A 64,040-nucleotide genomic window follows, 5' to 3' on the forward strand; every position below is an offset into this window, starting at 1 on the left:
CGTCTAATATATGGCCCTTTGCCTCGCTGACACAGGGCAAAGTGGATTGACTTCCGTGACCCTTCACGTCGAAAGAAAGCAGTTGCCCTTCATACCGAGTAATATCTCCGTTCTCCTTTACACGCTCCCCGTGTCTCTGTCTCTGGTTTTATGAAGCCGACGAAATCGAGACTCCAATCGGTTGTTCTCAGAAACCATACGCCGCCATTCTACGTGCGTTGCGCTGGGGCATCATTCGACGAGCGATGTTGTCATCAGAATCTCTGCGTAGGGCAGCGCACCAGCGCACTTCTTCTTGAGACACATATCTATTCGAGGCCCGTGAATAAGTAGAAAAAGTGCGTCTTCGCTTCGGTCAGATGGTTCTCGTCATGGCAGGCTTTCACACACGGAGGTCGAAAGTGTTTCTATATTGCTCGACTCCGTTCGCTTCGCTATCGGTTTCAAGACCGGAGGATGCTGGTGCCGCGCATCTGCTCTGATGCCGGAATATCAATCAACGTTATTCAAGAAAGGCTCGCATTGCATCGCTCCGATGCGTCTCAAAACACATCCGACATCTAATAATTTGACATGCACGAAATGCAGAAGAGATTTATGCTCATGATAATGCTTTAATGGTGCACACTAAGGGGTCATCTTCAAAAATACACTCAGCACTGACGTTTTCTTGAATTGTTTTGAAGCCATGCTGTGCAACTTAGTTGTGTTTTCAGGATTTTCTTTTCAACAAGAAGAAAACATAAGCTTGAATGTGAAACCTTCAATGCGCCAATGAACGGTCTCAGACCACCACCAGATTTGAATTATATCTTCCAAGTTATGTGCAATTTGTCAAACCGAGAGAAAAATGGTTCCGATGTCAGTTACAATTGTACGATAATCAAATCTCCAAAACGCCCATCACTGCAGTACAGCCGCATTGTAAGACTCTATATTAATGTCTTGACTGTTCTACCGAAACAGAATCAGAATGTTTTTTAAAACATCCACAACGTATCGGTTGAATTTCGTTTTCCATAACTTTTTCGATGCCGCTCATAGACGTGCCCTTTAGAAAGTGGCATTGGACATAGGTGCACCTTCCCCGGAAATTGATGTCGGTGATTAGAGGTGGAACAACACCATTAGATGCCGCCTCCGCGGGCTCAGAACTCGTTGATGCGTCGGTCGTGTCTGCCACACGCCATTGAGAAGAAGAATATGCCACCCATACTGAACCCATATGGAGATTAAATAAACAACAGCGACACCAGTTCTAAGGGCGGAATAGAAACGTTAGAAAAATAACCGCATCCGCTGCTAGTTTACTAAATCATCGGACACACGCGGCATTTCTTTCTGATTGCAACGTGCCTCGTTTTGGATATGTTTTTTTAGCTGTACAACCCATGTACAACCCATGTACTGTTTCTTACTTACGTAGCGCTAACTGGTGGATGTTTTCTAAACTACGATATTTACATTAAAAACCACGATTGAGACATTCCAAATGGTTCCTCAGTTCTCAGTCATTTCTTTCAACCATTGACCCATTCTTAGCGAATTGAATGGTGAGCCCGATCTCTGAAGTCCGTCACACCACGCAGAATAGATGCAACGAGAACGAAAATCAAGAAAACCTTCTATAAGAAAGCAATAACTTCAGCACACCCTGTTTGAGTGGGACGACAAGACGGGAACGACGATTGTATGAATCCTCTTTTCTCGATGTTCCTTTTTATTGAAAGCATGCAAGCATCACCAAGCGTTCGCTGCATCACATGAAATGGAGGCTGCTATTCGTTGTTCTTCACGCCGTCCACGGATCTCTGTCATTTATCGTCTGTTCTTTCAGTTTCTTTAATTCAAGTTCCAAGGCGATTCAAATCGAGCCGCAGTTTAAAAGGCATGGCTGCCATGGCATAGCACTTCCATAAGCTGCAGAATGCACGCAGCAATGGCCAGAGTGTTATCCGGAATGAAAATAAGTAAATAAATAATATCCGAGACAGCCATAGTTATAACAAGTACTGCGTTATGTTTAACGTGATCAGACCTACCTCCGGAGCGTGCGATCATGAGGGCAAATAAGAGAAATGAGCATTGTCAATGGGGTTGGTATTCGCAACTATACTTGATGGAGACTTCTGTTCCTTAGGGTGGGCTTGTTGAAAAGACAGACTAAACTTTTGCAACATTGTGATGCGTTAGACGAGTGAATAACATGAACCATCAATTTAATCGATTCGATTAATTCTTGTAAATTATCTTGCTTTGGTAATAAAACTCGAATGTTAATGTTTGAAAAATGTTGCCAATATGTTTTTCACTTTTATAAACTACACAATTAAGCCATTGCTGACCGACTTATCATCTATCGTTGAAAATGGAACCATAGCATGAGTTATTTTAAAAATATGCATCAACACCATGCCTTCTAAATTGTTGTGACAATCTTAAGATGTTCGAAGACTATAAGTAAAAACAAGTGCTAGTAGGTAGCAATAAATTCGAGCGCCTTTTGCTACCATTAAGCTGATGAACCATAGCAAACTGTCCGAGATCTTCCAGCCCACCATCGCAAACATCCTTGGAGCTATAAGCAACATTCCATCATGGCTTCTGGAGATAATACTCTAAAGAATTCAGTAGATCTGTATCGACGTCGAAAATGTTTTCAAATGAATCACACTTACAAATAGCCGAGGGAAAATCGCTCATTTTATGCATCGGCATAAAAATTACCCATCATTACTAGCACCAAACTAACTTCTTCATTGAACATGTATTTCATCGTTTGACTTTCATTCAGTTGATTATATCTACCACCAACGGCACAACATAAAAGGAAGCAGTGCAATGCGCTAGCATCTACACAACAAAAGTGGTTATGAAGTGTGGATTAACATGTTTAAGAAGGGGATAAAATCATGTTTTTTTATAAACAGACCATCGACCTCAAAAGAGATTTTGGCTTCATTTCTATGTTTGCTTCTTATGCGTATTTCATTCGTTTTGCCTTGAAGTTGGTCTTTCTGGATGCACGGGATCTTGCTGCATTGTTTATTTCAGCTCACACAGATTCAATGCGCTGCTATAGCTTTTAATTCTTATGTTTTATTACAGTATGTCTCCGTTCAGAGATTCATCGAGTGCCAAGTGCTCACATAATAATGAATTAAATCGCTTGCAATGGCTCTTTTGCGATTTCGGAGTGTCGTGTTGCTTTCAAGAACCAGGAACATTATCCTGCTGCTATCTTTCGTCGCCCTTTTTTCATGCTGTTTATTTGATTGGTTTTGTAAACTTTGGAATGCAATTAGTGTCATCCAGTTTACCATGTTAATCTATATGTATACTATGCATATCTATCTATCAGTGACAAACATGAACACGGATACGGTTATATTACAGTTTCTACTTTCTCGTCGTCGTTTCATTTACGCGGACCGATTGAATTCGTAACAGGCGATGAAGATATTCAATTTCAGCTCGCACCAGCGGTGTGTGAATCCGGTGAGGAAGCTATCAATGTAGTACAAAACCTAATACTCGCGAGCCATGCGACAAGTCTCTAGCCGTGTTCGAACGCAGTTGGTGGCACATCCAACTCGGGTGGATTTAACTACCATGGACTCCAGCAACGTATGGGGTTGATCGCTGCAGAGCGGAAAAAGACAAATGGGTTCGTGAAGGGCATAAACAACACAACACAACGACAGACAAAAGTCATCCAACGGGGTGTATAACACACTCGCAGAGAGCGATAAATTTTCCTCCAAGCTGCACAGTGGAAAATGATGACATCAGAATGGAATGCATCACCACGCAACGAAGGAACGGATTCAGTCAACATTGTTCTCTTGCGTGAAGCAACAGTGGTTCGTTTTATGGTGAATTTGTTGCAAGATGTAACGAAAGGAAAAGGCAAATGTTTTTGATGCAAAGCCCAAAACTTTCTCTGTTTCTTCAATAGATAAGCCCCATATTTCGTCTGTGTAGAATGAATTTCGCTAACGCACGATCTGACACCGGATTATATTGGTGTTGACTTCAATAAAACATTGCTCGTAAAAAGAGCCGACATCCGGTATAATTAAGGTCCAAATTTATATTTTTAGATTTCAGAACGATGTAGCGTGTGAGATGCAGGTTTTGACCTATATTGAGAATGACCAATCAACATTGGGAAACATTTGCCATAACTACAGTGATTTCAATGATTATTTGATTAGACCTGACCTGATTTAATGCAGTTAGTTCCTTAATAGCTGCTCCACTCGCCGAATGGGATTCTACATATGTTGCGCAATTTTAGTTAATATTTCAGTTTTATCATTCTCAGCACCGTCTGGCGCGAAACGAATATGATGCGGTTCGCTGTAAATACCGAAACGGTAAAAAAACATTCGAACCCCCGATATCCTGCGGGTGTTAACATCATCACTTCATTAGCTCAGCAATCGGTATGGTGGCCGGTGGAATGGCGTCAATTAAATTTAGAACCGTCGCCAGCCGCCTCCCCACAAACCACTTGTGACGCCGCGTCTCATAAAATAGCCTGGCGCGCCGGCCAACAAAGCGATTGCATGCAGAATGCGAAATAGCGTACCAAATGGCACTACCAAACACGAATGGCGCACCATGATGCATTGATTTATTTTCGAGTAAAAAGATTAATGTGCTTTTACTGCCCCTCAGTACACATGGTTCACGTTTTGTTGTCGTCGGCAGCATCTCCACGGCCATCGGTGCCCGAAAACTGCATTCCACTGGCACGAACTCGAAAGATCTCCTGATCCGCAACTAATGCCGCATCCTGAAGCCGTGGAGTATAGGGCGCTGGGCGCCACCAGCCGGCCCAGAATACGTTGCTAAACTGTCTAACGAACGATGCACGGCGCTCTATTTTTAGAATACCGCGGCGATCGGTGCACTCTCTTACGCATCACTGTTTGAAGCACTCCCTGAACCAGTGTGCGTTCGGAGAGTGCAACGAACGCAAACTAGCTTCAAGAAGCCGTCGCTTTGCTCTTAGTTCAGAAACATTTATTCAGCTGGACTCGGGCTAAATGAGCCATGTATGCTACATTTACCATCGACCCGGCATGCAATCGCGCGCACCATAAGGAAGCTGATGTTGGTAATGTCTCCACGCTTGATTAATCTTTTTCCGCCTTCAAAGTAATTAAATGAGAAATGTGCACCGAAATTGATCAGAATTTTTAAGTTATATGAGGTCAACCGATTTTAAATTATCTACGACTGTTTTAGGAAGGTTATGCTTTATGGAAGATCGTTTTAGGGGAAACTGATGAATTCGTTAAAGTATCCTTTTCTATACTTCTTTTAATTCTGCATAGACAACCTTTTCATTGGAGGCAAAATCGAGTTCAGAAAGGCAATAAAACTGTGCACATGTTGCTTTTCCGTAGATGATCCAAATACGCAAATACGACACTGCTAATAATAGACTTTAAGAGAACTAACTAACTATTGTCCTAATTGTAACTAACTTGGACAACACGAGGCCTTGATGGCAAGCATCATACCTAGACAATGAGTCAACAGTCGCATTTACAGACACTACTTTTTAATGTTTGTCCAACAGGCATTATCCTGATGTGCAGACGCTAAACTGAACGTGTCATGTATGAAAGATGTTAGCCATGCTAGCTTACCGAATGGAAAATGTTCTAAACTTAGTTTCTTCAGCTGTCTGACCATTGGACTTTTTAAATGGAGCCTCTATCGTGCACTTATGAGGTCATTGAGTTTGTCGCTGTCAACCAGCAAACTTTGTTGGCACCGTTAGCACCCATTTCGAAACCTAATTCCAAAAAGAACATACATAGTTGCATGTCTCTGTATCTTTCACGAAATGCACACCCGTATGGAGAATGGATGCCTCACATGACGTTTTAATTGAGACAACAAAATTTATGGGAGTCCATTTGCCACCAACTGATCTTCCATCGACTCTGCTCAACCAAAACTGCTTTTATGAACCAGCATCAGCACCGCCATCACTTCAGGCAAGCGTTCACTAATCACAATCACAATTGCTGATAAGGTTGTTAAAATTGCTGAAAGTCAGTCTTCTGTGACCATGGTGCCGACCTACTGCTTGCAATCGTGCCAACCATCGAAATTGATTAACCATTCCCTGCATACTATGCGGTGTGGGACAAGACAGCACTGCGGCGATGCTAGTGAAAAATACCTCATCTGGTGGGATCTTTCCCTCAAAAAACTAAAATAAATCATCCACAGTTTGAAAACCTTCTATGCGTTTAACATCGCCAAATTCTTTAGTCATTAGTCGCCTGGTTTATTTTTACTTAAATTACGCTAGGCCGTTATTGCACATTATCGTTGACCTTCAGAACTATGGCACGAGAATTCGAGAGTTTAATCTACTTTGCTCGTCCGAAATCACGTTCTCTGGCGTACACCCTGATAGCAACTGACGATGCTCAGGACGCGTTCATCAACGAGGATTATTTTAAATCCGTTCTTCCGAAATAACAAAAAAGGATCTTTTTCCGACCTTAATTTCGTAGCTAGCTGATTTTCGACCACGAAAGTTACTGTACAATAGTTTTGGTGTTAGTTTTTCATAACAATAATTTTAGGTTATTTTGGACAATACTTACAAAAACAATCGCGATAAAGCTCTGTGGTTTATGTAACTGTAACGTAATGTAACGACTACGAGGAGTCTATTTCAAACTCGTTAAATTTTTTTATTGTCTCTTTGTGTCGTAAATGTTATAAAATGTAAAAAAATGCAATTCCTTTGAATAGTTCAGCATAACACAAATATGCACAATGCTTTTGAGCCTTTTCCGTTTGAAAACATTACCACCAGAAACATTATTACCAGTTAACAAACTGTTACCGTTTCACCAAATATTTGCAATCTTCCTCTTCCTGAAATACCAGCACACGAAGAGTATTTCACTAATACTTTCTTGCTCGCTACGTAACCAGCCAAATACATCATCAATGAGACCCACATCCTTTTCCAAACGCTTTATGGAAGACCGGAAACTGGAAACAGATGTCTTAGACAAAAGAAACCTGTTCATCACTCCTTCACCTTCCTTTTCGGGTGGCATAACCCCCAAGTCGTATGGTCAACAGAATAATCTCAGGTATGGCCGTACGCCATTTCACGTTAAATTAAACCGTTTGCAAAGGGCCACACCTTTTTTCTGCCATCTTTTACGGACAATTGAATTGCTCTAACTTTAGGCGTATCGCTGGAATGCATGTCTTTTCCACTCCACGGCACACCAAATGCATTCTTTAACATCCCCGGACAAGGCGCGTTCATTTGCAACAGGTGCAATGGAAGCAAATCACCCTTTTATTTCTGAACGTTGTTTCAACAATCCATTGACGACACCGTGTCTTAGATTTGCATTTTGTTTTATCGGATGATTTTATGTGTTGAACTTGACGGGATGCTTGAGATTGTGGTATCTCTTTGGACGATAACACACCTTTCTAAAATACATTGAGCCTTGCAGCAAGAAGACATCGCCGTTCTCTATGCGCAGTGTGCAATCATCGTATACTTGTTTGGACTTGCGTGTCAACAGCAATCACGATAAGTGCGCGGACACGCTTCTCGCGTTTTTTCAATTGGTTTGCGACGATCCAGTATTGTCATCAACAGCATAATGTGCGTCCCGCGAGTAGCCAGGCAATAGAAATGAACGCCAAACGGAATTGCGTGCAACATTAGCATATGCATGATGAGCTGTGGAACGTGCCGCGTCATACGAATAATTGGAAATAATTGTATTCCACTGGCGCATATTCCAGTCCCCCGGGTAGCGTAACCGCCATCAGACGTAGCTGACTGATTACTTTTAATAGACGAAAAGATTGTATTTTTTTTACATTATGATCCTTCTGGCTACGGTGACTGTGTGAATGTTGGGCCATAATATCCTATACTTCCAGAGACAGTGATTGAAACACCAGAAGCCGTTGCTTCTTTCATACACCTTCCGAGGTCGCGAGGTCCGATAAGTTGGGATTTCTTGACATGAGGGCATGAAAAAATAGCTGCTATAATGCATAGTTAGCAAAATGTAGTATGTTATTTCCATTCAACTCTATCAAAATTATCTGAAAATAATTAAATTTTCCAAAACCATTCGTTTTCTTCTAGTCAGTTTAACGGCTTTTCGGACGAAGCGATTACAGTCATTAGTACTATTATTTCCCACTAAAAAAAAGAGCAAGAAAACAGCCGTCAGCCACTTCACATGCAAGCACAACATTTGCGTGCGGCTAAGTGGGATAATAACAATTTACAAATTAAACGTTTGACTCCGATCCCCAAGGGAGAGGTGCCCGTCACCTCCAAGTCCTGGTGTCTGAGCGTTGAAAAGCTGTGTGGTTAAGTGGTCACACATTACTCAATTATGAGCATAGTCGATCGATTACAGGGACTCGCTCAAAGCGATTACACCACAATGTTTGATGGCTATGGAATAGGATGGTACATGATCGAAAACAATTAGCTGCTTGTGTGACACGCTAAAGGAATTCCACATTTAAACGATATCATAATAGTCGAAGTACAAGTTTGTGAAACGAAATTTGAATATACCTTCCGTGTTGAACGGGCTCCTTTTGTGATAAGCCTGTGATAAAGGAATCCTTGCTTGGTAAGACAAAAGTCCACATTTCAATGTGCACAGACACCTTATAATACAAGCAGCCTTGATTTGGGATGCATATATTCCGTGCAACCAGGAGCCGGGATGTCTGGCTGCCTGGCTGCTAGAAGGCGAGCATCACTTGAATTAATTGCAATCTATACATATTCAAGTACGTGACAGAAATCGTCTCCAAAATACTCTCCGTAAACATCGTAGCTTCTATATCGAGACTCTGCTTTGGGTCTAGAAATTACCGAAGTAACTTAACTTCCCTTGCTTTGCCTTAGTATAATTTTGATGTGGCCACAAGGCTTTTTGACGGATTTGGCTTCGATTGCTCCGATGACACGCTCTGGCACTTCTAGTTCTACGCCTCTCTGATTCGCCAATTTCACATTTACCCTCACCGAGTATCAATATTGAACAGTTGCTTCGTTGCGTAAACTACTCGAATGGCCAGAGTAGTAGCTTCTGAATATCTAACGTCGTGTAATGTTGTTTTGGTCGGCTGTGCGAGATTAGTTGCGATGCGTCGTGTAGATGCCGTCATGAAACGTGCACGCACGAAACGCTTACATGGCGTCGGAGACATGTGTCTTTTTCAGCGGTGATGAGTCATCCGTCTGGGAGAAAACTTATCTCCACAAACCATTACTCCCAGGCGCCGTTCTTCCGTTCAAGCGACGTTTACAAAGGAAAAAGAAATTACAGCTGACAGTCAACCAGCTCCCAAACCCACCAACAATCGAAGATCCATCTGCTGTCGTCTGCCCGGCGACGTGTACAGGAACCGTCTTCTTTGTCCGCAAACACAAATAATACTCATATTTCAGGCACAACACGCGCACATGCCGATCGTAAAATCACGCCACGAGCTCCTTGAAGACGGGTGGCATGTTTACGAATTAACGAAGCCAACCAAATGAATTGTTGGCAGCAGTCGCGTTTTTTATGCTGTCCTCCAGTGTTCATTTGCACCAGTGTTGCACCGGTTCAAGATGCAACATCGAGCCGTGTAAATATGATCGCCTCATCATGCCTTTCTCTAACGAAAGAACCCGCACCAAAGCATAATATTCATCATGAAAAATCATCAAACCAACGTTGGGTATGCAGCAAGAAAGTAAACAAATATTCTAACACACCCTGAAGCAAAGATCGCGTGGCAAAGCGCGTTTTCATCAGATACGACAAAGGAATACATCGAACGGCTAATTCTTACCTATCTACTACTGTGTTTAAAAGAATACCGAGAATTTATTATTTAAACTGCTCTCTTAAATTTTCATTACAATATTTAAATTTCCCAAATAGTTATGCTTGTATTTGTGAACAAACAAAAATGTCCGATTTAATGCGTAGAGTGGAAGTGGAATTTGTGCGTCGACTCATCACTATGGATGAGACTTGGGTCTATTACCATGATCCTGAACCAAAACAAGAGGCTTAAGAGTGGTGTGAACCTAGTTCTTCGGCTCCGAAACGAGTTGCTGTCCAGAAATCGGTCAAGAAGGTGTTAGCATCAGTTTTTTGTGATGCGAAAGGAACTATGTTTGTGGTGCCAAATGATGGCAAATATCACTTGTTTTTGTAAAGAACAGAAACGGTTATCTAAAGGCACAATTAATTGTTCAAACGAGTAATAGTACATAAAAAGGATTTTGACAGCTGTCAAAGTATCGTCTGTCAGTTATTTGTGCTCTAAAAATCGGTCGTATTCAGTAGCAACAAATATGGTCTTGCTGTTATCAAAGAAAACGAAACAGGGAGTTCCCTCTTCAACATTCTTCACCATATTTGAAGCGAAAAGTCTTTTATTAGCACTTATACCGAAAAATGCGACCTCCCGTGAAGATTCACACAGCTTCGCGTTGGTTGCGTTGCACTTTCCCACGGTTATGACATATGGTGCGTTTAAATTTTCTCTCATACCAGCCGGGCCAATAGCGGTGCGTGTTCTTTTTCTAGTGTAATGCTTTATATTAATCTGCGTAGTTTTATGCTTAATTTTAACAAAATGGCTAACTTCCTGTAAAGAAGCCTAATGATACTGAGTTTAACTTTTTATTTTCGACTTTTGTCAGAAAGGTTTTTCATGTAGACGTTACGCATTGCAGAAAATGTGGAATGGATGCTGCATTAAAGTTTATTTCGGTATAACAGTATGTAAAGTAAGTGTTCTGGCTAAAGTTTTCATATTACTTTTACGCGTGACGTATTCGCCAGTTAGTTCCAATGGACTGCTGGCGGTTTATTTGGAATTTAAAATTAGAATAACTTAATTTAAGATTTCAAACAATACAAAACTATTTCTCCCCATTGTATGATGTAGCATGCAGTGCAATACTTTGATGAGATCGCCAATTAAAAGGAATGTTGCAACCCAACGCCAGTCTCACAAAAACTCACACACCATGCGAAGCCGAATGGCGCGATATATGAAATGGGGCGTGAATTGTTAGCGCTGACGAGAAACAGAATCACAACGTTGGATCGGTTTGTCGCACTTTATTCGAAGCGATTTCTTTGCTGGTGGTGGAGACTGACGATCGTGAAGATACTGTTACTAATCGAGACAATGACGCTGCAGTGCTCCTTCTGCGTCCGTCCATCCATCCAATTAAGAGCAGTTCTTGGTGACATCCATGAATTCCTTTGTGAGGCGTGAGAGCACTAGATATATGCACTTGTTTACAGCTTTGCTCACACTATCGCCGAAGCGAACATATGGCTTGTCCTGAAGTCGCTGGTTTGAGTTTGGGAGAGCTAAGTGGAAAGAGAGAAGTTTGTGGGTGGATCATTCCTGATTATCGTTACAATATGGGACACTCTTCCTTTGGGGTACGCCAAACTCTGCCAATGTTCTGCACAGCCTATCAGTTCAGTACAGTGTTCGCTGCCTATTTACTTATCTTATTTTCTAATGCATCTTGTCGTTGGTGTCAGGCCCAAAACGCAGTACGAGTAAATAAATGAAAAAAGTCCTCATCATAGTGGTCTCGTCGCATGCACAGCTTTTCAACAATAGGTTTAATCTTCGAACCACTTAACATATTAGTATGATCCTTCCTACCCTATTGTTACTGGCAAGGCAGACAAGACAAATCAGTATATGTAACAAAATATACTATCGTCAGCACTGTCGGCTGATCACATCCGGGGCGAAGCCAAGTACTTGTGCAGCCTTACATTCAGTTTGTAACTCTTTTAGAATGCAAGAAACAACTAAACCAACATTCTTTTGTACATTGTTGTCTACCAATTTAAAGGTTTCATAAAATATGCAGTTTATCAGATAGTGTATACGACCAGGTCTCCACAAGACAACATTCAGCATTGCACTCGATATACAGAAATCGTTGATCGTAGCAATCAAGTAACTATCCCGGTATACGAAGTATCCCGTGGTCTTCTGGATTTTCTTGGACAGAAGTGCAAGAGCAAATCAATTTAATGTGCCCTCGCCATTGATCAACAAGTCGTCGTGTGAACTCAATTCGCAACATCATTGATAGCAGCAGAGAGCGGCACGATTGGACGGCAAACCATTGTCATCTTCGTACTCTTGGCCACACTGTTCTCTTCTGCACAATTAATACATTTTTATGTTTTGTTGTTTTACACATTTGCTGCGCAGTACCGTGTTGATATTAATTTGGGTCAATTATGTATAGGAAACACTTCTTCTTTCTTTCGATTGCATCGATTTCGCCTGCGTATTAGGCTGTTAATCAAATTTTGCGGTTCGATAAGAAAAACAATATTTTATGGTTTCAAATACCATTCATTATTCAGCATAGTGTCCTGGAACATCAATCCATGTTTTAATTGGTATGGTTAGGTTGATAAATAGATAAGGCGCGCTTCAAACAAGCCAAAACCCAATCTGCACCCAACTTCTAGACACGAAAAGTTTAAAGTGAGTAAATTAAAATTATCAATTAACACGAATACATATAATATGTTGTTACGTCATGATAAATTTAATTAAGGGATAATACTTCCTTTGAGTTATCCCCAAGGTTAATCGTGACAGTGATTTGCCGTAATAGTAGATCAATCTGTACACCAACCTTTAATAGCCCATCAATCAGGATGCGGTTCAGAATTTTTATAGTTCTATCAGTCTTCACAGTCTTCTGTTTTAAATGCTCGAGTTGATTGCACTGATAGTTGCTGATAACATAGAGTTGTGCGATAAGTCGAATGAAACTGATTTTAGCGTGAAGCAAACGCATGAAGAATGTGTTTGGTAAACATATTCGAGGCTTATAGCAGGAAAGCACGACGTGTCTGTTTGTCTATGGATCAAAGACAGTGATAAGCAGAACATCATTGAAGTTTTGTTACACAGTCGTTAAACAAAAATTTCTTTGAGTTCCTTGATGGCACGGTAGAGATTAATGTTCTAATCATTCATCAACGCTTTTCTGACTAAAGTGATGACTGACTGACTAAAAATGATTTGGATGTAAAAATGGTTCGGAACACAATATTTGTCCATTTTATTTTTTTTTTTATTTAAAAAGTTCACAATCGTTACTATGTTACGTTACTGTTCTTACAGGTGAAATAAACCTGTTGAACTGTTCAAATTTCAAACTTTTGGATTGGTAGCCAGGAATTCTAATAAGAACCTTAAAGTTGGTAACTCCTACTGTTAAATGAATCTTTCGAGAGACCAATAGACAAGATAGGATGGATGGGAATAGATAACCCTGCTGATGAATGATGTTTTAATCTATCCTCTATTTCCTAGATGCGGTCGGTTTTGTAAATCATTAATGTTATTTTTCCGTCTTTATTTACAGATAACGTCCTCCGGTAGCTGAACAATCCAAAGTGCATCCACTATAACAGAAGAAAGCGCATCAAAATTGTACTCATGTTGTTAGATATTGATGTTGAAGCACAACTTTCTCGGGCGTAAAGCTGATCAGAATATTTTTTTAACATTTCACTGTACTAAAATCGTAAAAGAGAGTGTAAAATTTGAGTGTGCAAAAATTTCATGTGAGAGTCCCTGTACGAACCAAATAGAAATCAACATATCACTACAGTCAGCACAATTCAAAAACCGTCATACAGAACCAGGCAAATTTTGCAATAACAAACTTTCACCACTGTATTCACCTCATTGTAGGACAATTATCAGAGCTGCTGATGTGTAGATGTAGCATCACGGCCGAACAGAACTCTTAGACATTATACGTAGCAGTGTACTTCACATCTAAAGTAAACAAGTGATCGATCATTAGTGCTAGATCGGCAACAAATACTAAACTATTGTTAAGAAAATCGCTAGTCTACTTACGAAATCATTGAATGTCTGTCATTCTAAAGATTGAAATTGTCAATCACGTTTGGACTTTGTTTGGTTTTTGAAAACAAAGAGCCAAAATTTGAAAAATAATCGGAAGCACTCATCAACAGAACCATAAACTGATGATTATACGAACCATTCAGTTATAACAAATCGAATAGCTTGAAGAGAAGCAAACACAATGAATTTACGGTACCAAGCAACGTTTTGTATCATATTTTTACTATGTGCCAGTATTACTCTTGGAGAAGATTTCGACTTCATACCAGAGGCGAACGACGATGTAGAGGTAAATCCTTAAATTGTACTTTAAATATGCATCATTCTTACTTCTTTTCTTGGTTTCTGTATATTTTTTTACTTCGCAATGAACCACCATCAACGACGATGCAGCCCCTAGCAGCAGAACCGCTGAAAATAGTTAGCAACACTAAAATAGTTTACCATAAGGTAAGTACTGGCAACAAAACCTTCATATGGTGATTTCCAAGACATTTCCAAGGCGCCTGGATAGTTAGCACAGAACTTGCTGTTCTGTGACAAAGCTTTGAACACTTATCCAACCCTTAGCTTATCAATTAACAAGAAATCCTTTTTTTTTTGTCTCATCTACAATAGTATGGCCTTATATGTCCGCCAACAGCGAAAAAGGTTAGGCTGTCCCTCATTCTACTATCTGAAAACTGGAAACAAATCACCGCACATCTGAAGAAACGCACAATTACTACACTGTCCGAGTATTTCCTTGTGCCAGAGGTAAGTGAGTTTATGTGTTTACATTATCCATAACAGTTTACATTATCAATCAAACATTCGACGTAAAATCAGTTCAACGATCTCAATTCAATTGTTCTATCTATTAAATGAACATCTTGCTATGAAACGATTTCGCATAACGCTCTACGATTATCATTAAAACTCTTTGTCGGTGACAACTACACTCAGTAGCTTGTGCTTTTAATTTTATTAGGAATCCTTATCGTCACGAGACTGAAAAAACTGAAAGTCGCAAATACAAACGTGTATATCTCGCAATATTGTCTTCTTTGTCATGTTCATACTACAATCATCGACATGTCTTCCTGTTCCCAATCTCAGTCACAAAAGACATCGATGAATCGAAATGCGCTTCGTTCGGATGCTTTTTCCGGTCGAATGATCAAACATTAAGGCCATTTGTTCCACCCGGATAGACATTATTCTTTTCTTCATTGCTCAACATGCAAACATAATTCTGCTTCCACGAAATCGACGATATACTTAGGACGTTGCAGTAATCTTGAAGCCCACTGTTCAAACAAAATTCGCAATTACGGCCGTTTCTCAAGTAATAGCGTTTTGTAGCGTTCGATATTATAAACATGTCTGAAGATTATGAGCAGCAAATGAAAATGCTAGAAAACAGAAAACATCAACACTTTTGTTCTTATGAATTCATCGATAACCATAACATAATTTAAAAACCAAAAAAATCAAAAATAAACAAAACAAAATAAACTTATTATTTATTCTAATAAATTTTGTTTTCTAAATCATCTTATTTAGGAATTGTTCACTGTCCAAAGCATAAAAGACAGCGACCTGTGCCATATAATGGAAACAGCCAGCCAACATGGCAAAAGTATTTCACCTACTGGAAAAACGTTTGAATTGATTGGATTTACGGTATGATTTCAGTTGTTTATTGTAGCAGACATGTTACGAGAAATGACTTAATTGATGATTTTGTCATTAATACAGATCGGTTGCGATGATGCTATGTCGAAGTTTTCGAAAAAAGTGTTCGGAAATATAGAAAATCAGATGGAAGACATCAAAGGCTTCACGGAGCTAGATTTTGTCTCGTGGATCATCTGGAAGGAATCGAAATCCTCGCAGTTGATGAAACGCAGGCCTAAACGGGAAGTGGATGACGATGATTATAACTACGATTACGACGACGAGAATGACGATGATGACGAAGGGTAAGACCAGCATTTTGTTCACCAATGTATTTAAATTACATATTAAATATAATATAACTTCGTACACAATACAAAACTAAATATACCATATTGTGTCATATTATCATGATACAATGACTGCGCAAATCATATTGATGTATGAAGGTGTAAGGTTAATTGATTTGACATAAAATTTTCTTCAATACCTAAATGCTGACTAGAGACTTACTTGCAAAAAGAAATGGTTTTCAACGATTTTCAAAGATTTTTTTTTAGAACCAACATTACTGTTCATGATGAAAAGATTGTTCAAGCTAGCATCTAATGTTAGCAACGTTATAATTTCAATCAATGTTTCGTACTAAGCTTAGGCTAGCGTGAGTTAATTAAAGAGACGGAATATTTTTTAGCATCAGCATTGAGTTTCGATCAAATTGATGCTTTAAATGTTATGATTATCATAGAGCATATTAGATGGATAGATATTTTTGACTCCACTATTAAGGCTTAAATATTTGGAAATATGACACCCTCTTGAAAACAAATATCAAATACTAAACTTATAATGCATATTTCAGTGAAACAACGGAAGTTCCTCATGCTCATCGGCATCATCATGGTTCAAACGAGGTAAGTTTGTTAAAATCTGTTTTATTTGTTTGTATGTAGCTATTGCACTAATAATGAAACCCTTTCCATCCAACTGTTCGAATACTCATGGCCATTATTCCAAAACAATACTAAATCCCTCAGCCCTAACAATATTCTCTGTGGAACAACTCTAACGGCGTTTACTACATAGTATTTAAGCACCTCTGGGTGTATGTATTATAAAATCATCTATTTAATGGTAAAGGTTGCATCGGACGTATTCTTTTCGACGCTGTACAATATTGGAGTACCTTTTTTCAGACCATATGCTATAATACATGTCTACATCATGTCTGGATGGTACATGTGTCGATCACTTACAAATCTAATGCTTTTCTTGCAAACAGCACATTGCTATTAATATTTAATCAAGAAATCAATTGGTTTTTCTGCATAGATTTCAACACACGCTGCTTAACACCGTGTTTTCTGGATTGTTTTTATACACTTCGAATACGAATACATACACAAACTACGCATCTAATCGAAGCCACTTTTTCTTCACTTAATTCGAATCACGAACACAAATCGAGTCGAGCCAATTGCCAAAGTCTTGCCTTAAAAACTAATTTTATGCACTTTGAAAACTAGTTTGTTGCTGTGCAGGTTTACTCTTAAGATTAATAACGTTCACTGGTTGGAGCAGTACATTTTGCTGCTTAGACTCAGAATTCATTTTGTCAAAGTTGTGTTGATGTAACCCATGATCACTTTAATGCAAAATAATAGCCCGAAAATTATACTTTCATAGAACATACCCAGTTATGATAGTGTCGAAATCTGTTGTCTTCTGATATCTTCAATAGTGTTCAAAATTAATACACAGCGAAAGACAAAGACATAATCAGAGCATGGTCATTCTTACACAATTGTGATACTAATAAACCCTACAAACAATGTAGTCGCCTGACTCATTTATGTTGTTAAGTTGATGAAAACTTTAGAAAGCATCATGTTAGTTCATTAATTTTTTTCAAGAACTGAATTTGTTTATTGAACTAAGTTGTCGTTTGTTTGAGTGAAACTAAGTTTTTTGCGTGTGTTCTTTGTTAATACGATTATATAACAGTTCTTACACAGACAATTACAATGGTTCCGATTTACCCGTTTTATCCGTCGTTTTGTAACATTATCTCCCGCAGTAGGCAGTTTGTAATTTCTTTCGTTTCCTGTAACGGTTGCTGACTTTATATTATATTTCTTAGCGATTTTCCATCGGCTGGTCCCACACTAATAATAGAAGCACTAACCTACAACCTCATTCCTTCTAAGTTCCTTATCATTTCCAGACCCACATCGATTTGCTGATAATATTTTTCACGCATATCATGACCCAATTCAGAACCTGTGTGCGAAAACGTTTCTAGGGTAATCATAATGCCATTAAAGAGAACTATACGCACATTTTGAAATGGTTTTTTAAGGAACCGTTATTCTTCGGCACGTATCAGCTATGTTCTGTTAACATTTAATAGTTGCGTTGCACGACTTCAATTAAAGCAACGAAACTCTGGTTTTTAATGCACACTTACCATATTCACAATTTATTGTTCAGATAAGAGTAACGGATTGTGCTTATGATTACTGCTACAAATTAATAAGCTGTAATTATACAAACTGTTGCAAACCAAGTATGGCACAGTATTTGATTGCTTAATAACCGATTCAATCATTTTAAATAAGCATTGACCTTCTCGTGTATAAAAATAAAATCTAAAATGTTAAAGGTAAAATAATCTTATCAACATCAGTACCTAATAGTGTTGATTCAACAAGGGCGATACTAGTGCGATGTCGCTCAAGGTCTTCATTTAATCTTTTATAATTTCTATTCTTGCTAACACCTTAATTTAGAAGTTAGTTTATCCAATCATCTGAAACGGATGACGCCTATCAAATGAAAAAAGGAGGAGTTCCTATAAAATCTTTTTTCTATTGTTTGTTTTCGTATCGCAGCCTTTTTAGTGCCCTGTCATAGAATCAATCAGTACATAGTTTGTAGCAAGTTTAGAACAATAGCAAATGAATTTGCATCGAACCAACCAATTTTTTACCTTAAAAATATGCTTAGAATGTTACCTAAGATATTGATAGCAGAATTGTTGTTTCCATGTTTTATTTTTATAAATTACTAGCCAACACCGCAAACTTCGTTAAACCATATTTCCGAAAAATAACGTCCCTTAAAATGCACATATTTCTGATAGATAGAAGTATCACTCATTCTATTGTTCCACTTGACAATTCTGGCTTGTCCCTGTCCAATTTGTTCAACTGCAATTCCTTCACAGTAAACCGCACAGCACAGCCGCCAGCAGTGTGTCGTACAGGCAAAGGAACACACACTCAGTGTCTTATATTTTTCACAGAATCGTCTTAATACTATTGTTTTTGCTTCTGTTTGAAGTTGTCGATCATGTGTTAAGCGGTCTACTGCAAATTTTTGGCTTTCTTGGGCTTGATTCTAGGTTGAGATAGATGTACGGATGGAAGGGTGTGTGTGTGCATAATATATGTGTGTATGGGTGCGTGTATTGATTGCGACTAAAGTCTAGTGGAGATTTTCGTGTATAAGCGCTTTGTAGATACTAAGGACGGTACAGAAGGATAGACCAACTGGTTGAAGGAAGGATGTGAAGGTAACATAATGAAGTCAGCCAATTTAAATCAATCAAAAAGTAACATTTTTGTTAAATTTTGACGGTAGCGTTTCTTCAGAAAGAAACATTCCACCAATCGGGGCGTAAAGACGTTTCAGCGATCAACTTGCAGCGTTTTCAAGCGCTGTTAGCACGAACTTCTTTTGTATGAACACTTACATGTCTAGCGCCAGTATGAAACACCCAATGAGGTTGTGCTGGTGCTCAAGGTAAAACAAAAATTGATTCAGTCAATGTCATGAGGTCAAGTCAAGATGTCCAAATCTTTGTCTACCGTCTTTAGTAGATACTAATAATGCTTAAAAAGTTGTTCGCCCTCTGTTTGTCTCTATCATTCTTTCTCTCTTTCTCTTTCTCTTCCCTTCCCATAACCATCATCTGGATTTGTTCCATCTGTCTGCTTTCCTAACTTCTGTGTTTTCCTTTCATGTGGTGCTTCTGCATTATTGTAATGTCTTCCGAACTAATTTCCATGCCGCTACAAATTCGGAATCACCGTATTTGAACAATGTCACTCCCAAATCGCGTTTGAAATCCGATTGAACTACTTCACACAACTATCGCACGTCCCGTGAATGCTTTAAAGCAGCAACAACCACAACATTCCAGCAATAGTGGTCAGATTGTTACTACCCACGCTACTAACAAGTATACTGACAGCATCGAACAAAAGCATTCACCAACAAGTATTGAATCGATCGCTAGCGGGCTTGAAAAACGGAATCCTTTGATGGTTCCGGTACGGGCGCAAACTGTTAGCCCAAAGCACAAATCGAACCATGGGCTGTACGATCAGATAAAAGCGCGTTCGGCCAAAAAGATTCTTGTGTCTGACACTGCAGTACAAACGGGAAACTCAAACCTATCAAAACATTACACTACGCTCCCCGACCTCGCCGAGAGCGTGTCGCAATTGGAATCGACTATTACTAAGACGATTCGTAACAATGAGCAACTGAAAAGAGAGGAAGAAAGACTGCTGACGAGAAAATCAAAACATAAGCTGATCAATATTGAGCGCATTATCGAGACGGAGTTGTTGTTACCCGAAATAGAGCGGCTTCAGGAGGACACGTTATTCCGGGACGACTACGTGACACCATCCGAGCTGGCAGTCGAATTGGCTACTGAGAAAAGTACGCCACCGGTAATAACGGATAAAATAATCGAGTTCGCTCAACTTCCTGCAACTACACAAGAAACCTCAACCAATACACTGCCTAGAAACCCGAAGCAAGTCACCAAAGATGCGACGACATTGCTCTCGAGCACTGCGACGCCATCGCATTTCAACAATGTGGATTCTATGAATCCTTTGACCAAAAGACCAGCGACTGTGCCGAACGCAGTTAAAGCTTTGCCAGAATTTAGCGAAATCGGTGTTGCAAACACCACAATGCATCCTACAATCATTTCAACGTTGATCGCTACTAATAGTCCAATTGCTATAGCAAATATGGTGCGGAATACTTCCGACGAAACCACTAGCCCTACTAAACCTCGTGCACGGCAAATTCACATTGCAACGATTGGCACGACAGCTGCGACTCCTCAGATCAGCACTGACTCCACAGCATCCCAAACTGACAGTTTCACTAAACCTTCGATATCGACCATCGAAACAACCACAAATCAGCCGACTGCCGTGACAGCAACCACACTCAGCACTACTTCAAGTATTTCAACAGCAGTCATTTCTACCGGTGGCACTGCGGCTTCCGAGATTTCAAGCCCGCCTTCCACTTCCGCTACTAACATTCATTCCACTCAAACTGTCGCTTTCGTTCCATTGGTGAAGGTAAGCAAACACTGTTCTTCCGAAAAAATAAGATTTTTCTTTTCCCCTCGCTCGACTGGAAATTGAAAAAAATACAACATTTTGTGGTCGAAAAAACTTTACATATTTAACGAAGAAGCCTGTTGCTAACGAACGTTATGTTTTAAGATTCCAAGTTCTCATTTTAAAACGGAATCTACATTATGAACTCTATATTTCTCCCAGCTACTCGTATTGGGAACAAAAGTAGAACGAAACCGATATTTACTCGTCAAATCCTCCTTTGTACCCTTTTCAACTCTGATTTTTATTTTTTAATACGTCGTTTATCTTTTCTTGTCATGTACTATTTGTTCTAATGAACAGAATAAAAAAAACCCTAACAGAGACGTTTAGTTTTTTTAAATTTTTATAGATAGAAGTAATGTTTAGTAAAGCCATTATTTTTGTCTTCAGCGATGGTTAGAGTTATATCTAAGCGTTATCTCGAATAAAGTGCAATAACAAATATTTATAACACACGGTTTGACGGGTAATTTCCTAGTCAGAATCAACATCAAACACTGAAAGCTGTTCAATAAATTTTGGGCTTCAATAACAGTTTTTTTTTGTTATATTGATACACTCTTCATATGCACGTATGTGAAGTTTCATTTCAATCTGTCAATTGATTCTTTCTTTACAAGCCATTTAGTATCGACGTGTCACAGTATTTTTTACAATAGAAAAGTATCGTGCAATGATTGAATTTTTAGTTTTGGAAGGTTTATAAACAAAGGAAATTTATGAACGAATGTTGAAGGACTTGAATTATATGTATAAGGACTTGAAGGTCTTGAATTAATACAGTAGAAAGATGGGTTGCGGAATTTAAACGTGGTCTTACAAGCCTTGTAGACCATCGACGTTAAGAACATCCAAAAACAGTAGCAACAACTGAAATCGTAGAAAAAATACAGGAAATCGTATCGGAAAATCGTCGAGTGCCTGAAACAGATTTAGGAGAATCATCTCGTTGGACAATGCAAGCAAATTTTTGACTGAAGTATTGGGTCTTAGAAATTGGATATTGGGTTTTTTCTGTGTGCCCCATTGATGTCACTTTCGCTAACAATGAAACAAAAACGCATTCGAATGCAACTTTCTCGGCCACATTTGGAGCATTTTCGTAAAGATAAAGTGGATTTTGTGCGTCGACTCATCACTATGGATGAGATTTGGGTCTATCACCATGATCCTGAATCAAAACAAGAGGCTTAAGAGCAATGTAAACATTGTTCTTCGGCACAATGCACCCTGGCACAAGAGAATTTGACAGTTTCATATAATTTTGAATAATTAGTAGTGCGTTTGGCCTTATCTGCGGGGTCTTAAGCCGCCAATTCTAAGAAACATATTTTTCTTCAAGGTGTTTGATAGCGAAAAAACTTTATGTAAGTCAACTACATGTTTCTATGCTGCTTTTATTGTTTACAATCTAATCATCCCTGTAATACAAACAAGCAATAAACTTTCTGCACAATCACTTCAGAAAGTTCATGCAAAAACTTAAGTTTTGCTAAGATATTATACGAAGATATATGAAAATATTTCCCATTTCTCAAATTATCGACATTTCTGCAATATTATTTGTAAATACTAAATATGTCTTTTATGCCATTCAAATTAAGAGAACAAATACAACAAAACTTTAATTACATCTGTGTTCTTAACCACTCGCCAAACTGTTTTTTCTCATTTACATTTAAATTGAATGTTAATTCATTTTCACATCGTCAAAGAAAAAAATTAAACTCAAATGATTGCTGTGGTGCATATCTGATTAGTATGCATCAACAGTTGGACAACATGACATCGATCCTCATACGGTGCTACTAAACTGTGAAATATGTTTGGATTCTATTTATTGAATGGGGGAAGAGAAAAGAAAATACAAATGGTTGGGTGTAGTGAATATGATGGACACAATTTTTTGAGCAAGCAATGGAAAGGATGATCAATTACCAATGCACATGTAATTTGCATTACACGAAGAATGGTAAATAGATAACGGGCATTCAATATTCGATAAAACATTAAACAAATAGATGTTACTTCATAGTTGATATTCATTCGAACAAACCAAATGGCGCGGTTTAAAAAAAACCAAATAGAACATGGCCTATTTTTTACATTTCCATTTTCAGTAACATTCGCACATTTCAGTATGACATTTAATCGGAAATTGACATACAATTGTATAGAACTTTCGTTCGGGTTTTTAGTAGTGAATCAAAAAACTTCTGGTTTGAATGCAACATGAAACTTTAGTAAGATTTGAATCTCATTATGTCTAAGTACCTATGTAACTTGAAATATCTCAATCGATAAATGGTTAAATGAGTTTTTCAATAGGGATATAAAATTCATTCAAACCAACTAATCAGCACGATCACATTCGAACAGTCATGCTCTGCACAACTACGGAATCTTACTGCAGCCTGCATTTAAGGATTTACTGAAGGCACAATAGCTAGGGCAATGGTTACCTGTAGAGCCGAGTGCTTAGTAATACGCTGCCTCATGCACTTGTATTTAACCTCTGATCAGTGCGACTAGATAGTAATACAAACTTTGTCTGATCTTGTGTTGCTAATATCTGCGGCGTTCGGCATTGTTTTGCTTCGTTGTTCATCTTTATGGTTTTGTTGTGTTTCCAATTTAACTGATATGTGTGTGTGTATTTCGTATGCTTGCGTGTGCGTGAATTTATGTTATACTTACGGGTTGATACTTAATTCGCTATATTTCGTAAATGATGCAGTTACAGCCGACGCTGAAATCAAAGCCAATTATACTCTGCCGGCAGCCCACAGCGTTTTATGTATGTTCATTCTTTAAAAACATTCAACACCTGTCCATCTAAAAATGTACAGTTTATGGCACTCTTTAAAACCGTTAGATTCAGGACCTACCATGCAATTAGTCTCATTGGCTCTTCCGGCGCTACAAGAAGCATACGCCAGCTTTAAGAAGAAAAAACAAATGACGCTACATAAATATAACGATACAGGACTTTGTCTATGCTCATACTGCCCATTAGTGGTTCACACTTATGTGAAGCATAATAAAACGGATGGCATACCTTTTGTCGCTGGAAGGACACTCCGCATTGTACCTGGGGTGTAAATACTTCATCAAGATTTAATGACATTTTCGCGACTCGTTGTGCAGTGCTGTCTTTACACATGTTAATGTGTTAGGGTGCTCATCATTTGTTGAATTTGCGTTGTTCTTTCGGTTTTGTGCTACTTCACAACGCCCACTTAACCGGATGCACAGCTGGCATTTGTTGCAATGACCGTACACTGTCTCAAACATGTTACAAAAGCCAACTAAGCAATGGACACAATGTTTGTGCCGGATTGAGTGGCACTAGATAGTGCCAGCTAGATGCTATGAAACATTCTGGTTTTTGCTACCGAAACGCGGTATCTCATTACGGTTGGCGTTGTGTTTGCTTTTCTTTACACATTTTCTTTTGCTTCTACTTTTCGCTCTGGTATAGTCAAAACTGTTCACTATCGCACTGCTGCTGCTGCTGTTGCTGCTGCTGATACTGAAACTCCTTCTCCAAGTACACTTTTCGTTTATGGACTACAGCAACTTTTCCAATTAGAATGTCACCTAAATGATTTACTCCCCACTTGCAACAGCTATGCCACATTTCTTCTGCTTGTTTTGCTTTTATATTTTCATTATAGATTTTTTTAATTTGCGATTTGTTATATGGATACTCTTAGGCTTTGCTTACTGCTTCATTAAGTATATGTTGAATCATTTGTCTGTTGCATTTACTATGATAAGCATTTATTTAGACTGAACAGTAGAGAATCCTCACGCACAAATAACAAAGGGTAGATAATTCTTTGGATATAAACAGCTACAACAGCTTACTTATATATTGCAGCATGTAGCTCAGAAACCTTATATTACTGCACGCACGGTCTCATGTATTTCGCTGCATGGCCAACTACAGCTATCAATTTATTCGACATGCATGGCTTTGAATTGAACGATTAGCAAACATTTTTGTTTTCCATCGAATGATTTGCAAGCACTTGGATTGATAAGCAGGTTACACCCTAATCGTGTTAGCAAGATCTGAAGGAAAAAAATGGCCAAATAATTACTGCATGTTGCAAGCTAAAATTAATTACGTGATGAATAATGACAACAAGCGATGTAAAAATGGCGTTCCGTTGATGTTCAGAAACGAATACAAACCGGAAAAAACAATCCACCAAACGATTACTTCGACGCTTCGAATCATCGTTTCGTCGCTTTTTTATGAATGGCGCATCAAAACCACTTTACCAATAACTCTGCATCACTTTTATTCACCTTCAAACTTTACTCTTTCGCTCTTGTGACTGTGAACACTTCACACCTGGATACTACCCATCATTTGTCCCGATTGGCTGTATTGAACAAATATCGCGCGCGTATACACGTAATACCCCGACGTGTGTCACCGTGTGCAGAAGGATGAAAGCACCACAGCTAGCTCTAGCAAAGATAAAGACTTAATTCGCAACACTGCCACAACATTCCCGTCATCTATCGGAACCTCACCACCAATTCCATCGTCATCAACTACATCATCGTTTCCGTTAAGCTCACCAATGGAGGATGAAAAGGACTCGGACGATGTAGCGCAAGCGATTGCCACGTTGTCGACCATTTCATCCAGCTCATCTAGTACGGATATCCTAGATAGAGACAGCACTATCCTTGATTCGTTTGAATCTGATATCAAACGGATCGCAGGGAGTGGTGAGCGGACGCAGCCAACTTCGCCAGCTACAAAGACCTACAGTAACACACCTCTAACGACGGCCAGCAATTGGGAGCCTCGTGCATTTGCGCCGCAGGAAAATCATCCCTTCAGTCGCTTGCTAAACGGAGATGCTGCCAGCGAAGAGGAAGACGAACAACGAGAAGATGAAACAAGCGAGGACGTTGAGGAATACTTTTCACCAGGGGTCCGTATCACGGTGCTCCCGAACTTGCCTCCACATTTTCCCGGGCATGGTGACACAGTAACCATGACAACTACATTAACTCCTCCGCGGAGCTCAGATTCAGAGTTCGTCGATACTCTGAATGAAGCTTTTCGCACTACGACAACCGATACTCCCGGCATGGCTTTTCCAACATTGCCAACTGCCGACACCACGGTGACAGCAACGATCGCATCATCCCCAGACACAACCACGCTCACGATTGCCAATCCTACAACAGTAACATCTACACCAGCTACCACAGCCAACACTTCTATTACGACAACAATCGATAGTGCTACTAGCTATGCTACAACCGCCAGCAATCCCAGTGCATCCCTGGCACCAGAACCCGATACCGTTGCTCCTAGTACTACCCTAGAGCTCCAGGTAGCGAACACTATAATGCCAACCAATCGTAGTTACTACAATGCCTGCTTTTCAATGCGTGTTAACGCGCGCTACCTTTATTGTTATTTTACAACTTCACTTACTCGATTTCGAATTGATCACAAAACTGCAAAAGCTGGACACGAATAAGTTGCTGCGCACGCACGAATATTTTATTTTAGCGTCCTTTCAATTCAGTTTAAAAATCGCAAACAAAATATATACCCATATGCAGGTGTAGGCGGAAAATGAGTACAAATCAAGTACCGTAAAAGGCATTCTAAACGACCTCTCTCGTCCGCTTGAAAGGTGGAACAGAGCGTTGGAACAGAGAAGGTTCACTGTTTTCAGACATTATCTTTTGCGTGTTGTATTTCTACAGGCGAATCCTTATGTTCGGATTCGGAGTAATCTTAAAATATTGTTCAATTCTCGCTATTGTTATATTCGCTATGAAGGCAGTATTTGCCATTGAAATTAACGCATTGAAGCCATTAACAAACGAAACAGCAATGCGATACCAAAAACAAACCAAGCATAAAATATGGTTCGATTTCTGCTGTGGTCGAACTTGTTTTATTATCTTAAACCAGAAGCCTGCCACTGGAGGCAGTTGCCTATCTAATTTTTTTTTTAGCTTAACCGTGACATTTGTAAAAAAAATGTACAATTTTTCTCTTCTTTTCACGGTAATCATTTCTTCTACTTTACTCTTAGTTCATGTCAAATCTTGTATTATATTTTGTGTACATTTTCCTTCCATATTTACTGTATATAGCGGGTATTCTTGTCTTACTTTCACGTAATATCATGTGTTTACTAATGGAAAATCATTTTACATTCGAAACATTAACGACTGTTCCACGTCCATTGAATTGAGCACTACGCATTACCTATACGCTTCTTTCTCACTAAATCTCACTTTTACTTTATTGTTTCCAAGCGCTCAAACAATAGATTATGAAAATAATTTATATTTTTTGTGCTCTTTTGAATACTTTTATTTTTGATTCTTACTACGAATCTATTACAATGTTCCCGGCCACGTGTATAAAACTAATCTTTTCATTCTGCCTTCACTTCATCGACGCTGATCGCTTAGAATACGACAACACAGCGCTCTACAGTGTCCTTTACGACACCCAAACAAGACGGTACGGCTACAGTGAAGGAAGTAGAATACGAGAACTACGACGATGAGTACGATGACGAGGAAGAAGGTGCAGAGCCGACAACAGTCAGCACCATACCGGATCCTCGAAGTGTAGCTTCAACCACGGAGAAAACATTGCCACAGTCTACGGAGGTAAGGGACGGAAATTGAGATTTTATATTTTTTGTCTGCAAAATTATTTCATTTTCGCCTAAGGCTTCTACTACTTCGAGTTCAACACCAGAAACAACCTTTACGACACCCACAACAACAACAACAACGAAAGCAGCAACGACTTCCACCATGGCACCAACCACAACGACTGAGGCTCCGGCGACAACGACGACCGTTTTGACCACGGAGTTGGATGAGCCGACCAATCTGTCGCCGATCATTAAGAACCGAATTCCCAAGCAGGCCATCATTGCCGGAAAAGTTTTCAACTATCAGATACCGTTGGAAACATTCTACGACAACGAGGATGGCAACAATCTGCGGCTGGAGCTGTTGGATGGTCGGGAGCAACCTCTTAAACACTACTCCTGGATTCAGTTCAATGCGGACACGAAAGAGATCTATGGGCTGTAAGTAACATAGGCCACAACGGAAGGAACTAAAATAAAGACATACTACGAAATTCGCTTTTCTTGCTAGACCACTCGAGAAGGACGTGTCGAAATGGCCGTACAAGTTACGCGCCACCGATTCGGGCAACCAAACGGTCACGGAAACCGTTGACATCATGGTGCAGCAGCACAAATCGCACCGCAGCGTAAACCACGAAATCAGCCTCGCGTTAAAGCTGAACCGTAAGTTCACGAGTAACGTGGATTGGCAGATCGAAACCATTCGTGGCATCGCCACCGTGCTGGGCGACGCATCCCTGGGGAACATTGTAGTGCGCGACATACGCAACAGCTTGCAGGACCCGAACGTGGCCACTTTCGTGTACACCAACGAAACACTGCCGAAGGACCGGTGTCCGGAGGAAAAGTTGGACGAACTGCTGGTTCGCTTGACCGAGCAGGCACTCAACGACGCACTGCGACCGGACATCACGGTAAAGTCCGTTCAGGGCCAGCAAATCGGACAGTGCACGAAGCCGACGCTTCCGAAAGTGAAACCGACACTGAGCATTTCGCGCAACTTTGCACCGCAAGCGCGCAACCAGGTCGATCAGGTCAATGCCACCGTAGGACATCTGCTCGTATTCAAAGTACCGGCGGTAAGTTGGTTAGAGAGTGTTTCGTTGAGAGGCTGAAAATCTTGAAAACCATTTGCTTACTGCTTACCGACAGGACACATTCTACGATCCGGAGGATGGTAATGAGCTGAAACTGAAGCTACTTACGACCGAGCGCAACACTCTCGATCCTTATCACTGGTTGCAGTTCGATAACAAGAACCAGGAATTCTACGGCGTACCACGGCCAAATGACATCGGCCGAAAGGAATACCTTCTGGTTCGCATTTAGTTTCCACTAGTCAATGCCTTTTAGTGCACAAATCACTGATCTGTTTTGTACGTCCCACTAGATGGCCGAAGACCGCGAGGGACTGACGGCGACGGATGCGCTGGTAGTAGTGGTCAATCCACACCACAAACGCGACTACAGCGTTCTTTTCGAACTTACGCTCGATACTACGCACGAGCAATTCAGCACGGCGCAGGCTCAGCGGCGGTTCATCGAGCGGCTGGCGCTGGTGTTTGGTGACCCGTCGACAAACTACATCAAGATACACCACATTCGCCCCATCCACCACACCGGCCAGGTGCAGGTGTCCTTCTTCAACACAACGCTCAACCGGCAGCACCAAAGGTGCCCGCAGGAGGAGATCGAGGCGCTTCGTAACATTCTGCTGCACCAGGACAGCACCATCCGGGCGAAAGTACGCGAAACACTCACTCAGGAGTTTAGTCTGCAGAACGTGAGCCTAGTTCCACTGGACAACTGTCACGGTTTCGACACACCACACCATCCCACGAGCGAACCTGAGAAGGCCGCTCCGCCACCAATTTCTAAAGATGATTACCTACTTACGTTCGTCCTGCCGACGGTCATCATACTGATCATGCTGTTGATCGCGTTCATCATCGCGTGTGTGCTTTACAAACGGCGTCTGACGGGAAAAATGGAGCTGGGTAAGTGAGAAGCGGTTCCACGGCCGCCCCTTCGCCGGCACTAACCCAACCGCGCTATCCCGCGGAAGGCAACTAATATTGATCAATAATGAAAGAATATATCAATTTCAAACCTATCGCTCCGTCATCCTGTTCGCCTCAACCCCAAGGTACCGATGAAGAGCGGAAGTCGTTCCGCTCCAAGGGCATACCGGTGATCTTCCAGGACGAGCTAGATGAAAAACCGGAGATTGGTAACAAATCGCCCGTAATTCTGAAGGACGAAAAGCCACCACTGCTGCCCCCGTCCTATAGCAGCACTAACAACGACGGTGGTAAGTGCTACCCTCCCCGAGTGTACCTCAATTCCCCGGCGAACAGGTCCATCGAAGATAACGGGTTTGTCTCGTCGTTTTAGGAGAGAACGAAGATGTCGATGAGTATGTGCCTCCGCCGGCTGTCATCGTTGCGGGTCGGGAATCGCGAGGCAAATCCCCCGTCACGCCTTCGTACCGACGGCCGCCGCCTTACGTGTCCCCGTAAACCCCAAACCATCGAGGAAGGAACGTCTCTTAAAATCATACGTCTTCGTTTCACTTTAATTTTTAGTTTCGTTCAATGGGATATTTCCCATTTGGTTTACCAATAACACACCAAAAAGGCGCAAACTGATAAAACAATCAGCGGTGGGAAAAGTTATTGTAAGAAAGTAGGGCATGCTCGATGGAGTAGTATATGCATTCAAATTTTTTATACAGCGTGTGTTCTTTTCCAATTTTCACATAAATATTACACTACCCACTGCTGCAAGCAAGTGTGCAACGCACGATTGCTAGTGAAAGGCGTGTGACAACGGTAAACAGAAAACCGAGTGAACGGGATCAACCGAAGAGAGGTTGACGAGAGGGCGCAAAGAGTTTGAAGAGCGTTCAATTTATAGTCATTGACAAAGAGTTCGAGTAGTGCTTGGAGTAGTATGTGTAGTAGTCTTAAATTTTAAGTTCCGCCGAAGAATGCTTCTAACCTCGACCTACGAAGCACGAAGCAAACAAAAAGAACGACCCGTAATAGGCCATCATGGCCACCATTAACCAGCCAGTTTTCAGCACATTACTTTTGTCTACTTTTACAATTCGTCGTCTAGTATCGTAGGCGTGCTGTATTACATCGTGTGGGCCATTGGCAAATATTGCCATCTATGTTTATTTATCCTTCCGAGTCCTGTTCGGCTTTCTTGTCGAGCGTGGAATTAGCATTAGCGTTTGTTCCTTCATGAAGTACTCATAACTAACCGTTCCCGTTCGTGACGGGACGGGACAGCGCACAATCAAATGTGGGAGAGACAAAGACATGTTGTGTAACCACGGACATAAAGACGAAAAACAGGGAACTTTTCCCAGCTCAATATTTTTGTATAGCCACTGTGCGCCGAACAAAAGAAGTGATGAAGAAGTAACAGCGTTCGCTCTAGAGACATTCTTTTCTTCCAGCATAGCGACATGACAGCCGAAAACCATCTGCACCTCCCTCGAATCATAATTCTAATGAGCTTAAATAACATCTGATCTGAACCGGTCACATACGATAGAATGATATTGCGCACGATAGACGAGACAAACGCTAGAGACCTAGAGGCGAAGAAGGAACGTTTCTAGTGTTCTTTATAGCAGCAGCAAAGTCTTTGAAATCCATTAAAGAAGAAGTACAGCATTTTACAGGAATCATTTCACGATATGAATGCGAAAAGAAAATGAGGTAAATGAGGCCTCGCCCCTGCCATAAGCACACAGTTGCTGACAGATTTCTGCTAAATCTAATGCCATAGCTAATGAAAAAAAAGACCCGCAAACGTCATTTCTTGATCGGAAATGAATAAACAAGCATGGATTGTTGATCTCAGCATTTCGAAGAAAGTTTTGGATTTACGACAATCGCTGGGTTTGCATTAGAAACTGATTGTGGCAAATGTGTCACAATTTAGTCGAATTGAAATGTAACCCAAACGCGGTGTTTGTAACATTTCGAAGACATTTTTTTATTTGTATTTTCATAAACGCTACACTACACGGTTGACATGTAAAAAACGAAACGATTCGTTCGTGTCCCAAAGAAGATACATTTTAATCCAATTCCCTATGGTTTGAAAATCATGACTGCAAAGACACGTGTTTTTTTACTTTCACTCTCGTGACAAAAAACCCCTTTTGCAAATAGAATCGAGAGGCAGTTACTGAATCAAACAATCTCACCTCTGGCTGAACTCTGGGGAACTCAAGGGCAGATTAAATCGGTTGATTGACTTATCGGAGATCCGAATGAAGTGTACGCGTTTTTGCACAATATATTGGTCAACATTACTTACGTACTTTGTTTTCATCAACAACACTAAGAATGTAATTAATGCGAAACCGCACTTTCTGTGAGGTATAAATAGGTAAGCAGCAAAATTAAACAGTTAAAAAAGCGTGTATCGTTTGATTGGAAAACTCATTTGCGTGAAACAACCAGGATTCTGATTCAAACGTAATTGATTTATAGTAAATTCTTCAAGCGAGCGAATCTAATAGTTCACGATAGCAATATGTGAATTAATAGATTCAGAAAATAGGCTTACTGTTGAAATATAAAAAAACACGGCACACATGCAAGCGTAACAGTCCTCGTTGCACGTTAAACGTGGATACCAACGCAAACGTAGTAGAGTGCAGGAAGTGAATTTAGTTAGTGCTCTGTGCGATGAAGTGCACGAAAACTCAGTAGTAAATATACATACAGAAAGGAGTATGAATATGTACTAGTATATATTTAAGAGAATCGAATCCATACGCAGGAAAAACAGACGAAGTCTAAAAATACACAACCATACCTTCTACATCATTTGAAATTAGAAACTGCAGCAAAGGATGTGAAATGTTTGGAGCAACAGTTCGAAACACATTGAGCTAAGTTAAGAGAAAATATAACGAAAATTCGTGCATGAAGCAAGAAATTCGATAACCAAATTGTAAATTTTTTTAATAAAACCAATGTAAAATTTATCTTAACTCTTGTGTATTCAGGTTTTCGACATATGTTAGAACGTTCAACCTAACAGTTCACCGGAGGGTGGTTAGGTGTAAAGGCTGTACAACATAAGCACGTCGTACAGTACACGCAATTCGCTATTGTAGCGGCTCCTCCGTTGTCCCTCCATAAATACGGAGATTTAAGTCCGTTTGTGATTGTTGCTCGCGGACGCTGATAACCAAAGTTTCCCAGTTTTGCACAAGGGTAAGTATGAACTGGAATTTTTCAATGAACGGAGCACCATCTGTCTCGACGTTGGGCCCAGCGAAATACTCTACCGACGATCGAATCTCGCTACGAAAAAGGTCTGTGAACTGTGGTGGTTTCAAACGGTTTTTTAATTTTTTTCATAACAGTTTCATGTTCACCACAAATGTTGATATCATTTCCACCCTCGTGCGGAATTCTCCTTAATCCATACATTATTTGCTGCGTTACGTGAAAAAACTCAAAATGAAACTCAATAATGAGGTATTTTTATGTTCCATATAACATCTAAAGGTACTACGAGGTAGTAAAGTTTCAGCTTAGACGGTAACTTCTCTAGGCTGGTTGAGTTTTTATTCCATATTACTTAAATGCGTAATTTTCCTTACGATGCTGTAAAGTCGAGAATACATTTCATTTGCCGTAAATGCGTTATTACAACCTTGCTTGGTACACCGAATCTTCGTCATCGTCGCTGCGATGCTCCTGCACCTCGATTCGTTCAACTAGTTCATTGAATTTTACATTTTTAGGCTCGCTACCAACTTCCCGAAAACTCGTAGATTCCGTCCCTAGTGTAACGTCATGTTCATCTTCTTCATTTAATCGCTCGTCCAAAGCACGCGATAGCCGATTGCCAGCTATGAAGTTGTCCTCTGAATCTGTTGACAAGTATAGTTAAGAACCGATCATTAGTGGTTCTCTGCGATCGTACGGCTTTGTTTGCTACGCACCTTGCATGGTGATACCAGAGATGTTGATGGATATTTTCCGATCCTCAAGAGTCGCTGGCTCCAAATTGTTCCCTTTGGGAATTCCCAATGACGGTGGAGTCGGTGGAGGGCTGGGATCGAAATCACTCTCCAGCTGCTCAAGATCAGAGGCATTCTTGCCCGCTTTAGACAGTGGTCGCACGTACCGGAAGTACAGTACGCTACCGACTGCCAAGCAGATAAGTAACAACGAGCCCAAAACGGAAGTAGACGCGATCAGTCCGCTGTGACTTGACTGGTGCCGTAGGCTTTCAGCACATGCATTCTCGTGATCGGAGCACAAAACTTCATTGACGGACACAATCGCCGATGCCTCCAGATTAGGAACTGCTTCCAGAATCGCTCTTGAAACGAAAGGATGAGTGAGTTTAATAAAAATCATTACATTATTACTTGAATCTGTATCTACAGTGTAAGGATGTTAGAATACGATGAATAGGATAGACGATTGAGAATGCCGAATGACGGAATGCGTTATTTGCTCTGTCTGAACTGAGCCCACCATTGATAGAGGGCGATTTTAAGGTTTTTTATCGAAATCTTGTTGTTTAAATCATACCAAGTTTTTTTTTGGTTTTTCTCTGTCTCGAGTTTCAAACATCACAAGTTTAAACTATCACTTCATGGAATTCTTGGCTGGGCTAGTGACGTTCTTTCCTAGGACACCAATTACGAGTTATCTCGTAGTTTTCAGGGCATACACATAATATCGTACGAATTTGGGCACGCTTCTGAAAACTTCCAATACAGTCGATGTGCTAAGACCACACGCTAATACGGTGAAGAGAATAAAAAATGCATGATATCCAAAAAGATAGTTCGATGCGGTGTCCATATTATACTTCCTGCACATACCTTCGAATAACGTCTTCATGCAAAAGTTCATTACTGTTGTCCATCGCATAAACCACCAACCGCACAGTGCCGTGTTGATCGAGCATTTGTATCCCATTTTGCTCCTCTCGTCTCACGGCGCGATCAGTCGACGGTATGTACGCCTGATGAAGTACTGCAAGGCGGAAATTTTCTTGTCCATTGATTTGTTCGATCAAAGCACTCACTGCGATCTTCTCGGCAGTCTCCAACGTGACGATGGCGATTTGATTCACTTCCAACCGTTGTACGCTCAGCGCAAGTTTTGTACTCCGTCCATCGGCTTCACCATCGCGATCCGTAGCAATGGCAGTGAGTTCAACGCGAGCTTCCTCTTTTAGAGCATTTCGACTTGGAAATATCCCACCACTGTCCGGCTCGACCATGAACTGATCGTTTTCCGCTAAACTGTATCGAATTTTCGCGTTCAGCCCTTGATCCGCATCGGTGGCTTCCAAAATGGTTAGATAAGGTAACATCAGTCTGGCGGCCAATGCTGGCTGAGGATACGCAAGATGGACAACGGTCACTGCTTCTGGTGTAATCGCTGGCTGAACGAAGAGTGGATCGTTATCGTTTATATCGTCGACCACGATACTAATTATCGTTGCGTCCGGTGCGTAGTTGATGCTGTTTGTCTCGATGAGCGATCGTTTGGCACGGAATAACTTCTCTTCGCTGCTACACACCAATTTCAAGCGCAATTGAAACTGTGGCACCTCCATACCGGCGAACAAATTGTGATCCTCTCGATCGAAACTATGTGACGCCAGCCAGCCAGTCTCCGAGTCGATGTAAAAATATGGCCAGGAATCATTTAGCGGACTTTGGCTCAAAATTTCGTACTCACACACGTTTAAGCCCACTGGGAAGATGGTCGGGTGTGGACTTTCTTCATCTAGATGCAACACGACCAAGGTTTTGTCCACGGTTGGCATTTTAATGCCCTGCTCAGTACACTCGTACTCACTGAGAACATCCAGCATGACTCCGACGGAAGATTGCTTTCCTGCTTCTCTGTTAGAAGCACGCACAGAGAACCGATACTCACTGGGGGCAATTGGACGTATCAAGCTCAGTGCTCCCTCAGCGCTTATGGTGACATACAACTTTAGATACGCTGGAGATACGAAAGCGAGAAGCAATTTAGAAGGAGGTACAAAATATCTACTTGAAAAATCAACTTACCATCGTCGGTAATAAGTTGGTGATCTACCACGACCAACGGATCCTTCACCGTAGCTCTAACGGACCCGATCGCACCGCTTGTATCACTCCTCAGTTGGAACTGGAAACTGCCGTACTCGAACACCGGTACATCACTAAGCACTCCGCTGGTGTTGCAGTTGTAACATTTTGAGCAGTCCACAATGGGTGGCAATGAAATGCAGGGTGCTACAATAGAACATACAGTCGCTTGTGTTTAAGTGTTTAAGTTTAAGTAAGTTATACATATACAGCATGAGGGGTGCTTACTTCCTTCCGGAACTGATAGCACGACAGCACAAGATCCTGTACTGCCTTCAGCTGCTCTAGCTTCAATCAAAAGATGAACGGTCTCTAGGCCTTGGAAATCCGCAATGGTGATCGGGCTCGACAGTCGCAGCTGCACGTAGCGACCACTTTGTTCGATTGCAAGAAAGTCTACGTTCGATTCTTTGATGACTACGGTAACTACTCCATTGAAGAAAGTATTTTCTGATATCGCGATCACATCGGAGAGCACCGGGCTGAAGTCGTCAGTGAACGATCCCCCGTACACTGATTGTGTAAATGCCGGTGCCGGTAGTTTGCGACTGATCACTACCCTGGACAAGACTGTGCCACTTGCAGGATTTTTAAGCGTTACACCAAACGTCAGCAACGGCTTGGCCCCAAGCTGCTCGTCCGTGATGGACGCCTTTAGGGTGAACTGGAAGAGATCGTCTACTAGAACGGCATCGAACAGCTGATAATCGTCGTCAGCCAAGTTCCACTGGAATCCTGGTTCAGTGCTGGAGAGCACGATCTTCACTTCCAACCCTCCGAGGAACGTGACGGTCCGTGAACCTTCCTCAAGAATTCCATAAGATGCGCTCTGCACGAACTGTGGTGACTCTACGCTCAGAACATCAATCGCGATAAATGCTGTCGCCGTATCGCTTCCTGGATTCGTCGCCTGAACGTACGCATTAAGATGGCCGATTCCGGTGAGTTCGCTGTTGCCAGGAACCCTTAGTTTCAACTCAACGTTAGCTCCTTGGCGTGAGGCGGTGAAATATTGTGCATCTGGCCCGCCGAGCCCGACGTCAGTGTTTTCACTAAAAGTACCCGCGTTTAGGACGATGGCTTGGTGCAACTGGATCTCATTCGCACCGGCAGTAATGCTTCCGTTGTATACCAATTGCGAAAACATAGGGCTGATTATATCGTCCAGTTTAATAGTGACCAAAACAGTCGCGGAGTCACCGGCACTGTAGGCGTTGTTGATGGTAAGGACGAAGTTCAACAGATCGCGCCCTTCGATGGCCGTCGGTGAGATGTCGTCACGCAAGGACACCCGGAATATGTTCTCTTCTGTGAACTCCAGGTTAAACAGCTCCGCATCGTTCTCGGTCGCGGAGAACTGAAACGTGTCCATTATCGTGGTGGGATCTACAGCAATTACATCGGGTGCGGAAAACAGAACGACTTTTGTGCCTTCTTGCAGAGATCCCCGATAGATGGGCTTCGTAAAAACCGGCGTTACTGCCGGGGCGTTTACCACTTTTACCAACAAGTGCGCCTCTGCGCGGTCAGATTCGGCATTGGAAGCTTGCAGCAACAGGCTAAAGTAGACTTGGGAACGAATTTGGTCCCACTTTACGCCGGCCTTTAATTGGACTCGCACAGTGCTACGATCATCGTTGATCGTTGCTTCGAAGAAGGTTGAGGGAGACTTTGGATCTTTGATCGCAACTTCCGTGGTCTCCAGCACACTTTCCCTTCCGAGCGTGATTGGTTCTTCTGTAAATTCCACTGCTTGTTGTCCTTCGACCAGGGTTCCTTCGTATGAAGGACGCGAGAAGATCGGGTTGATAGGGTGCGCAATTCGGACCAAACAGGAAGCAACGGATGGCGGCTGCTGGCGGGTGTTTAAAGGATTCACTGCAACTACGAGGAAGTATATTTCGGATCGTGCTTTCACTTGCTCGACGGAAACGTCATCGCGAAGATACCAAACTAGAGACCCATCTGCCGATTCCACGAACCGAACTAACGAAGCATCGGCTCCTTGAACGGTGTATCGTATGTTGCTGTCAATAGTTTCCGGCGTGAGGGACATCGGCAGACTCAGTCTGATATCGTTGGCGCCTTCCTTCAGCTCTCCATTGTACTGCAATTGTGTGAATTCGGGGCTCGGGACACGGTCAATATCCAGGATAATGGTAGTAAATCCTGATGCCATTTCCGCATTTTTGCATTCCAGCACGAATTCAATATGTTCTACGGCGTTCAGATCTGTGGGTGAGATTTCCCTAAGTAACTGTATGGTCACCGTTCCTTCAACCAGCTGCACTCCAAACAGTTCTGTGTTACTGTCCCGTATCGACACTATTGCTGTCTCCACGTAACTTCCTTGCACGAGACTTATGCTTTCGAAGGGAATCAGCTGCATATCCTTCGATATCCGCGACTTGTAGACAGGTTTTACAAACCGTGGATATTTAACAAACAACCGTTTGACGTACACCACTACGGGGACAGCCGCAACAACCGTCGAGCGTGGCTTCGTTGCCCTGATGCTGAACTGAAAGTGATCCCGAGTCTCCAAATCTGTATCATTCAAAGGCTCCTTCAGGCTGAGTTCTGTACCGTCCAACGGCGAATTAAAAGGTTTCAAGGTGAAGTACAAAGAATCAGGTCCATCTAACGAAAACTGCACACTTTCGTCGGCCGTCTCGATACTGAGCTTCACCACTAGTGGTTCCTGTAGTTGCCTTGTGGACTCATCGATTAGTGCGTCGTAGATTAGCCGCTCAAACTTCGGAGCCACGATTTGGACGATATCCACAGACAGCATACAATACGCCTTTTCCGAGTTAGGATTTTGTGCCTCTACGGTCACCAGCACGTGCGTGGTGCCACGGAGCGATTCACTGGTCACCGAACCTTTCAAGTACAGCTTGAACACATTTTCCGGGATATAGGGCCAAATTTCGAACAACCCTCGTTCATCGATCAAGTTAACAACGGTGTCACCGGAAAAGGACTCTGACAGAATCTCCACATTCGCAATGCTCAGTTGCAGCGTGTTCTCATCCAACGTTCCTTGGAGAAAGTTTCTTGCAAACTTTGGCAACACAGCCACGGGCCGAGCGACGCTCATGACCGCAACCGCCTGAGACACTCCTGCGCCGTCCAACGTACAAACGATGGTTAAAAGAAGGTACGCTTTGCCTGCCAACTTTTCTGGGGTGATATTGTTCGGCACAATACTAACTGTCCCTCCGGAAGTTCGCACGCTGAAGAGATCCACATCGCCCTGGTAGGCAAACGTCAGCCCTTCCACATAGCTGTCGGACGAAATTTTGACGACAGGAAGCTCAAGGACCCCGGTAGATGCGGTGAAAGTTCCTTCGTATACGGACTTTTCGAACTGAGGTACCTTCGTATCCGGTTTCACGATCGCCAACACAAGTAGCGTTTCACTTACGCCTGCGTTAGCTTTCTCGGCCTGAATGGTTAGCAGAAAAAAACTGTTCTTCGCGATAACTTCGTCCGACAGCGACGCAGAAGAGCTAATCGTCACTCGGTTGTTACTGAAGGTAGCGGTAAAATATTCGGCATCTTCTCCGGCGAGAGCCACTTTTACGCTGTCGTCACCAGTCTCTGGTTTGATGCTAATCGGTTTGACGAGTGTTATTTCCTTATTTGCCGCAATGGAGCCGGTGTAGAGAGACTCCTCAAAGTCGACAGGCGCCACGCTCTTCACTTCGACGACAAAAGCCGTTCGACCGACATTTTCGGCCCCTGTCCTGCTAGCCTCGATGACTGTTGTGAGAATTCGCTTTCCTTCCGCAATCTGCGCACCTGGGCGCAAAGACACGGCCGCTGTTTGCCGATCAACACTGGCATTGAGGACGAAGTAGACTTGGTCGTCACCGCTCACTTGATACTGTACCGTCGAATCGTAGGTACCGGCCAATAAGCTGACGTAACGAGCATCAAATGCATCTCCTATCTTGTGTTCCGTTTTATACAGACTTTGCCCAAACTCGGGAGGTACAACGAATTCATTGACCGGATCACTGGACACTGTTAGCCGTGCATGTCCTGTCAGTGGTGGAATCCACTCGTCCTTGGGAAAGTACATAAGCAGTGGAAATGGTAATCTTTTACCACAACCGGGGGGGTGAAAGGGTAACTTACCTGTGCCGAAATTTGCAGCGTTATTGGCTGCGTAATTTTCGTTAAGGCATGCTTCGTTTTCACCTGCACAACGAACTCTGCTCGAGAAGACCCAGCACTGGAGGACACGGTGAAGTAATCATTCTCATCGATCGTGAACGTTATCTTATTCTTTGTTATATCCTTATCATAGGCCACTATCCGGTTGCCCTGCAAAACCAAGACGAATCAGTCCATCATCATTTGCCAGATGTAGGTCGATTGCCAGGTGCATCTTACATAGTCTGCAAACAATTGTATGTCAAAGTCCCGCGGGAGCGGTAGCGGAACCTTGATTTCGTACACTTCTTGGCTGAATTGTGGCTGATGATTGTTCTCTTCCTTGATGTTCTGCCTGAAGCTCATCTGCCGTACCGTCCCAGACTCGCACAGGAAGACGACGATATTGAAAAAGTACGCGTAACTATCGAGCTCTTCGAAGCGAGTAAACTGTTGGTTCGTCGTGATGATAAGCTTTCCATCGCCAATCGTAGCGTCAATATATACCGGCTTATCATCTTCCGCGGGATTCACGCTAACAGATTTAACGTTTGTGACCTCATAGGTGGCCAGCGTATATCCCACCCCAACGGTAGTAGACACTTCCGGTACGGCGGGAAACAGACCACTAAAAGAAAGTGACGGAGACGCGCAATCTGGATATCTCGGTTAGTATAAAATACATGCTCATTGTTTGGCAGAAGAATATTTCATAGAAACAGAGGGAAAGTGAAGTGTTACACAAACAGTCGCAATTCATAAGAGCTTGCCACGAAAATTACCCTTCGGGTCGTGTGCCGGATGTTTTCCCACAAACGAAAGACGGCAAACGAAGCAGGTAACAGAATCTTACCAGTTTCTGATTGAGCCCTAGCCATTTTTTGGGTCAGGTGTAGTTTTCAGCTTTCAACTGTCCGCTAAGTACATGCCGATCCAATCCGTCAAATGTCCACGACATTAGTGCGGCACATTAAATGGACTGTTCGAACAATCAATTAACAAATGCATGATGGATGTAATTGCTCGTCAGATAACGTCGTGTATCGTTGGCACTTTACTTTGTTGGCCAGTTGCCCAAATTGTTGACGAGATGTCACCGACAGACAAGTGGCAGGCATATTTCGGAGCACGTTTTTAGTTACAGGTTGGTAGAGAGCCCAGTGAACAATATTTCTCACCTAAATCGTCTGCTCCTGAACACGGCAAAAACAGTATCTGCAGCACAACCAACCACAGCCACCACCAACGGCCTGGTCGCGCATCAGTCAGAGAATTCGATTTAACCATTGGAACTAATTTTTCGCATTGTTCGCGGAGAACAGGCAAACCAATGTACTAACTCGTGTTGAAAACAGATAAACAACCGACACTTTCCCTCGGCAAGACTTGTTTCAAGAGTATTAGTCGTGCCACAACTGTTCGGCGCATCACCTTCCCACAGACTAGCGCACCGCTATTGCTTCTTAAAATTTGTCGGTCCGAATTGTGTATGATAGGCCTCTATCTAGCATCCGGCGATTGGTTTTCTTATCTGATAAATTGCAATCAGATAGCAATACAAGAAGCCCAATGATAAAACAATCAAAGTGTGATAACGGACATGACCATCATCTATCGACAATTAAAGTTTTGTAATGTGAGACAAATTCAAAAGTAAGTGAATTATGGCGTTTAGTGTGGGAAGTGACATAACGATGGTATGTAGTAAGTTGTAGTAGTAGCGTCTTCAATATGATAAATCCTTGACCTGAGAGTACTAATTGTTTTCATAAATGCTCGAAGACCATATCATTCTGAACCTTCTTACTTTTACTGGTTACCATTGGCCCATCATACTAATATGGGTCGATCTTCAACCAGCATGATCTACGTTGACTTCAAGCAATACCTCGAGAATCAGCGGTTTTGGCGCCTATCCAATGTTCCGGAAGGCCATCCGTCGACTAAAGCATAACAAAGCACCAGGCACCAACGGGATTGCCCAGCTCGCAAAATATTGAGGAGCAATAGTTCATATCGACATTCATCAAATGAAAGCTGGGATATGGGATAGCGAATCTATGCATTGTGACTGCAATCTCGACATCCTACACGCAAAAACCGCCACCACGTCCTCGAAGTGTTTGCGGATTGCGACACGGGGGGGCTTGGGCGGTTCCACTACTCGACCAGACCACAAGTCTCATTGCGGTCTTGGTGTCGGTATACCGAGCGTTCATTTGAATGATGTCTAGACTTCGGTCTAATAATTACGCGTTGGGCGCTCACCTTGAGCGTATAGGACGGCCTAGCTACAAGGCATGCGCTCGAGGTGTTGGATACCATGATCTGGACAACCTTTTGTAACCTTTAGTTGTAGCAAAATGCTGAACCGAAAGAACTTAAGCCACGCTCAGTTGCAAAAACGAAAAGTGCACGTGATCGTAGAAATTTGCTCGGCCAAAAGTCAATGCATGTACGGAGAAAGTAAAAAAAAAACTTGGAAGAAAGGGAGAACGTAGCAACGAAAACACAATCGTTTACAACGGCGATGTAACGATCATGAAGATTTGTTTGGGTTTATGATTACATGTTAATAAGAAGTCATCAGTAATTTCCAGTCAACCAATCAATCAACATGTTTTTATTTTTAGTGTTTTGTTATCCTCAAACACTGCCCTGTATCTGATTATATGGTTTCGCACATACGAATAGAAATAATCTTGAATATTCTTGAGCTTCTTGGGTAAAGCATTCCTATTACGAGCGTTTTGGTCGGCTGGTTATGCTACGCTGCTGCAAACAGTTTGGGAGTTTTCTTTTATTTTCTAAATCGTTTAAGTTCTCGCAACAAAACACAATTGTTCTATATACATGCATGAGTCAGGCGTACCTTATTCATTAGTTTCCTTGCGGAACAACTATGTTAGTTTATATCCTTCCCTAAATAAGTGCGCTTCACCCAATTCAAAATGTGCTCGCGACTAATCACTACAAGGTTTAAGTCAAACTTCAACGTAAATCGTACATCGTATGGTAACTATTATAATCTAAAGTATAAGCTATCGGTCGGTTTGCTTGAGTTACTTATTTTGTGTACTTTTTCATCACTCAAGTACAAGACAAGTAATTGGTGTTTGCTTGGTTCATCTGCTGATTTTAGCTTCGCGTTGTGTGTGTAGCATGCGCTTTTTGTTCTTTTCCCAAATAATTTCAAAGCCAACATTTTTGTTCGCCAAGTTAATACTCTTGCAGCGAATGATTCCTTTATTATATTTCACAACTTAGCTTTAAAGTTTTTCGTTTCATTTGCCATTGTTTGACTAGCTTTACACTACTTTATCTACAAGCCCTGAAAATTTTGTTGGGATGCAATCGTACTTTGTAAGAATGTTATTTCCTTTTTGTGGAATGATTGTTTTTTGTCGTCATCGTATTTCAGGTTGCACCATACGAAATTTCAATCACGAAGGAAAATTGGCACACGATTATGAGACAGACAGCGAGACAAATAATAACGGCCAAAAAAAGAGCAAAACATTCGAGGCATAGCTCAAAGGGCTTCGTTAGTTAAAGCTCCTATTTCAACAATACAAAAAATACGACAAACGCAACAGTCGCAGAAAATGCAACTGTGGTAGTTTGCATTTTTCATAACATTCGCTTCCTTCACTTAACATAAAAGTTATGTCTCAAAGCATACTATACCAACGAATACTGTTTCAGCTTTATAAAGTTCCCTTCTTAGGTTCCATAATGCGCAATCTCAAAGCTAATATAACGCAGCCGGTAAAAACTACATGTAAATCACCAGAAAACCGCCTATTAATAGTCTCGATCAGGAAAGACTTTTTTTTAATTTTTATGTAACCTGTCCTGTGATTAATGATTTACCATTTTTCAAGATAATTTGAGAAGCACACAGAGAAAAGACATGTGATGTCTTTTTCTAATAAAACATAACCCTTTTATTCATCTTTAATCGTCCTCGTTTCGATTTTCTTTAAAACAATTCACACCAGGATTACGTTTTCGCAATGCTTGCCTTTAAACCATTATATGCTACTAACTTGCCATTATATATGTATCTTTACTTATATTCATACATACATTTTGTATGTATGAACCAAATGGTCTATTGCTAGTGTTGTTATCATCTCGTGCAGTTTCTTCTACTATTTCTCTCGGTTTCGGTTTTGTAGTATTAGCGCATGCGCATGCTTCGTCGAGATCCAAAGCTCGGTTCATATCTAGTATAAACGGTTCATATCTAGGTTTTAACAGGTTTATATCTCCTATATAATAATCTCCTTGTTCAACGTTGTTGTTTCGCGAAAAAGTTCACATTAACAATGTTAGTTGAATTTTCTTCCACGAAATACGTTCATGCACGTTTGTAAGTTAGAAGTTGTTTGATTGCGTCAACGTATTGAAATGAAGTAACAGTACACACCGTGGTGCACACATTTATTATCGAAAGACACTCTGGGCATGATAACAATGGAACATTTGAGTAACAATGATCTTTCAAAATAGTTCTAGCAAAACATAAACTAATTCAATACACGTATATTATATCTTGATAGTCTATGTGGATAAAAAAACCAGTAACCAAAGCTAAGATAGTAAATTTGTTTAAAACCATTTTAGTTCGGCTCTAGTAACAATGATCTAACTTGAGGAAAACTGTTTGATATTTGGTAGTCTAAAGTTATACCGACACAAATATGCTGGTTGAATCGATTAATTCCAACACCCGGTATGATTGCTAACGCACCAAACGAGCATATCAATATCAAAGGTTAAATAAAGTTGCTTTTGGAAATGAAAGTCATTTTTACGTGGTTATCGACAAATTACTAGGACTTTGTCGGGAAGCCGATTCTATCAAACAATGATCTAATCAAACTTCATGTTTTATAATGAATTGATTTGGATTGCTACCGATATTGGTACATTTGTAGTTATTTTGTTTTAGTTCCTACACATACGCAATCGTGACCACGTATTGAACGATATTTTTAAACATAATTTTAAAAACAATAACAATAAGCTGATAAGCCGAACTGTTCTTTAAATAAGACAGTTTATCGGATGTAGCTACCTATTAACTGCCTAGATTTCGTTCCATCCAACGACCTTCCAACCATATGCAACATTCAATGGGAAGCCAAGATTTCGGTTTCAGTTCTACTTACTATAGTATTTTTAACACGACATTACTTTCACCTAAATAAAGTCCAACGAAAAGCTTTTCTGCTAAAGGTATAGGTTGAGGCATTTACTAGCAATAGGTGTAAACGTTTGACTGGATGAAAATTTGACGCTTTGGTGGAGAACGGTGGTACCGTAACGAGCTTCCGGAGTATAATGATCACTTGTGCATAAGGTTAATTCATAGCTGACCGCTTAGACGAAAGTTTAGGAAAGCGACGTTGTTCGACGCTTAGGATGCTGGTGAAGAAGTGTTGGTAATAGGTTGGAAGTAATGTATACCATTCGTCTGAAATTGTTATAAAAACCAAAATGAAAACGGACATCCGAAGGGGTACACAAACTTTTCCACCAGTTTGGAACTTACCGCCATGTCATACTCGGTTATATAGGCCGGAATCTCCAACTGATCCTTCGCGATGGCAGAATATAAGTGCTCCACACCAGGAAGTGAATGAACTTTGGTTTTGATCGCTGGAGCCATAAACGTTGTGAACCACCAAGTCATCATTTTTGTCCAAAAGGTTGGATGCACGATATAGAACGCTTTTAAATTTTTCTTGTATCTAAAAACACACGTTCAGTTTTCGAAATGAGTTTTGCCACCTAATGACATCATATTACCGAAGAATTTGCATTTCGTGACGCTACTTACTTGTACGGCAGTATGCTATAGACATCCTTCAGCCATTGCAAAGAAGGGTAGTTGTTTGAACTGGTCAGAGTGTGGAAATAAGCGATCACGTAATCACCTTTGACGATTGGGTCCAGTAGGTATATCAGATAGAGCAAGGCCTATTGTTGAAATTATTTTTGTTAAACAATTGTTTAAAATAGAATATAATGTCATTCAATATAACCTTTTCTAGATCGATGTTATGTGCAGGAAACCATTTGCCACAAAACACAACAACGGGTCTGCCAAGTCTATCAACGCCGCTTTGATACAGGCATCCAATGCCAGACACTTCCGATAGGTCTTCCGTTTTGGCTCGTCTTAGTAATCTCTCGTATCTAACAATTGAAAAAAAGGATGTAGAAACTCATTAGTTTGAAAATCCAACTCGAAGTAACACAATAACATCAGTTATTGTTATTTCTAATTATTTCATCATTATTATTATTACTAAATATTATTTCATTTTGACACTAAATAAATCGTTCGATGTAAATGCATTTTCAATCAGCGTTCTATATAATGATTCCCACCCGTCCGTGTGTATACAACCGACAGTGATCATACATAGCCGAAGCGGAAAGTGATCATAACATGAACCGTAAAGCTTAGTGAATCCATTTGGATCATAGGCTCATTTCATGCTTCAATCAAAAAGTGAAAGATATTTTTGTGTTTATGGACCTATAAATCCATATTATACAATTAGAAAAAAAAATTGAACTGAAGCATCGCACTCGAATGTCACTTCTCCAGCTTGGGTCGCTGCAGGCTTAAATGTAATTAAATTCCATCGCGTACGTCAAGCAGAAAAAATAGCATGGAAATATGCCATAAAAAGCAAAACCAGCAATCCGTCTCCAATGAGATCTCCACGTCACCGTCAAGGACGACCTTCGAACGTGGTCAAGGCTCGACGTTACAATTTTGGTTTTCGCTGTACCTTGCTTGCGCGTTCAAAGATTGCACCCGCTGGCTTTTGTCTCAATAGCCATCAGAAACACATATTCATTGCATGAGAAGCCTTGAAACTTGCCCTTGAATGTATGTCCACTCTAGGATAAAGGTAGAAATAATTAAGCGATACGTGCTTTTGTTGGCGAATAAAGGAAAAGGTTACAGAAGGAAAACGTGTTTAAATCTCTTGTCTTGGTTGTGTATTTAAAATGTAATACTCTTTTATTACGTTCCATGCCCAATTGAACAATTCGTCCTGGCTCATTCTCGCCATTAAGCTAACAATAGTTTATAATGTTAAAATGACCAACAACATCAACCTGATCTCCTATATCATCTGATACATTTTCTGAACATTCTCTAGTATGTGAAAACATCTTCGCAAAACATATTCCCAAACACAGCACACATTTCAATTGCGGGTGTCCATGGACAAAACATGGACCACACATACGACAGCGAGTGAATCAGTAAAATATTTAGAAAGTCCATCGTAACTTGGTTGATTATCACTTGGCTGCTAACACAACAATTATCATGTTGAGTCATGGACTTTGAAAAGGTGTGACACATAGCACTACACTACAAATCAAATAAAAAATTATACACGACACAACATTATCGTGATTTGCTAATGATTGCCAAAAAAGTCTGAAATTAGCGCAAATCAAACGAATCAAATTATTACAAATAATAAAACGACGTAACAAGCAATACTAGTTTGACATTTACAAAATCAAAATGTAAAATAACAAAAAAAACTTATACTCAAGTCTCAAGCGAAAAGCAATTTAGCGAAAAACGCATTTTTCAAAATCATAGCCGCGAAAAGAAGCAGCTCTTTGAAATCGCTCTGTAGATTGGTACTAACAGGTTTTCCTTTTGCCATTCGCTATCGTCAAGCGACGAGTTGTAGTGCTTCATCAGTTCAACATACGTAAACGACCCGTCTAGAATTCGGGTCCGTTTGCCGACGTGTGTGGCTAGTACATGCCCAATCATCTCCGGACAATAGTTTTCTGTGGTCGTACTAGAAAAGAGAAAAAATCATCTCAGTACTGGATCGATTGACATAATATGCTTTTCGGTAAAGCTCGAATCCATTGGAATCTTGGTCTGAAAAGTATGAAAACTTGTTTTAAAAAACCAACAATCAAACCGGAGAATGTTATAAATGTTGTTATAGAATTCACTACCATTCAATACGTTCGTTCACCATCATTCTTGTACGGAATAAACTTAAAACACTTGAAGCCAACTTATAATTACTGCGAAACAAGGCAAGTGTAGAAAAGGAACAAAATGGCCAAATTAATATTGAGAAAAACTCTGCAATGCCGCCAATAGAACTAGTAATATAACAAAACAAAAATTGAGAATATGAATTACTTCCTTCTATACGTTAATCGAAATAAAATTGTACCTGCCATAAACTGAAAACAACTACAACTTGAGACACGATTAAGCTTGTAAGCAGTTCCTAAGTGAAACATATAACACAAACAAGGCTAGTAGAAAAGAAAAATGTGATTTTTCTGCTCGAAGCCCAATCTTATCAGTTATTAGTTTCTACTAGTTCTAAGCTGGTCTATCGATTATTCGTCTCGAACACACAAAATATGTTCATAGTTTATTAGACGAATAATAATCTGTTCAATCATCAAACTTCGGACAAGGTAAAATAAATTAACCGTACAAACTAAAATTCCAAATCACTCTGACTTAAATTAAATTACGGGAGTGTTGGCCGCATTCTGTAATAATTCGCCGTAGAGAACATGTGCCATTCAATTCAAAGTCGCTGATCATGCGTTTCCCGTAGCATGAAAACCGGGAGTTCAACTTGAGGAAAATGATTTACAGTTCTCTGATGGAATGTCTTTATTCTCGCTCGTGTAGACGTGAACTGAAGGATCGAGCCGAAACGCGCTCGATCACGCATGGAGTGACAGAAACATAAAGGAGAGAAATAGAGAGCCATGGCGAAATGGCGAAATGGCGAAATGACGGTACGTCAAATTCAAATCGTAACGGCGATAGTATACAATATACCGAACAGTCGCCATTAAAAAATAACTCTAAGTCGTGCAAAGCAACACATCTGTCACACTATAGCACCTTCACAGTATCAAGTTAAATGGGTCTGTGACCTATCATTACGCAGTAGGAAACACAATAAACTGTTACATCAAGTAACTTGACCGCATGGTATAATCTGAACAAAGTGTTGAATGACAACTTATGAAAACGGTTCACAATACGACGTGTGAAAGCCGAACGATTCCGTGATGCGATCCGAAAGGTGCCTATTAAAAGTGTAGATGAGGTGTACACCTTCTAAACGCATAGTAAAATAGTTAGGTGCTATTTAGTTTGAAAGCATGAGTTCGTGTAAAGCGTTAATTCGTTTTTTAGAAGGACGTTGAAATTTTTGTTGTTGTCCATCATTATCTTCTAACACAAACTACGGCGTTTGGCTATTGTAAGCTAATTTGCTTATAGTGCTAGGCATTTGGCAACTCATGGTGTATCACATTACCTTTGGCATTTAGCAAGCATGAAGGGCCTGAACATCTGAACACCGCTTTAAAATGTTCCGATATTATTTATACACAAATCATTTTCCTAGCCCTTTGGTTTCAAAGCATCATCAAAGATTACTAGCCCAAAAAATTAAGAAGTATTTTGGAAAGTGTAGGTTATTTGGAAACATGCATGCGAGAAAATGATGTTTACAATGTATATGGATTTCTAAGTGGTGCGATTAGGTGCATGTAATGGAAAATGCATTATCTATTTCCAAACTCGTTCAATCGATCGGATGCTTTTTTCAGCTGCATATGATCGCCTAAACCATTTCCTAGTTAGAAAATAACCACAAACCCTTACAGCCTACCCGAACACTGGCATTTTCAATGTTTGGAGGTTTCAATTGCGCATAACCAGCACTGTGCTTAGTTTATTTATAGCAATTGTATGATTCACATAAGCCTCACATAAGGCCTTCATTCAATATTCGCCTATTGACCCGAGAGAAACTGATCTCAATTTGGGGATTCGTTTACATCCTTCTTCGACAGAGTTTACCCATTAGTTATCGCGCAGAACGGCGAATATCTCACCTTTCCTCTGGTGTTTCAATGTGTATCTGGTCCACCCGGATTTCGGGTGGAATGCTGATGGTCGCGTCGTTCAAATCGATCGATTCCATTGCAACCATTTGTGCCATGTTTGTGCAATACGGAAAGTATGATTCAGACACTACAAACTCAAGTCTCTTTCTTCACGCGGGGCACGTTTCACCTAGTATTGTTGCCCAACCACTTATATTGTCCGATAATAATTTTACGCTTCGGTAATGTTTTTATTGCTTTTAGACAAAGCGACGTAAAACCAGTGAATGCGGAGGTGATGCAACACAAATTAAGAATACAAATTGATTCCTCACCAATTACATAGCCAATTTACGGATGCCACTTTGATATTTTGAATTTAATAGTAGTTTAACAATGTACTCATTAAACACTGTGCCAAGTTCGCTGAGAGAGCGCATCGAGAAAAAGTATTTTCAACACAAAATGATTGACACCGGCATTTCCATTGTGCGCGTTCACGATTTAAAACCAGAACTCACTAGGTACTCGCCTCACTCGACTAGCATTACGCACTACGCATATTCTCGATTCAATTCTGAATTGAACCAAATTCTTCCACAATGTGAACCACCAACTAGATAGTAAGCACTAAAACTTTTTAGAACAATTGTTTTCTTTTTCGTTTTCTCACAAACAAGAAGTCAGTACATAATTCAACTTAGGTGAATACACTGTTTTTGTTATCAAGAATTCTATTCACGAGTTCGGTCCAAACACCGGAAAATGCGATAGAAACCTTATTTTTCTCTCCCTCAAGTGTGTGTCCTGAAAGAGAATCACGACTCTGTACGACGACAATACATAAATTCTCTTCCCACTACCGAACGAGAAAAACGCAGTGACGATTAAAGAGAGAAGTATGATTGTTTAAAAATAGATTTTTCTTCTCATCACCAGGAAAATCACTACACCCGTCTTACGCGAAGAAGCAACGTAACAGCCGAATCGATGAAAGCTGCGAAAACGCACCAGCAGCAAGCGGGTTTGATCGAAAAATAATCACTGTAGCCAGCTAATATGAATTTGCAGAATACGAGAAATTGTTCAATTACTCCGATGAACAAAACGGACGGCCAAATCCGAACTGAAACCACTCAGATGTGATAATCGCGCACAAATCAAACTCAAAATTGATACTAGAGTCGGGCGCGCTAAAACAATTCCAACTGTTGAAACTCCTAGTGCTGGTCGATGACTGACGAACCAACGAAACTAAAGGAGAGCTGCAAGTCGTGAGCTTTTCGAGTTTAATGGTAAATGGTTGTTGGTGAGCAAACTTTGCTCACCGAACTGTTGATTTCATATCTCTCGACGCTCTTTTTCTCTGCGTCAACCAAAAGTACACTCATAAGGAAAAATACGAGAGGCCAAGAGAACACATTGTGTATGGAGAGCTAACATCAGAACTGTATGGATTTAAATTCAGTCAAATAGATCCTATCAGATTCAGTTTTTTTAAACCATTAGTTTAGAAATAATACCGTGTGTAACAAGATCTGATCGATGAATCCCTACTCTTCCCTATCATTATCACAAAGCACAGTTTCGTAAACACTTCGCTCTGAATCCTCTATAAGCTACACCGATCCTACAAAAATACCAACAAATGCCTCGAAGAAATAGCCTCTTTTACATAATTTGATGACAAAAAAGGTCGGGGATAGAAATCTTCTAGATCAAAGCGTTAATCTGACAAAAGAGGAAATGCTTTGAAAGCCCTACAACGAACAATATGAGTTTCTAGTGCAAAAACAATAAGATGATTTGTGCGTTGATCAACATACTTTCGGAATCTGATATATAAAATATGAAATAATAAACAACATATCAATGTATTCCAGTTTCGAGATATTGTTTAAATTTTGACGTTATCAGAGTAGAACAACAATGCTAATGTTAAACATTCTCATGCCTCAATATATCAAAACCATTGAAATGATTTATTATTATTATACTACTATGAGTGTGGTACTGATTTCAAATAGTTTATCAAAGTTAAACACAAACACCAATATCAAAAAGCTAAGTACTACAGAGTAAATCAAAGGGAAATATAAAATAACGTGATTCCCAAAACTTAGTTAAAAAAGAAGTTTGTTACTGTAGTTGTGGCATAACTAACCAAACGGAAACCTAGAGAAGAATTTTGAAAATACTCACTCGCAATCCACCAGTAAAGGTGAACTAAATATTGAAGACATAATTGCAAAAAAGATTTTTTTAATATTACATTAGTTTCATTTTATATTTGATTGAAGCATGATTGACTGTGTGTGTTTTTATTTTTGATATCCAACAAAATAACTAAAGATTAATCAAGTTTCATAGTTCAAAGCTTGAAACTAATGTTTCGAATGTGCCAGAAGAAAGTAGAAAAAAGCTAAAGCCGTACCTGGATGCTAACGGGAGCAACATTTTATTTCAAACATACGTGCTCCTTTATGAAAGTAACCGTCGCACAGTGAGATACAAGAAGAATGACGCAGATTTTATGGTTACGATCTAAGAACAACTGCAGAGCGATTACCGTCATAATGCAGATGGATGAAAATGATATGACTGCGCTATGGTTAAATGTAAATTGAACGTGCGCCGTATGACTTTAAGTACTTTGTTCGGAATTTTAAAAAAATGTATCCCAAGAGTTTATCTTACGCTTCGTATTGACACAACAACCAAGGTTTCCTCAAATTCTCCGAGCATTTTTGGAGGCGCAAATCGCAAAGTAATGTTATCTTATTTGATTTTTCGAGATAGACAGAGACAAATTTTCGAGATTTTAACAAAGATAATTTACAAAGATATCTCAACAACAACCGAGGCAAAACAGTTTACAATTTTAACACTCGCTCGAGCTTTCGTTTCATGTGATTCCAGAGAGCCACACAACGCTTATTTCATTACTACAATAAAGTTGAGCATGTATCACAAATGGTAGACATCTAAAACATATCTGATCATGTTGCAAAGGATTCAAATGAGATAAAACCCGCATTTTGATACGCATTACTTGTTCATTTGAACAAATCGACTGTTCGTTACACCACCAGCATATATCAAGCATCGAAATATTCATGGCATAAATTATTTACAACTTTACAGAGCATGCAGAATAAATGCATACCTGCGTTGTTCGAAGAATTCAACAAATTTTAAGTTTTTTTATCAATAAAAGAAAATGTTCAATAATAACAATAATAACCGTGTAATAGTGAATAACTAGATCATTGGAAAACCTGCAAGATCGTTCACTAACCTTTTCGCTACAATAACTCAATACATAATAACATAATAAAATTATAATCATTCATTATAATCATAAATTATCATCGTGTGAAAAACTGCATTATGACAGTGAAATAAACCTTTAGTAAATTGTAAGACAAAATTAAGTTATAGTTAGAATGAGTTTGGAAAAACATGCAAAACGAGCTATTGATAGGTAAAATACAATTATTATAAAACATAGTAAGATGGTCCGAGATTTCATCAGTTAAACTTTTGAAGATACATTCACAATGTTATCCATTCGTACTTGGAACGAATGTTACATTATAGGAACGTGTCTAATATCGCACAAAAAACATTATAAAAGCTTGTGACACGCTGCGAAAGCACAACTAATAGAATGATAATATCGTGTACGTTTAGCGAACCTACGAAGCGATATGAGCACATATACTAAAGGCATAAGCTTTTAGATGTACTAAAGCTGAACTTTATCAAAAGCGGCTCCCGAACCATTTCTTACAGTATTCATGCATACAAAAGCTTTAAAATTGAATGCACTCAAGAAACCCCAGCAATTACGTTACAAAGTAACAATACTTTATAGTGGAAAACGTTTTATGTTATGTATATAATGAACAATAACTCACTGAATTTACTCTGAAAATACACTAGCACTATTATATTTCGCTTTTCAGACTTCACTTACCTTTCTTGATGTTCTATTCCTTCAAGACCATCATCAAGCACACTTTCATACACCATACGAGGTCGATCTCCAAGTAAGCGTTGTCGATCCAAGTCTCCCTGGAAAAAAATGTCGTAAAGGATATAAAACTAATAATGAATGCTATTCAATATAAACAATAAATACTACAAACTACCCTTTCTCTAGTCTAGCATGAATGAAATGTGATTTCCTTTACCTTTACGCTTTCGCTATTTATATTATCATTTCGCATAATATTCATTCAAAGGAACTAATAAATCAAAAGAAAATCAAAAACACTACTGGACAATAGGCTGGAGTACCGGTCCATTAATTCCAGTGTATATATAATTAAGTCCAGTGTATATTAAATGAGTATATAAGAAGCAAACCTCCGTATGAATGTTTGCAGCGTAACACTAACTAAAGAACACTTCCTCACCGACGGCTGAGGATACAGCAAAGAAAGCAAAAATATATTAGGTGCCCATTTAATTCTTGCAGTTTTACAATTTTTGCAATTTTTACAATTTTTGCAATCACAATTTTGTTTTATTAAATATGTGTTTGACAGCTATAGCCATTACGCATCTAACGCAGTATAGGTTTTTTTGGTTTAAGTATAAACAACACCTTTTTTTGGCATCTGAAAGTGTCGAGTTTTGTTCCTGATGAAGTGTTTTTGCGGGGAGTACTTCCTCATTACTACTTGCACGGCAGTAAAAAGGGGTTCTTGTACCGAATCGTCACTGGTGATGAAAAGGTCCATCGCAACCAAAGTAAAAATGTTCACTGCGCAAAGGTTATGCTGTACACATAGGGTTGTACATATGCTGTATACATAGGGGTGGGATACGAAAGGTGTGGTGTACTGTGAGCTTTTAAAACCCAATGAAATTATTGATGGACAATCCCACAACAATCCCATCGACAACAATTAATGCGTTTGAAGAAAGCTTTGACAAAAAAGGACCAGAATAGGATAAAAGACATTACAGGCTGATTTTTCAACATGACAATACACAACCATACATCCGGAAACCGATCAAAACCTATCTGGAAAATATCGGATAGGAACTGTAAATCCCCCGGCTGTATTAAGCAGATGTTACTCTTTCAGACTACTACATCTTCCGTTGCATGAATATTGAATGGACAATAATATTGAATAATATTGGACTAATAATATTGAATGGACGTAGAAACAATTCTCTCCAACCACTCAGATAAATAAGCCGAGCTAATGAACTTTCATAAATTATTGGTCGCTGTGGCTACAAACAAATGTAACACAAATTGTTAATACAAGATGTCAATGTCAAGATGTAACTCATTGAGCTCAAAGCTTCTTTAAACAAATAAGAAAGTTATTTTGATTTTAAATGCAAAGTTCTCGTTTGTTAATGCTTAATGCTATGAACTAGTCAAATTGTACTATATTGAAAGGAATTTCAAGTGTTCAAATGCAACAAAGCTCTAGATAAAATGCAACAAAAAGTAAAAGGTAATGAAAAAGTCGCCGTGCGTTATAAATCAAGCTTGTTGGTCAACAGTTGCAATCTAAGGCCTTATTACTTTATCTCACTTGACACATCACAGTTACACTCAGCAAGATTTTTCTTGTATGACACCACAGTATCCTGTTCTGCTGGCATTTACATTTCCATTTTTTGCTTTTTCTACGTTCGACTTAACACTGTGATGTTAAAACATGCACACACATACACACAAGCTACGGATTTTGGCACAACTGATGATCGTAAACTGATATTGATATGTTACTAGGTATTGATATGTTACAGGTTGGACAGTTTACAAGAATTAGGGATGTCATCAGTGCTTTGGTGTGAAGTAGTCACGTAGTGAATACGTTTATCGTTAGAAAGCTTAGGACGCCTGAATGACTGCCTAGACTACCACCGTAAACCACTGTAAGGATTTACGGTGTTGTTTTAACATTACTGTTAGTAATGTTTAAATTCATTTAAAAATAGAAAATTGCGTTGTGTATCTTTGCGTTGTTGAATAATGCATAGTGCGTTAAATCCGTTTATTTTTAAATGTATCACATCTCACCTGCATTTGTGTAAAAGAGTGCGCTGTACCAGTTAGTTGAGCTGCCAGACTCAGGTTGATATTACTATACTCGACGTCAGAACCCATTTCCAAGTCGTGAGGGCTGGTATCAGAGTCGTCATCAGCTATAAAGAAACAGAATGTTTTAATGGCCGTTCATAATATGAATAACACAATTTTCAAAGTTTGGTTTACAGGAAAATTCAAATGAATTGTTTATCATCTTCCTAATACGCTTTGTCTCACACCACTAATAATTACAACTACAGTCCACACTACAATTTGCTGTAAGAACTTGATAAAATTCACGTATAAACCGCGCACTACCGCAGCAAACTAGTGCAAGCAGCAACTGATCAGGAGTCTGCGATAACAGCATACACGGCCTCGAAAACAACGCCGGAAGGGGCTATCTTACAAGAGTAACTGCGGCATTCATCCGATATGCTTGCAAGAGAACGATGAGCGCAGTCCGCTACTAGACAGTAAACTGTTGGTCTATCGCATGTGCTGAGAGATCAAAGCATCTCAAGGGAGAATGTAAGAGAGTTGAAAAACGAACTCCCGAACCTTCCATCTTAAACAAGTATGTGAAATACCTAGTGCAAGATATCCGAAGAAAGCTTGTCCGGAATGTATTTATTTGTTTGATCGAACACAGTGATGTTAACAAAATCAAATATAAAGGAGTTAATTCTACGCTTTTCTAATACTTTCTGTACGTTTTCGATGTGATCCATGTGAACAAAGTTAAGAATTCAAGCTATCAAAATTGCCTAACTTAAGGCGCGTTCACAAGTGTTACGAACATCACACCGGAGCCAGAAAATCATACCAACAACGAATTAAACAGTTAGAAAAATAAAAAGATGTCCTTGGAATTTTTATTTATGCTGTTACTTTAGGCATTTAGCCACAACTTACCATCTATCATGACGAAATGCTGAGGATTATGAATGATTCTGATCTGACGCTCAGTTAGCTGTCGTTCACCATACAGGTCGCCGATATCTTCCGGCAATTGCAACAGGGCCCGTTCCTCCTCAAGTCGATCGCGTGGAAAATAAAGCGGCGCTACTATTTCGTAGATACTCCGTTCATTTGATTCAAGGCAAAATATCACAATTTCGGCACGGTATTGCTCCAAAAAACGGCGAATTGTTCCTGTCGGTTGGAAACGTTTCTGGTTTTATCAAATGAAATACAATGATCAGTTGACACAATGATACGTACGCAATGCTATATGGGCAGAAGTTTCAGGTGGAAAATTTCTGTGTACCGAACTAATATCACATAACGCAACCGTTCCAAATCCGAGCTCCCTTGCTTTATACAACACGTTCCTAAAAGCATGAACAAAATAATAATTGTTATTATATGCATAGTCCCTTGAATCAGGTTTCGCAACTCTTACCGATAACAAGTATGAAGTGTAGCTTCCGACGCTGTCTTGTGTTTTTCACTGTAAATAGGGCTGACGGTGTGTATTATGTACTTAGAAGGTAAGAAAAATCCAGGAGTCACAAAAACTTCACCAGTTTTGCATTCTGTACCAAAGAAATGATAAGAAACAACTGCATTTACATGTTATCAATTACCTTTCCCTAATTAACGTATATGTTTGTAAATTTAAAATTCGGTCTAACAGTAATTGAAAATTATTGCTGCATTCGCTTTTTTTAACCAAATCTTTTTAACCACTCGAGAGTACCTGTTCTATTGAGTGTGTGAATTATGAATGAATGATTCTGAATTGACTTTTTCCTGAATTCAACTAAGTACACTGAGAGACGCGAAACGGTGAACGTTTGCTTTGCTTTTATTACTCGGCTTTTTTTTATCGGCTAGGCTAGTCATCATGGCGAAAACATTGTTTCTTACTTTCTTGTGAAATCATTAAGAATTGAGGATGAATTAATCGGCGCGGAACTAACTAATAACTAACGAGCCGAAAAGAGAAGAAATCCAAATATAAAAAAATGTTGAATTGTTATTTTTTTAATTCAGATCAATTACTTTCTGACCGATATTAAATTTGTATTTTTGTCAAATATGAAAATATTTAACTACTGTTCAGAACCTAATTTTTGAATAACTATACATACGGAGTACGTTGTGAATGAAAGTAGAAGCGGAGCCAGCACTGCCAAAAATCTTTTTTGAAGTTCGATTTTTATCAGTTAGCGTCTCGTCAGTACCATTTGTGATTGCATCGACCTTCAGTTGAGAAATGTCGCCTTCCCTACAAGAATGGAAAACATTAACTGATGTTGTACAATAAAAATATAACAATAAAAATAAATCTAATATTATAAAATTATAGTAAATCCCATGTTTATGAAACAATGCCGATTCACTTGGTTGGCATACTATGTTTTAGTCTTTGTCCTTATACAATTCAAAGGTAAAAAGTGACGTAGACGTTAAGTCATGCAAATCAGTATGCAACTAATGGGTACCATTACATTGTGAGGGAAGAGCCGCGCCAAAGCTGGTGATTGAAAATTCTACTAAAACGATTCACCATGTTGAAATTATTGATACCAGCAAAGTATAAAAATCAATACCTGTCATGTTTGCTCGAAAGAATACTTTTTTCCCTGGAATGCAGTTCTTGATGGCCTCGAAAAAAATGATCCTGAAAGCGTGGCGGCCTTTTATTCGAAGCGGTATAGAGATTGTTTTTGAGTCACTGTCAAAGCTAAATTCTGATGTCAGGAAAAAAAGGTTTAAAGCACTTTTAGTGACGTGTCTATCAGTTTACAACGAAGGCATCGGAAAATTCAAGCAGTGCCTTGTTTGCCGCCCAACAACAATGACAAGGCTGAATGCATTTAGGACCAGGAAAAAAGAAACCATAACTGTAAATCGATATTTGCAAGGGCCTCCCACTCACCAAATTACGAAACGATTGTTGATCTGACCATCGCACGGGAATGGACTGGTTGGGTGCGTTGCAACGTCGGGGTTCGCTGAAAATTGGTTGTAATCGGTTGGCCGCAGACTGTCCTGGTGCTCACTCCAACGTGTCAGGCTACCAAGAGTAACGAATTGTGGCTGATACTGGCGTTGTTCTTTCTGCTGGCGTTGCTGCAGTTCGTCTAACGCAAACTGCGGACAGGAAACACGGTCGGGAACGAAAAGGATTAGAAAAAGCCAGACAAAACAAATGCGATAATTATGAAAGAATCCTTAGAAATACGCTATCTTTTTTCTACAAGATTTGTGTTGGCTTTTGAGACAGGGAAGAAATGCTTTGAAACGCCTTCGACTCCGGAAACCGTGGAAAAAAAGGCAACTGAACAAAAGAATTGGGCAAATTTTATATTTACTTGCGTGGGTTGCTTCGCGATTCTTCTTAGTGCCGTCTCAATATTTTCATTGTAGATGTCAGGCACTAGTCTCATCGCTCTGCGTTGCAAATGTAACATCGATAGTGGCATACCGTTCACACAGCCGATTCATGTATCGAATGATTTTATGAAATGAAAAATGAAACAGAATCATTCATACATGCTTACATTGTTAAAGTTGTTTTACTTAAGATTTTGCTGCATTTACTTAGCCCTTTTGTTGGGTGTTAGTCGCTCAAGAGGAAATTTTCTAATGGCAGTAAAACTTAAATGAAGCTTTGACACAGAAAGATAACCGGAACATCCACGACAGTTGCTACTTCTTGCTCTTGAGCTAAACTGGCTTGTCTTCAAAGTGTTGGTTAAAAGCCCACAGGTGGTGCGGTTTTAACTTGCCACGAGGATGTGGGACACATTATATTATTAAATATTCATCGAGCGAAACATTCGCGCCCGTCAAGCTAACCCAGGTATCTGTGCGTGCATGTGGGATTGTTGCTTATGTGCTGTGTCGATGTTTCTGTGCAATGTAAGCATGCTTCTTTGTGAATCTTGAACAACGATTTCAGCAGCACTTTAACGTGGGAGTGTAGTTGCTTCTCGATTCGAATGGTTGTCGTCATCCACGAAACCGGTCTTGCGGTTTGCAACGCTCGTGTTTGACCTATCAGGTGCGGTTTTAACGGTTCGGAGGTTTTTAGAAGTTACACATAGATGGTTTTGCGTCAATGTTCTGCTAGAGGTGCAGTGGCAATGTGTAAGGAGTCGCAAATAATGTTCTATCAATCAAAGATTTTTGTTTGCTGACGTAAAATCAATTCACACCTGATCGCCTAGTCGCCACTTGCACACTTTCGCTATCAATTGCACCTTTTCGACATTTTTTGTTATAAACAATTACGTATATCAGCCTGTAGCGGCATGTAATAACTTTTAAGCCTCCCCTTTCTTGAACCATTTTTACTATATTATTTACTAACTCCAGTAGTTTTAACCAGTACATCACCCCATAACTGGTTTGTAACCGATGGTCCCCATGATTTTCAGTGCCAGGTGCTGGGACCGATAGGAACAGCTTCGTTTTCGTTTCATAAAGCACATTCAAGCACATTCAATCTCCTGCGATCGTATTAATGATGTTTGACAAACAGTTTCCCGCATGTGGTATGCGAGTATGTCCCATATTTGGCCGTCAATAGAATGAAACAATGGTGCTTCTACAATAGGTGCGTCACTATTAACTATTTAACGAGCGTCACACAAATTACTTTTCTATACCGTCAGTGATCTTTGCGCACGTATGTTTTAAGCCCTGGTAAACGTGTGGTTCACACTACAGCTGGTAAAAACACAAAACGAGTAGAAACTCATGTACTTGTTGACTAAGCTTCGCCGCAGGGTCATATTATTACTCATGTGTCACACACTGCGATTTATCATATCAGCACTTTAGTAGTCTTATCAGCGATGGTAACAACGTATACACCTGATTAAATCTTAGTTCCATACCGTTGAAGGTGAACAATTTGGCACCGTTCTTGTAAACCGCACTCAAAAAGCTAATCAGGCAGGTTAATATATCGAATATGCGACATAAGCTGTAGTAATTCTTTTCGTTTTCTTCTACTCACCGTTCACAAAACTACTTAAGGGAATAATCCGCCAAAAGCAATCAAAATGTGCAAAGTTTATCTTAACTTTTGTTGATTTGTCCTACGAGAAACATCAAAACACGAAACGTCAAAATATTTTATGAATGTTGAATCCACCAGTTTGATTGCAAACCTGACTTTTGAACCTGACCTTTCTTAACCGAAACTGACCAACTTTTCTCTCTCTCTGGCTCTTTCGAAAATTTCGAATTCGAATTTAGAAATTGGAAGAATCCTTTAGCCTTTCTTGACCTTGCTTTAATTTTGTTTCCCTTAATGGGTTTTTGGTTTGAGATATCCATTACCCGTCCGTGCATGTCCTTTTGTCGCTTCGTCCTTTTTTCATCTTTCATTCATTTCATCCGTAAAGTACGGGTTTTTACGCTTTATGTGTGGTTTGCGCTGGCCTTGGTCTCTTCAATGGTTACATTTTTTTTATCATGGAAAACATTAATGACTATTTCGCGATGCCAAAAATGCAATAGAATGAAAGAGAGTGCTCTTCCTTCCCAAGCTTCCTTCTTAACCCTTCTTTCTGAACCTCTTTCATTTGCAGAACCTTCCCCCTCTCTCTCATATTAAAACTACGTGTTATTCGCGTGTTTCAACAGCGAATAAACTAATTTTCGAAATGTAGCGTTTTGCACCGTCTTAAACTTTTTTGTATATATTGGTTGGCCTGCGGCTCGCAGCACCAAAAAATTACTTTCTTTATTCAGTTTAAGTCTTACAAATAGAATGCGTAACAAAGCCTTTGGTTTTAATTGACCTTATTCAAATGAGATCGCGGATCCGATTCAAATTAACGGTCATGGTCTGGCGCTTGTAAAAACCTCGGCTAGGCTCGCACGATGTTTCTCGGCGATGTTCTTGGGGCCACTTCCCGCGCGCGACCCCAGTTGTCAACTCAACGAATTATGGAAACATTCGAGTGTTTATATTTTTTATAACTGTTACTATACAAATCTACAAGAATCAGGGTATACATACGTTTAGGTTAAAAATTCTGGAACCAATTAATCAAATTATTACATTTTTAGCGTAATGGATTACCTCACATTAGTATACGCACTGTCAAACCATGTTTGTTTGATAGACCCAGCACATGAAAGCACTCCAACACAATACTCTGAGGCCTGGAGCGCCGTTGCGGACGAAATGGAGAAATCCAAAGCCGAATGTATTATTCTGTACAATGCATTTAAGGAATTGATGGCTACGGAAAACATTCCGGAGGGAGATGTCCCGGGAATGCGCGGTTTGGCCCTTCGGCTTAAAAAAAAACCAACACTCGCGCCGGCGTGTGAAGAGCCACCAAAGAAAAAACCTATGTTCAAGGTAAGTAAACTTTAATATTTTACCCGTTGATAGAGCACGCTCGGTAACGCTCTTCGCTGTCAGCGCAGCTGGCCTGTGTTCGAATCCCGGGATCGGTTGTAACTCAACCGGCCATGGTTTCGATTCCCGATACCGGCGTGACAGGGGGGTTGGCGCGGGGCTAACAATCCTGCCCGTAAAAAATTAAAAGTTACAGAAGAGCATCAGAGATTAACATTGTCTCTCTGGTGCAGGCCAAGAGCGCGCAGCGGTAGAAGAAACTTTAATTTTTATACATGCTATGTTCGATACAGGCGCAGATGCATTTGGACAAGAAGGAAATTATTGACCGGATATTTTCTAATCCGGAAGCCACGGTCATCACACTGTCAGCGCCTCTAGTGCTTCGTCCGAACTCAACACCCGCACCCAACACTCAAACGCTTCCAACGCAACCAGTAAGTAGTCTTCCAAAGCTACCCGTAACTAGTGCGGAAGAGCTTGAAGCATTTGATGCAAAATGCCGTGAAAGGACAAAAGAATGGTCAGTACTTTTGAAAAAGTACATTCTTTCCAAAGTAGATTGCACACCCACACTAAAGGGTGATAAGGTTTGGAAAGAGACATGTGATTTCTTTTTTGAACGGAAGTTTTTAAATGGATGTGTGTGGGAAAAGCCAAAGGCAAACAAACCTACTATGTTGTCCTCATACAAACAAAGTTTAAAAACAATACATTTCGTTATCGCCGAGACATACGACAGATCATACATGTACACAGAATTTGAAAACAAATTCAAGCAGTACTTGAAACTCTCCAAAGTCCGAATGAACCCGAAACCCAAACAAATTTAATAAAATTGTGTGTCGGGTACATTCTAACAAAAACCGATATTTTGTCCTTTTATTTTGTGCCAAACGTTGCTGGATCGGGTTTTATGTAGGTAGCTTAAATTTTTTTAGAATACCGGTGTCAGTTAAGCGGCGAGGATATGGATCTGCCCGCTTAACTGTCGGAACGACTGCGCTACTGGCCACGGGAGAGCGATCTCGCTTTGAACGCCGATACTAATACCACCAGGCCGACCGGGTGAATGTCCTTGCCCGATCGGCCTGCGCGCGAGAAATCAGCTGGGTATAAACGCCTAGGGCCATCCTAAAGGAACAAGTGAGTCGAAAATTTTGGCTGAATTCGGAATTCAAAGTTTTTCAAAGACAGTGAGTGTTGTGTTCAAATAATTTGTGATCGAATCAAGGTAAGCTATGTTTGTTATTTCTTCTATTAATCCTCAACGTGTGGGAACGAGAGAACGATCTGCAGAACGAGGAAAACGATCAGTGTTTCATATAAAATGTGTCCCTTTTTGTGTGATAGATGCGAAGGTTCGGTATCCCATTTTACTAGCTTTGCCCACGTTTCTTGTTCCTTGCAAGGAACCGCTAACGAAAGACACGTATGCGTGAAATGTGAAATGTGATATGTGCAGTTCATGAGTGTAAATTTTGTCTTTCGTACGTGAGAATATACTTGACACATGGTCAATCAGCTTACGAATAATTCATCGCTATCGATCACGCTTTTTGAATGAAACAGCGTCTGTCTACCGATAACAATACTTCTTTTGTCAGTGTTCGCTTCTTAATAGGATTTTGCCTGTTAACGCTTTTTTCAT

General features: G+C 40.3%; 3 protein-coding genes across 5 annotated transcripts; 1 reads left to right on the forward strand and 2 right to left on the reverse strand.

Moving 5' to 3' along the window:
• Positions 1-14,167: 14,167 nt before the first annotated feature.
• Positions 14,168-32,762, forward strand: LOC128278897 (uncharacterized). The gene is made up of 13 exons (XM_053017623.1): positions 14,168-14,275; positions 14,380-14,436; positions 14,605-14,742; positions 15,532-15,651; positions 15,727-15,950; positions 16,508-16,559; positions 27,552-27,755; positions 27,819-28,186; positions 28,257-28,827; positions 28,901-29,065; positions 29,139-29,745; positions 29,841-30,056; positions 30,143-32,762. Exons 1-13 carry the CDS (start codon positions 14,168-14,170, stop codon positions 30,265-30,267), a joined length of 2,955 nt encoding a protein of 984 aa, XP_052873583.1. The 3' UTR covers positions 30,268-32,762.
• A 670-nt stretch (positions 32,763-33,432) lies between these two features.
• LOC128278898 (uncharacterized) lies at positions 33,433-40,930 on the reverse strand. The gene is made up of 8 exons (XM_053017624.1): positions 40,906-40,930; positions 40,293-40,708; positions 40,035-40,223; positions 36,120-39,963; positions 35,832-36,038; positions 34,626-35,763; positions 33,732-34,114; positions 33,433-33,659 (listed from the first exon to the last, which is right to left on the reverse strand). The coding sequence occupies exons 1-8, from the start codon at positions 40,928-40,930 to the stop codon at positions 33,433-33,435; spliced, it is 6,429 nt and encodes a 2,142-aa protein (XP_052873584.1).
• A 4,068-nt stretch (positions 40,931-44,998) lies between these two features.
• LOC128268358 (protein GDAP2 homolog) lies at positions 44,999-56,377 on the reverse strand. 3 transcript variants are annotated; one of them, XM_053005416.1, is made up of 9 exons: positions 56,242-56,377; positions 56,047-56,171; positions 53,971-54,068; positions 52,194-52,217; positions 47,750-47,908; positions 46,106-46,259; positions 45,901-46,040; positions 45,613-45,811; positions 44,999-45,534 (listed from the first exon to the last, which is right to left on the reverse strand). In XM_053005416.1, the coding sequence occupies exons 1-9, from the start codon at positions 56,267-56,269 to the stop codon at positions 45,478-45,480; spliced, it is 984 nt and encodes a 327-aa protein (XP_052861376.1). In that variant the 5' UTR covers positions 56,270-56,377; the 3' UTR covers positions 44,999-45,477. The 3 variants fall into 3 exon arrangements, with proteins under 3 accessions (XP_052861376.1, XP_052861377.1, XP_052861378.1); XM_053005417.1 differs by lacking the exons at positions 47,750-47,908; positions 52,194-52,217; XM_053005418.1 differs by lacking the exons at positions 47,750-47,908; positions 52,194-52,217; positions 53,971-54,068; positions 56,047-56,171; positions 56,242-56,377 and adding an exon at positions 50,001-50,575.
• Between the last annotated feature and the right edge of the window lie 7,663 nt (positions 56,378-64,040).

Source organism: Anopheles cruzii, chromosome 2, assembly GCF_943734635.1.
Source record: "Anopheles cruzii chromosome 2, idAnoCruzAS_RS32_06, whole genome shotgun sequence".
In the NCBI taxonomy this organism is placed as follows: domain Eukaryota; kingdom Metazoa; phylum Arthropoda; class Insecta; order Diptera; family Culicidae; genus Anopheles; species Anopheles cruzii.

Excerpts from the sequence above, each read along its gene's own strand:
- LOC128278897 (XM_053017623.1), top strand. The coding sequence starts at position 14,168 with ATGAATTTACGGTACCAAGCAACGTTTTGTATCATATTTTTACTATGT. Across the intron at positions 28,187-28,256 it reads ACGAAAGAGATCTATGGGCT|ACCACTCGAGAAGGACGTGT; the intron begins GTAAGTAACATA and ends TTTTCTTGCTAG. Across the intron at positions 29,066-29,138 it reads GCCGAAAGGAATACCTTCTG|ATGGCCGAAGACCGCGAGGG; the intron begins GTTCGCATTTAG and ends ACGTCCCACTAG.
- LOC128278898 (XM_053017624.1), bottom strand. The coding sequence starts at position 40,930 with ATGGCTAGGGCTCAATCAGAAACTG. Across the intron at positions 39,964-40,034 it reads CGCTGCAAATTTCGGCACAG|GACGAGTGGATTCCACCACT; the intron begins GTAAGTTACCCT and ends TACTTTCCCAAG. Across the intron at positions 33,660-33,731 it reads CTCTGGTATCACCATGCAAG|ATTCAGAGGACAACTTCATA; the intron begins GTGCGTAGCAAA and ends ACTTGTCAACAG.
- LOC128268358 (XM_053005416.1), bottom strand. The coding sequence starts at position 56,269 with ATGATAAACAATTCATTTGAATTTTCCT. Across the intron at positions 52,218-53,970 it reads GGAATAGAACATCAAGAAAG|TTCACCTTTACTGGTGGATT; the intron begins GTAAGTGAAGTC and ends TTCAATATTTAG. Across the intron at positions 45,812-45,900 it reads TATAGCATACTGCCGTACAA|ATACAAGAAAAATTTAAAAG; the intron begins GTAAGTAGCGTC and ends GTGTGTTTTTAG.